Below are 69,879 nucleotides of genomic sequence, written 5' to 3'. Positions count from 1 at the left end.
GGCAGCCTCCTACGTGCAGGAGCCTGGAGGCCTTGCAGTTCAGATAGCCCCGGGAACAAAGCCCCATGTCGGGCTCCTTGTCACCTGCATGAACCCTGCCCTGGACCCCCAGCCCTCACCCCCTGCTGCACCCACTTCTGGGGAGGGGGTGGGAAGGGGGGGAAGGTACAGCTGCAACTTCCCCAGGGCTTGTGCTTACCCTGGGGGTCTGTCTCCTGCCCCATGGTGCTGGCTGCACTAGAAAGGGCTCCACGTGCTGCTGGGGCACCCTGCATGGCGTGTGTGGGGGCAGCTGCCAGACCACCCGATGAGGACCATTACCTGCTGCCGTCCAGCCAGGGCTGCACTGGGAGGGGGCGGCAGGGCTCAGCCCGGGTGCAGGCAGTCGGGCCAGACTGTGCTGCGGGGGCTGCCATGCAGGGAGGGCACTGGCCGTGGGGGGCTCCCAGCGGTGCCTGGGGCCTGAGAACAGCAGTGGGGCTGACTGGGACACGAGCGTCTCGCCCTCCTGTCCGGGGCCCAGGGGCTCAATCCCTGCACTGTTCTCCCCACAGCCCAGGGGCAGTAAACACCAGGCCCCGTGCAGATGTGGAGATGTTTTATTGCCTGTAGACACGGCACGGCATGGCACGGTGTTGGGCACGGCTGCAGCCAGTGCAGGGGCAGAGTGGGCCTGGTAACGATGCAGCCCTGGGGTCGTGCCCGGCTCAGGCACTGTCCACATGCATTTCTTCACCCGGCTGGGCCTGGGCCTGGGCCGCGGGCACAGAGATCACCAGTGGCTCTGTACCCACCCCCGCCTCCTCCCGGTCCTGCAAGCAGAGGGGGATCATCAGCACCGTGGACCCCTGGGCTCAGCTCCACGTCCCATGCAGCACACAGACCCTGGGCCCACGGCTCCCTGCACAGAGCAGCCACGAGCCCACTGGCCAGGAGGCAGCCGGGCCCCGGGCTGAGCTGTTACCTCCCCTGCCCAAAGCCACCCCAGGGCAGCGTCCCCAGCGAGGGGCTCCGAGCCACAGCCACACCCTTCAAAGCAGCGCAGCCCCCCGGGAGACGGGGACCCCTCCGCCCCTGCATGGAGCCCAGGCAGAGCCCCTGCCCGGTGTTACCAGATTTTCCCATTACTTTGGGGTGTGCTCATTTATTAGGGATAGTTTCTAGGGTCTTGGTGATTCTGTCAATGTGCTGCTTGTGTTACTATACGGAGCTGTATCTCTCCCTTCTGCAAGCCCTCGCCCCCAATGGAGCTATCTTGCAGGACTCAGTTTTAATGGGACTGGGTTCCTCCAGTCACCAAATCAGTCATACACACAAATTAACGTGACATGCCTGACCTGGCCGGGCTGATCAGCATGGACAGGCTGACACCCTCATATGCCAAGAATCAGTTCATCAGAGCAACAATACACTGCAGTCAGACACAAGCACACAGGTGAACAGAATCCCCCTGAATCTGGCTGGGTGTCCAGCTGATACCCTCATGGGCCAGCATTTAGTTCATAAGGGCACGTCTGAGTCAAACTGGGACAATCAGCCTGTACAAGCTGATCCCCTTATGTGTTTCAAACTCAGGATGTCCCAGTCTTTGGCCTCTTGATGAGCAGACCCCACAGTATTTTGGGGCTTCACAGGGATCTTTAGCTTAGGTAAAGGAAGCGTTGCTGCACAGCATGGGAGGAAAGAGAAGGAAAAATATACCCAATTACTACCAGTTTGACTATAAAAGTTATTTATTGCTAAGCATATGAAATATATAATGGTACTAGTAGTAACAGACATGCAAAGGAAAAACAAACACAAGCAATTACAGTACTGCCCTGGTTTCACTAAGTATTTGGGGAAACTTAGCTCAAGCTTAACTAGTACAGTTCAGGTTCAGAAACTTATGCCTAGAGTGAAAAGAGAGAGCGAGCGCTGGGATCTCACCAGTCCAAGGTACTTGGGCTGCAGAGCTGACAGGCACAGTCCTTGAAGGGAGATGATCTGTTCTTCCAGCGTCCCAAGAACAACAGGGGATGGTGCCAGCACAGGAGTTTTCTTCTTCTTTTCTTCCACAGGGAAGGGTGGAATTGTTTGTTTCTCGAGGGCTATATATATGGCATGTTGCACTTATATATAGCATGTTAGACATGATGTGTATTACTGCGAAGGTGTTTGTCACGGTGTGATGTTCTGAATGTCCTGGAATGGTTTCTCTTTGGTGTGGTTTGATGGTTTTTTGCTTTCTGTACCTGATCTTTTGTGAAATAAAGTTGTTAAAAGTCAAAAGTCCTTCCTGGCCCTTGAGGGAATGCTGTGCTACGTGGAGGATGGCTGTCTTCAATATGTGCTCTGATGTCATGACTGGTCTGGGCAACCGGGCAGGCTCAATGTTGGACTACAACTCCCAGCTCATGCCGCACCCTGGGCCCTCACCAGGATGCTTTTTGGTTCTTTCTTTGTGTGGGAAGTTGGAGGTGTTGTTACATGTATGATTGGATAGGATAGGAATTCATTGTTTATAGAAGGTTTTGGTCTATATGACCGTGTGGCCAGTGTCCCGACCACATAACAGCATGTTAGGCATGACGTGTAATACAGAGAAGTTGTCTGTCACAGTGTGATGTTATGAATGTAATGACATGGTACACTTGGTTTGATGGTAATTTGTTTGTCTTTGCTTTGTATATTGGACCTGGACCCCAGAGGGGCCAACTTTTTGTACCCTGAACCCCAGAATAAAGTAGCTAAAAAGTCAAAGTCTTCTTTTCTTCTTCTTCCTTTCTTTCCTTTCTTTCTGAAGCACCCACACTTTTTACAGATTTTTATACCCTCAGTTCAGCTGCTTCAAAGCATCCTTAATTGTGTAAATCATTGTCTTTTCTATTGACAAGGGGTTACCTGGTTTGGAACATCTCAAGAAACTGATTGATAATCAGGAAACACTTAAGATTAGGGAGTAACCAAATACTTGGGAGCCAGCTTGAAATTCCTATGGATGGCAGATATACTGATGGGATATCTCATGGTTTTTTCAGGAACAATAGATAGCTTGCAGCATCAGGATTTTGGATTTTTACTTGTTGTGCACAAGCCTCAGCTTAGCATGACTTTTCCAGATCTTACTATAGTCTTTTAACAGACTTAAGACAATTTTTGGGGTGTTCATAACCTTTTGTGGAGAGGACTCCCACCAGTCGTCTCGGGAAAAGTATGACAACACCTGTGATTAGGGCTCCAATGGGCTGGACGTTGCGATGAAGCCTTAACCATTGTTTAACTGTTGCCCATATCCCCTCTGACTCGGTCTCTTGCCTCAGCATTCCCTAACCCGGCAACCGAGCTTTAGTCAATCAAGTTTAAATAGGCCTCCCATAGTGGGACCGGGGACTGTACGGCCCAAGATGCCTATTAAACTTAGAGATGGGTGCGTGTCTGAGGGGGAAAGTCTTTAGTAAATCCAGATTAGAACTGGTCTGATAGAACTGCGGCGGGGAGCAGTGCAGAGATCGAGACCCTGGTCCCCGGGCAGGAGGAAAAGACGCTCGTGTCCCGGTCGGCCCCACTGCTGTTCTCAGGCCTCAGGCACCGCTGGGAGCCCCCCACGGCCAGTGCCCTCCCTGCATGGCAGCCCCCGCAGCACGGCCTGGCCTGACCGCCTGCACCCGGGCTGAGCCCTGCCGTCCCCTCCCAGTGCAGCCCTGGCTGGATGGCAGCAGGTAATGGTCACCATCGGGTGGTCTGGCAGCTGCCCCCACACACGCCGTGCAGGGTGCGCCAGCTGCACGTGGAGCCCTTTCTAGTGCAGCCAGCGCAGTGGGGGCAGGAGACAGACCCCTGGGGTAGGCACAAGCCCTGGGGAACTTGCAGCTGTGCCTTCCTCCCCTTCCCACCCCCTCCCCAGAAGTGGGTGCAGCAGGGGGTGAGGGCTGGGGGTCCAGGGCAGGGTTCATGCAGGTGACAAGGAGCCCGACATGGAGCTTTGTTCCCGGGGCTATCTGAACTGCAAGGCCTCCAGGCTCCTGCACGTAGGAGGCTGCCTTGGATTTGGGAACCTCTGCAGCCCCAGGCTGGAGGGTCTGGGAGAGAGACTTGTCCATGGCAGCGCTGCGCAGTCAAGAACAACCTAGCTCTGCTCCCTTGAGAGAATTTGGGACTGATTTGGCCAATTTGGGCCCAGACACGGAATTCAAAAGAAAAGAAAAATCTGTTTTTTGTCATCAGTTGTATAGCTGAGATCCTCCCGTAGCAGGCGAGATAGGACGATCATCCGGTCGGTTTTCCCAGGGTGAGGCTTGTCCCTTGCACTCCGGGTACCTCCAGGTTTGCCCCAAACGCAGGAAACTCAGCTGCACGGTTCTGTGGCAACGGGGCAGTGCTTCCCCCTGGCTCCTGCCCGGCCTTTAGGCTAAGAGCAAGCGAGAGGAGGGGGCGTCCGAACCCCAAGGAGCCTGGGCTTGCACGCAGGATGTCTGCCACGGACCGGGGGAGGTGGGGAGGGGCAGGCTCGCCCCGTGGCAGCACCACACAGACTACTTGCACAGAGGAGCTCTGCTCCATCGGACCGTGGAACTTGGCTATCGGGCTTGGCCCAGGAACATTCAGACCCGAGTTAACCCTTGGGAAACAAAAATAAACAAAATTCCCCCAAATTGAAGGCATTATGGCCTGTGGTGGGGTCAGCCTGCCGCAGCGCAAGGGACAGGCCTTCACCCTCAACGACGGCACCGTCATTCAAGTCCGAGGGAAAAGGGGTCTCCCCTGCCAGGTAGGAAGAACCGCCTGGACTGGAAACTATGACCATGGACTCTGCTCGGCTGGGTTTCTGGGTTTTTGCAAAAATGTATTTGGTTGGCTAGATAGATAGCTAGCTAGATAAACACCTCTATATTCACAGCCTTGTCTTGTGACTGGCCCAGTTCCCCTGACAGGCCCTGGCACACCTACACTTGTATTACAAGAGCACACTCCCGTTACAGTGCTCGCACCCACGGCCGGTGTGTATCTCTTTAGGCGTGTCTCAGTGAGACGCTCAGAGGGCAGTAGACTCATTTCACTGCGCATTACAGCATCACGGCGAAAGCTGTGCTAATGCGCAGTAAAATTAGTTTGCTGTGCAGTAGTGTCACGTGAAAGCCGTGCGCTGGTATCACAGTGCAGCGCTGCTGACTACGGCACACGTACTATCTTGCAGGTCCTATACTTAAGGCGCTTTAACTAGGCGAGTTAACAATGCCCGTGTAGAGGGCACGCCGCCCCGCTCCCCGCGCCGCCCGGGGAAGGGCAGGCTCCAGCCCGCGCCGCACAAGGCAGCGCCGCGCACGCAGCAAGGGCAGCAGCACGGAGCGCCCCCAGCCCAGCGCGCAGGCGCGGCCCCCGCCGGGCGATGGGCACGGTGGCAGCCCGCGCGCAGCAGGGAACCCCCCGGCGCTAGGACCAGCGGGGCGGCTGCCGGGCAGGGCTAGTGCGGTGGGAGGGGAGAAGCGTGATGATGTCACAGGAGTGTGTGTGCTTTTGGTAGAAGAGGCGGGCCGTATGCAAATATCACAGACGGGCGGGCGCGGGGTGTGCTGGGAGTGGGGCGCCGCGCGCGGGGCCGGGGGGCGCAGCGCGGGGTGGGAACACGGGAGCCGGGCGGCGCGGGTTGGCGGTGTTACGACGCAGCAGCGTGTCGGGGGCTGCGGAAGTGGGTCCTCACCGTGCCCTGCTGAGGGGCAGTGCTGCCAGTTCCGGGGCTGTAGCGGCGCTCATGGCTGACACCGGTTGGGGACGCCCCAGTGGGGGCGGGGGGAGGCGTGTGCGCCTGCGCGGTGGCGGGGCCGCGTGAGCTGTGTAGATGCCGCTGCACGTGGCCGGGCCGGCGCTGAGGCGCGCGGAGGTGTGAAGGCCGGTGCAGGTAGTGGCGGCGCGGGGTGAGGACGGAGGCAGGCTGGGCTCTGTGAGGGGCCAGGCCGCTTGTCCCGGGGCTTTCCCTGCCCCTGGGGTGCTGCGCGCTGAGCGGGGAGCGGGAAAGTGTGCGTGGGGGTCTGCCCCCTGCCCTGGAGAAGGGCCCTGAAGTGATGAGAAGGGACGTGGAGACCCCTTTCTCCCCCTCTTCGTGCCCCGGTGGCTGTCTGGGTTTGGGGTGGGATGGGTGGTGCCATGGGGGGCGGGGGCATCAGTCCCTGCAGCGCCCCGGCCCAGGTGGAGCCCGGCAGTCTTGCTGGGGCGCTGGGGGCAGGGCTGGGAGCCGGCCGTGTTTTGGGTGGTGTTGCATCTTGTTGTGGGGTCGGCACAGCTGTGTCGCTGAGCCCCGCCGCGTGTCTTGCCGGCACTTTTGGCCACGCAGGCCTCGAGCGGGGCGATGCCGCGAGCGCATGCTCCCTGGTGCAGGCTGCCCCGGAGCGGGGTCGTGGCGCCCGCGCCCCTGCGCTGGGGATTGCCGGGTCTCAGCGCGGGGTGTCGCTGGGACGGGATGTCCAGGCTGTGGCCGTAATGCTGCGCCCTTTGGCTGTTGCAGGCGGGTGCGTTGCAGCCCGGCGGTGTGGGGCTGAGCCCAGCGTGTCGGCTGGCAGATTAGGGCCGGGGTGAAGCCCGGGCACTTGCTGTTGTTTGTCCAGCGCTGTCTGGGCTGGCCAGGTTGTGCCGCCCAGTCCAGCCCCAGCGACACGAGCCCGCGCCTCCTTTTGTCCCTGTCGCGGTTTGTGCCCATCCAAGCGGAGTGGTTGGCGCTCGTTGCAGTGCAGGCTCAAGCCAAACGGGCCTGGTCCCCTTTGTTTCGTAACCGCGTGGCTGAGAAGAAAGGTCCGTGCGGCAGACAAGTAGCCCTTTTGTGTTGTGTGTTGAGGCCCGGGTGCAGGACAGGCCCGAGTCCCCCTTTCTTGTTTCCAGCTGTCGTGTCTCAGCACAGCTGTGTTGCCGAGTCCCGCTGTACGTTTGTTTGCCGTATGTCTGGGCCCGGCACGTTTCGGGCCTGGCAGACGTTGCTTTTGTGGCTGTGTCGTGACCCAGCGGTGCGGTTGGTGCTGTGGGCAGTTCAGGCTCATTTGCTCTTTGGCATTTTTCTGAGGTCTCGTGCAGGCTCCTGCCCCTGCGGAGCTGGGATTAGCACTAAAACTTTGGGGTGCGATATGCTGGTGAAACCTGCCGTTCACCCCTCAAATCCACCACGTGGAAGTGAAGATCAGCGCTACGGGTTCGCAGGCAGCAGCGAGGGGCCCTTGGCAATGCAGCAGGCCCCAGGCTGGCTAGCAGCTCCCTGCGGCGCAGAGACCCATGGAGCAGCTCCTGGACTCTGCGGTGTGGCCCCCGCTCCAGCCCACGGCTGAAGGGCCGGTCTAGGGGCGCAGGCCCCAGAACTCCCATTTGGGGAGCCCCAAGTCCCAGACTGCCTGGGCATGGGTGAAGTCCCCCCAAGAGATGCCACCTATAGACTTGGTTTTGTAGTTTGTAGTGTTTTAAAATGATAGCTAGTGATTACTTTTGCTTTTCCTTAGTAATAAATCTGGATTTTGTCTTCACGCTGCTTGCGAGGGAGGGTTGTTGGCTTTCTTAGGCACCTTAGTGATTCATTTAGTGTTTCCCAGGTGGTCTGGGTGGGGACTTGAGCCAAAGTGAACTATGTTTAGTGCCCCAAAATTGAACCCAGCCCCTATATTTAGTCCATGATTTTTTGTATCCAGTGGATTTATGCACTGTAATTTGTAGGCTCGTCTACAGAAGTTGTTTTGTAAATTCCCTTTGAGGATTACAACTGGGATTGCGTCCCACTCCAGAGCGCATCCTCCTGAGTTCAAGCCGTAAATTGCAAGGGAGCTCGTCCTGGGGAAAATAGGGTGGTGGGTTGCTTATGAAGCCCTGGTGTAGCTGATATCCTTGCATCGGAGGCATTGTAGATGGTCATGGGGGCAGCCTGCCCCAGAGCGAGGAAAACAGCTTCGTCCTTCATCAGGCATGCAAGGTTATTTTGGTAACTGTGCTATATCATATTAGACCAACTGAGCCCTTCTTGAGTTTGTCTTCTTTCTTCTTCACGACTGGGCGGTGAATATCAAGGGGTCTAGGCTGTACAGGAGGGACAGGACAGGGAGGAGAGGTGAGGTGTGGCGCTCGGCGTCAAGGAGCAATACACATCCTCAGCTAGCAGCACGGGGTCAGAGGAGGGGCAGGCTGAAGTGCTCTGGGTTAGAGTCCAAGAAGGCCGAGGGGAAAGGGACTTAACGGTGGGGGTCTACTGCAGAGCACCCATGCAGGGGGAAGAGCTGGATGGGGATTTCTTAAGTCAGCTCGTGGAGGTAGTTAGGTCAAAGGATGTGGTCATCATTGGTGACCTGACCTTTCCAGTCAGCTGCTGGGAGGAGCAGTCAGCCAGGTCTGACCGCTCACGCAGGTTCCTAGCCGAGATACAGGACCTCCATCTAACCCAGGAGGTGCACAGCCCCACCAGGGGAGATGCCTTGTTGGACCTGGTCCTGGCTGTGGGAGATGACCTGGTGAGGGGTCTGCCGGTGCTCGACCACCTGGGCGACAGCGATCATTGCCTGCTGGGATTCACCATCCAGCGCAGGGTGGCAAAGGCCTGCAGCAAGGCAGCAGGCCTGGACTTCAGGAGGGTGGACTTCAGTGAGGTAAGGAGACTAGTTGGGGAGGCACTGAGGTCCCGGAGGGGAGGGGAGACTGGTGTCCAAGAACAGTGGTCGTTCCTGAAGGAGACGATCCTCCAAGCCCAAAGGGAGGTAATCCCAACAGGGATCAAAGGGGGCAAGAGGGCGCCAAAGCCCCCATGGCTCACCAAGAGCATACGGGAATGTCTTCTAGCTAAAAGGGAGGCGTACACCCGACAGAAGGGAGGGGCCATGTGATGTCGGAGGTCTTATGGCTAGTGCCACCCATCGGTTAGGTAGCCCGTCCCCTTGTCCCGCCTGCCACGACTTTGCTGGTATATTCTTGTGAGAGGGTTCCAGTGGAGTTCTTATTAGAGGGGTTCCCCAACACGGGTGTACTCACAGCTGTTGCCTACGATGTTCCGTGGGGCTCCGCCACCCTTTCACCCTGTCCGCTTGACAACCGATCACATGCTGGTGGGATGGTTGGTGACCTTCAGTCCTCCGCGGGCTTTCCTGCCTTCGGCTTCACCAATGCAGTGACTGGGACTTAGCTGTACAGCTCTGCCAGCCCATCCTCTTGTCTGTCTGACTCTTCTGATATCGCTTAGCGTCCTTCCTTCCTAACTTGCCTAGAAATAATCTTCCCCTTGGGTAGGGCTGCTCCCAGAGCTGCCTTCCCTTATGCAGTGGATTCCAGGGGATTCTGCACCTGTCCCCGGCTCTATTTCTCCTAGGGGCAGTGCTGGCAAACGCAGCATGCCCTGTCATTTCCCTTGCTTTCCTCCTCTCAAGGGGAGTACTGGCCTCTCCCTGCTCGCTATCCGTTGCAAGGCAGGAGGTTTCCCCTTGCTTTCTTCAGCTCATGGTTTAGAGGCTTCTCCTGCCTCTTGTGCTGGTGGGGCACAGCCAAGCTGGTGCCTTTCCCCAGCAGGAGCCTCAGCATGCCAGACGTGCTATCTGCTCTCTCTCTCTGTCTCTCTCTGGCTCCCTCTCCCCTCGGGTGCTGCTGGGAATTTTAAACTTTCCCTCAGCGGCCTTATTGGCTGCCACAATTGGCCCAGCTGTTTCCCTTACTGGGAACAGCTACTTAAATAGCCAGCGTAATGCCGGCTCGTGCGGCTGTAGCTGCGGCAGCAGCTGCCGCCGCCGTCTCGGCTCCAGCACCGCTGGGTCTCCCAGAGATTAGTTACCCACTCCGGGTTTCTGTTCCAGGTATTTGTCTGCCCCTCAGCCTCTCCTCACCTCTCCATGTGCCTGTGACGCCAGCGGGCCACCGTCACAGGCCATACCCAGGGTGGACTACACCTCGGGTGCTTGGAGCTGCAGGGGGGGCTGTAGGTCAGGAAGGCCAAAGCGGAGATGGGAATGGGACTAGCTACCTGGATCAAGGAGAACAAGAAGTCCTTTTCTAAATACATAGGGGGTAAAAAGAACGTACCAGGTAATGTGGAGCCTCTGTAGGACACGCTAGGAAACCTGGTCATTGCACCAGACAACAAGGCTAACCTATTTAACAATTTCTCAATTTTCCTGAGCAGGGACCAGGTCACCCCCCCGCCACCGGGACCCCCTCAGGCCCCAGGGGAGGCGCACCCAGGCCTAGGGTCAGCGAGGATCTAGTCAGGGAACTTCTGGAGGGACTGGATATATTTAAATCAGCTGGTCCTGATGATCTCCACCCCTGAGTGCTGAGGGAATTAGCAGAGGTCATTGCGGGACCCCTGGCACGGCTTTATGAGCACTCGTGGTGCTCTGGTGAGGTGCCGGAGGACTGGAAAAGGGCCAATGTGGTCCCCATCTTCAAAAAAGGGGGGAAGGAGGACCCAGGAAACTACAGGCCAGTCAGTCTTCCCTGGTCCTGAGTAAGCTTTTTGAGAGAGTTGTCCTGGCGTATGTCCACGAGGGGCCGGCAGGGCAGATCATGCTTAGGGGCAACCAACATGGGTTCATTCAAGGCAGGTCCTGTCAGAACAACCTGGTGGCCTTCTACGACCAGGTCACAACATCCTTAGATGCAGCGGTAGCAGTGGATGTAGTCTTTCTGGACTTTAGGAAGGCCTTCGACACTGTGTCTTGCCCCAGTCTCCTTAAAAAACTAGGGGGCTGTAGCGTCGACACCTACACAGTGAGATAGGTCGCTAACTGGCTGGAGGGCCGCACCCAGATAGTGGTGGTGGACAGGTCATTTTTGACCAGGAGGGATGTGGGCAGTGGGGTCCCCCAGGGCTCGGTCCTCGGACCTGCACTGTTCAACATCTTCATTAATGACTTGAATGAGGGTGTAAAAAGTACCCTGTTCAAATTTGCAGACGACAGTAAGATGTGGGGGGAAGTGGGCACGCTAGAAGGGAGGAATAGGCTGCAATTGGACCTAGACAGGTTACAGGGGTGGGCGGATGAGAACAGGATGAGATTCAACACTGACAAGTGCAAGGTGCTGCACCTGGGGAGTAAGAACCAGCATTAGACCTACAGGCTGGGGAACTCCCTTCTCGTCAGTGCAGAGGCAGAAAAGGATCTTGGAGTCATTATTGATTTGAAAATGAGCACGGGCCGACAGTGTGGGGACGCGGTCAGGAAGGCCAACTGCACCTTGTCACGCATCCACAGATGCATCTCGAGCAGGTCCCAGGAGGTGATCCTCCCTCTCTACGCGACACTGGTCAGGCCGCAGCTGCAGTACTGCGTCCAGGTCTGGGCGCCGCACTTCAGGAGGGATGTGGACAACATGGAGAGGGTCTAGAGGAGGCCACCCGCATGATCAGGGGGCAGCAGGGAAAGCGCACGAGGAGAGGCGATGGGACCTGAACCTGTTCAGCCTCCACAAGAGAAGGCTGAGAGGGGATCTAGTGGCCTGTTACAAACTAGTCAGGGGAGACCAGCAGGCATTGGGGGAGTCCCTGTTCCCCCGAGCACTCCCAGGAGTGACTAGAAATAACGTCACGAGCTGACAGAGGGTAGATTCAGACTAGATATCAGGAGGCGCGACTTCACTGTCAGGGCGGCTAGGATCTGGAACCAACTTCCAAGAGAAGTGGTGCTGGCTCCTACCTGGGGGTCTTTATGAGAGGCTGGATGAACACGTTACCGGGGTCGTTTGACCCCAGCGCTCTTTCCTGCCATGGCAGGGTGTCGGACGTGATGATCTGCTCAGGTCCCTTTCGACCCGACCAACTATGAAACTATGTCGTGAAGTTTCCATTTCAAATGAAAAAAAATTGGTATCTTCCATGTTTCAGGGGTGTTGGTTGTAGCCGTGTTGGCCCAAGGATACAGGCAGACCAGGGTAGTGGGGGCAATGTGATGTCTTTTTAGACCAGCTGAGGTGTCTTGATCTTAGCCCATGAATGAATCCCAAAGCACGGCTGCGTTCAGAAGTGATGCTGGGCACGGTGGGGGATGCTTTGACCCGGGAAAAGTGGAGACCCCCTGAGCTGGACTCAGGATAAAGTCCTGTAAAACTACGTTCCGTCAAATGCAGGATGTCTGAGTCTCGTGGTGATGTGTCAGAGCGCTGCTAAGTTCAGAAAAGTGCTGGAGGGTGCGCGGGACATAACATGGTGGAGACTTGCTGAACCGAACAGGTGGCTCACACGGAGCGGAGCTGCTCGCTGCTGAGACACCAGGGCTGAGATCCTCGCAGCAGCCCCTTCCTCCGGCAAGGCACGGAGACTCCCACCCGGGCTCAGGGCAGCATTGCTGCACGGGCCGCCTGGCCAGCCCGGCTCAGGGGCAGCATCTGGGATGCTTTGCTCCCCACCCCCACCTACCCAGGGAGAGTCTGCACCCGGGGCTGCTGCCCTGGCCCCCTGCTCTGCTGGGGCTGAGCCCCCTCCTGGGGGCAGTGCAGGAACAGAGCCCAGCAGGAAGGTCCCCGCAGCCCTGGCCTGGGGAGAGCGTGGGGGACACCCACGGCTGGACTTGGGTGGGCAGGGCGATGCTGATGACGAAGGCAGAGGGGGCGGTCGTATGCAGATCTGGAAGGGAAGGGGTGGGACAGAGAGGGCGCGCAGGGCCTTTCGGGAAGAGGCACTGAGCATCGTTGTGGGGGGCCTGGCACAGGGTGGGGGCGTAGGGGAGGTGGAGGGAGGAGCCCTGCACGGTGGGGAAGGAGCAGGTCTCGGTGTGGGCAGGGTTGCATGCACTTGCCCACACTTGTGCGTGGTTTGGCCGGGGGGCAGTGCTGGGGCCCGTCCTGGATCAAGCATACTTACCTGGCAGGGGAGACACCATGATCACTCAGGTGGTTTTCCCAGGGTGAGGCTCGCCCCTTGCACTCCGGGCGTGCTGACCCCTGCGATTTCCCCAAATGCGGGAAACTCGACTGCATAATTTGTGGTAGTGGGGGACTGCGTTCGCGCTCTCCCCTGGCAATGTGGTGCAAAGACAGACTGGAGAGGGGGACTGGGAGCTGTGCCCAGACCTGCACCCCTTACACCTGTCCTTCAGCAGTGGGCTGGAGTGGGGGGCCCACACTGGAGAGTCCAATGAGCGACTGGATATGTCACTGCGCTGTGGGGTTCTGCACGATAGCATAGGTCTAAGGCCGCTTGTTACTCCCTGCAAGGTGTGGATTTGAGGGGTTAACTGCAGTTTTCATCAGTGTAAGTGTTTAGTCCTAATCCCAGCTCTGTGGGGGCAGGAAACTGCAGGAAAACTCAGAGAAAAAAAACCAGCAAATGAGCCTGAACTGCGTCCAGTGCCAACCACGCTGGTGGGTCAGGACATGGCACCACAAAAGCAACATGTGCCAGGCCTAAAACATGCCAGACCCAGACATACAGCAAACAAATGTTCAGTGGAGCTCAGCAATATGGCTCTGCTGAGACACAGGAGCTGTAAAGTAGTAACGGGGGTGGGGGGGGGCTGAGGCATGTCCTGCAGCCGGGTCTGAACGTACAATAAAAAAGCAGCAGGCCTACTAGGCTGTGGCCTGGACACGGCATCTCAGCTGCACTACTAGACTGCTTTGAAACAACAAAAGAAGACCCAGGCCCATTTTGCTAGGCCTGGATTGGGCAGCAAAAACTGGCCAGGCCTATCCTACACCAAGGGCTGGACAAACAACAAGTGCCCAGGCTTTACCCGGGCCCAAATGTGCCAGCCGACATGTGGCCGGGCTTCAGCCTCACACCGATGGGCTGAAATTCAACAGCTGTGAAAGAGCAAAAGGGCGCAGGATTATGGCCTCCAGATGAGACATCCTGTCTCAGCTACATCCCGCCCAGTGAGACACGGCAATCCCCAGCGCAGGGGCGGTGGGTGCCAGGACCCCGCTCCTGGGCAGCCTGCACTAGGGAGGATGCACTCGTGGCATTGCCCCGCTTGAGGCCTGTGTGGCCAAAACTGCCGGCAAGGCGCACAGCGGGGCTCAGTGACACAGCTGTGCTGAAACCAAAAGAAGATGCAACAACAACTAAAACACGGCCGGCTCTCAGCCCTGCCCAGAGTGTCCCCGCAAGACTGCCAGGCTCCAACCTTGGCCAGTTTGCTGCAGGGGTTGATGCCCACCCCCGGCATCATCCATCCCACTCCAAACCCAGACAACAAAAGGGGGAAGAAGTGGGAGAGAGCAGAGGTCTCAAGACCTGAGACAGTCTTTCACTCGCTATATCTGAAGCTTTCCCTTGTCATCACTTCAGTTTGCTTCTCCAGTGACAAGAGGGGACCCCATGGGGAGCAGGCTTTTCTGGCTCCCAATTCAGGATTCAAGCAGCCCTGGGAGGAAAAACAGAGCCTGCTCAGATGGCCTGACCTTTAAATAAGTTTTCAGGGATATCACTACAGAGTCCTAATGAGAAGCAGCATCACTTGAACACTGCAATCGCACACTGTGCATCTTGTCCTGTGTGCCAGAAAGTGAACCCGAATCACCCTCCAAGAGTTCCGTTAGTACCAGTACCCTTGGTGGAAGTTCCCTTCGCGCGTGTGGCAGTGGATATTGTGGGGCCACTGCCAAGAAGTGCTGACCAATCAAGGAATGAACTGTACATCTCTCATGTTTGAGGGAGTGAGTAAAACACTGGGAATTAAACACCTAAAGACCACAGTATACCGTCTCCAAACTGACGGGCTAGTGGAACAGTTTAACCAGACTTTGAAACAGATGTTGAAGTTCATGATAGCCCACAGAAGTGGGATCAAAAGTTAGCACCCTTGTTATTTGCAGTAAGAGAGACACCCTTGTTGGTTACAAATGTCCAACTTGGGATCCTTAAAATTCTGATTTATTAGGCGGATTGAAATACTGTAATGAAGTCAAATCATAAACCTTGGGGCTGGTCCCCACACACACGCGCACACATGCACGCACACAGTAGTGAGCTACAAGAGTCAGGTATACCTATCCCACAGGCGCTGGAGTCTGCCGTCGATGGCCAGTAGAGGCTTCTTCCAGCATGGTGTTATCCTCCAGAAGGGGGTCGCTGGCTGGTCCTTCTGGCTGGACAGGTCGGGTGCTGGTCAAGTTGGAGATCAGGAGTGCGCCGCTGAGGGTCACTTGTTACTGCTTTTTATCTGTCCTTGGCAGACTTTGGTGGCTTCCCAGTTTTCAGGTTTGCCCAATCCAGGGGTCATTGACCCTCGTGGGACTTCCCCCCCTCGGTGGCTACTGCATGGCATCTGTCAGCCCCAGGGGTCATGCGCATGTACGTGCAGGTTTGGGAGTCCGTTGATGAATTTTGAATAGGGCTCTGGGAGCAGTCAATCTGGAGATATTCAGCCCAAAAGTTGGTCCCCGGCATTGATTATCTCAGACCAGGGCTTCTAGCCCTTGATCAGTGACCTTTAGAGAATTCCCAGTTGCTACATTGTCTCCTATTGATTTCTTCCATTGGTTGATCTGCGGTTTCCCTTGGTGTTAGTAGCTCCCTGCTACTGTGTTACTCATTCAGTCACTGATTCACTCTGTCTTTCAGGGGCCTGCTTGATACAGGGAAGCAGTGGTTTGATTCCTTCCCTTGTTAACATTGTTACAATGTATAACTTACTTCTGAAACCAAACCATTTAGTTAAAAGTTGAGGAGTATAAAATATAAGCTACTAGAGCAATGCCATGGCACACAAATAGGTACAAATACCAAAATACAAGGGGAGATACAAAATGCACACATACAAACTTTAAAATACAATTCTTTGTCTTATAATGCAAGAAAGAGGAAGGAAGAAAAGGTAGAAGAGGGGGGGCTCAGGGCCCAGCAGAGCAGGGGGCCAGGGCAGCAACCCCAGGAGCAGACTCTCCCCGAGGGGTGGGGGGAGGTTGGAAGCAAAGTTTCCCACCTGCTGCCCCTGAGCCGGGCTGCCCAAGCGCTCCATGCAGCAATGCTGCTCTGAGGCTGGGGGGGAATCTCAGCGCTGGGGTGGACGAAGGGGCTGCTGCAAGGATCTCAGCCCCGGCCTCTCAGCAGTGAGTGTCTCTGCTCCATGTGAGCCAGTGGGCTGTTTCAGTGGGTCTCCACCTTGTTATGCCCCGCACACCCTCCAGCACTTTTCTGAAGTTAGCAGTGCCTTGGCGCAGAGCCACGAGCCCAAGAAATCCAGCATTTGACCACAGGAGTTTCACTGGACTTTATCCTGAGTCCAGTTCAGGGGGTCCCCTCCTTTCCAGGGTCAAGGCACCCCCTGCACCCTGCAGCATCACTTCTGAATGTAGTGGCACTTTGAGATTCATTCATGGGCTAAGATCAAGTCTATTCACTTGGTTTAATTGTAACCCTTCTGCTGAGCATCTGTCATCATCAGCAACAAGGGCTTGGTTCAGTTTTGGGGTACTAGATATATTTTACCTTGGTTTGAGCCCCCACTCAGACCCCTTGGGAAACACTAAATGAATCACTTGTGTGTCCAATAAAACCAGCAACCCTTCCCTGAAAGCAGTCTGAACACAACCGCTGATTTATTACAGAGGCAAACACCAGAACACAAGATACAGTCCAGCCAAACAACCCCTCTCCCAGATCAAGGTAGACCCTGTATCACCCCTACCCTTACCGGGGAGCTTCAACCCCAGGCTCAGCAGTCTGAGGGTGGTGGAGTCTCCCTCCAAAAGAGGTTCGTCCCTGGGGATTTGGGTGCATCATCTCCCTCACCGTCGCTGTCTGCTGGGTGTGTGGGTTTCTTCTGCGTCGTGAAGGGCTTTTCAGCGAGTTTGTATAACTCCAGAAAGCCACTGGGGAGCGTCGATCTCTGCTTCTGCCCTGGATTCCCATTGATGTGATGACCCAGGTGGCTTGGGAGTGAGCTACCAGCTCCTGTCCTGGACCCCACAGACACTTGACTTGAAACCCTGACTCTCCGCACCAGGATCCAGCTGGACTTGCAGCACTCGCCCTCCCCTCTGCAGGGCACCCAGGGAGAGCTCCCAGCGCAGGTGCTCCCACCCCCAGCCTGGGCTGCAGCACCCAGCACCTCTGAGGGAGGCTTAAACCCCCCTGATGTGGGTTGCATAGCAGGGCCATCTCCATCCTGGGACTGGGCTGGGCAAGGGAGCCTCAGCCTGGGCACCAAGGGCTGCTCTCGCCCATGGGCTAGGAGCTGACTCCACACCCCCAGCACTGCTGGAGGGGCCACAGGCCCTCGCTCTGCCTGCTTTCCCCAAGTCTCCCTGACTCTAGGCCCTGTTCTGCCAGCCGCAGACCTTCCCCCAGCGCTTTCATCTCCAGCCGCATGGCCCACAGTGCCTTGGCCAGGTGGCACAGCCATGACTCGAGGCTGACATGGACAACAGGGTGGTCTGCACACACCGCCGACACCTCCAGGCTGCTCACCCGCACTACGGTGGTGGGCATCATGTTCCTGCAGGAAGGGGCAGTTTTACAGCCCCCTGTCTGCCTGGCGGGCCCAGGGCTCGGCTGGGGCACAAGGCTTGGGGCCCCTGGGATGGGACCTCCCTGCGTCTTGCCCCTTGGGGCTACCTCCAGCTCCCCCAGGTGCCACCAGGCCGGGAAGAGGAACCCACGGCCCCTTTGGGCAGGCGCAGACGGGCCCTGCCGGGTACGGGGCAGCACCAGGCCAGCTCCTCGCCGCTCCAGCGGCAGCTGCGGGAGATGTGGGGCCGTGCACCGCTCCCCTGTCCCAGCCAGGCTCGCCTGGTTCCCTCCGGCAGGATGCGGGGGCCAGGAGGGAAGGGGCAGAGCCGGCTGACGCTGCCTCCTTCCCTGGCCCCGGGGGTAAGCGGGGAGTGGGGCTGGTCTGCAGCCCGCGCCCTTCCCCGCGGAAAAAAAAATGGCAAACGATCTCGGCAGCCCAGGGCCCGGTGGCTCCCTAGAGAGAGAATGGGCACCACAGGACTGCCTGCCCCAAGAAATGCGCCGGACAGGACACAAAGCCACGTACCTCCCTGCACTTAAAAGAATCACTCAAAGCCATCTAGTACAGTCACTCTGACCCCGCTGAAACTCGGTTGGCTCACGCAGCAGCAAGCACATATAAAAATCCCTCTCACTGAATTAGGACTTAAATCTGCTTTTGCACCCCAAAAGGTAGCTCTGCCAAAACAGAGCCTCGAAAAATTGAGTATAAACTCGTTATTGCCCTTCTCCACGGAAATCTTTAGTAAAAGGCGAAAGATTTGTACATGTTGAAGAAAAACCAGAGTAATGCCCACGTGCAGCTCAGCAGGTGGCCCAGGGCAGGGCGGGGGCCCGCAGCGCAGGGTGGTCCGGGCCCGACCCCGCACGGTCTGCCCCGCACGGCTCTGAATGCGCACTGTCCGGCCCCCGCAGCAGGGATCACACTTTTCTTTTCCCAAAACAGCAAAGAAACACCCCAAATCCCGCAGCTCCAGGAGCACTGCATCCTGGGTATGCAGATAAGCCCCGCCCCTCCTCCCGCACTAGCCAGCCCCGCAGACACACGCACCCCTCGCCAGCACTAAGGACCCGGCAGCGGCCCGTGCCCAGAGCCCGGCTCAGCGCAGCTCGCTGGCGTGTGTGTACAGACTATCCCGCGCTGCTTTGATGTGAATTAAACCTTGAGCTACAGCGCCCTCAGGTGCCCAGTGTCTGTGCTCACCCCTCTCCTCCCTGCCTGGCTGGGGCACCTGTGACTGCCGGCACCGGGGTCAGCACAGTGCAAGCTCGCTAGCACTTTGGCTGCTTCCCTTTGTTGTCCCTTTTGACTCTGCACTGGGAGGAACCCGATAATAAATACCAGTACAACATAGGAGCTGCCGTTGAATGGGTCATGCGGACGTCCTGGTCAACCTGCCCCTGGCCCTTGCCCAGCTGGTAATAGTCCTGTCCAGAAAGGAGGCTCTGGCCAGAGACCCCGGGGGACGGCAGAAGGGTTGTGTTCAAGTAAGAATCAGTCTCACTCAGCCGAGCTGGCTCGAGGATGTCTCAGCGCAGAGGAGCAGGAGAGGCTGCAGCTTCTCCTCATCTGTAGGCGAGGAACCGCTGCGTCTTTACCAGATACGTGGGCTGAGGCCTTCGAGCCAGGCTCTGTGCTGGCCGTGCAGCACCCTGGCAGGCCAAGGGGCGGTCGATGCTGAGCTGTGTGTGGAGCCACTTGGTGCTGGAGGCTCCGGGGAGCATGGATCTGGCCAGGGGGACACGTCCTCGTGGGCTCTTACGGCCTCTGTTTTCCAGCAGTGCTTGCCTGGACTCTGCACACACTGTGCCCCTTGCCTGGGGCAGCTGCTGCTCCGGGCGGTGGTGCGGGGAGGGTCGCAGCCGGCTGCCGGCCTGACGCGTGCCCCAGACACACTTCTTGTGCCAGGAGACCGAGTGTGACCACAGTGCGGGTGCGATCTCTCTCGCACACTGTGGGGAGCCATGCATCTTGAAGTGCAGCTGGATGGAGCTGCACCTCCCCGGCAGCAAGTGCAAACCCTGGGATTTTAGCAGCGCTTTGTTGTCCCCTTTGACTCTGTTGTCAGGCCAGGCCTTGGTCTGTGCGGTGATAAGGTGTAACCCAGTACACCCTCCTCCATGGTCCGGTTGTTGGCAACTAAACCAGCACCATAACCTGGGCGAGCCTGGGTGAGGTGGGTGTGTGGACCCCCAGCAGGACTAACACCAGGAGGAGAAGGAGAAGTAGAGGTAGTAGTTGTAGTTGTAGGAAGAAGTAGTATTTGAGTGGTGCCACAAGACGTGGGAGGAGGCAGGTGATATCCCGGCAGCCCAGGGCCCGCTCCTACCCGGAGAGAAGATGGGCACCGCACCTGATTGCCCGCAGAAACACGCAGGATGCCAAGCGAGGCACCGCAGCCCGCACGCGACAACAGCAGTGTTTAACCACGGCACACAGTCACCGCTGCTGTCACTCCAACCAGACAGCCAACGTGTGCACCAGCAAACACCTGACAGTGCCGCTCCCATCATTACATGTCTGCAAGACCAATCAAATCTCACAAACGAAATCTACTTTTGCACACAGAAGGACAGCCCCGCCGGAACGGGGCCTCGAAAAATTGGGTGTAAACTCGTTACTGCTTCTCTCCACGGAAATCTTTAGTAAAAGGCGAAAGATTTATGCGTGTTGAAGAGAAACCAGAGTAATACCATAGAGTGGCTTGGCAGCGGCCCGGGGCGGGGGGGGAGGCCCGCAGTAAAGGGTGGTCCGGGCCCGGCCCCCCCCCTCCTGCCCCGCACAGCTCTGCACGCACAGCCCCCAACCCCCACCTCACGGGCCCCACGCTTCTTATCCCAAAACAGCAAAGAAATACCCCAAATCCCGCAGCTCCGGGACCATTGCATCCTGGGTATGCAGATGAGCTTGAAGCCCCGCCCCCAGAGTCGGCTGCACTAGCCCGCCCCGCAGACGCACGCGCCGGTCACCCGCACTAAGGACCCCGCAGCGTCCCGTCCCCAGAGCCCGGCTCAGCGCAGCTGGCTGTCGTGTGTACGGGCTATCCCGCGCTGCTTTGATGCGAATCCCCCAATTAGCCAAGTTCAGACTAGCCAGCGCTTCGGCCAGCCAGCTGCGTCCCTCTCCTGCTCCCTCATGCACGAGGGAAGTGTGCACCCCAGCAGGCTGCCACACTTGGTCTGTGCACACACACAATTTAATTCAGAAAATATGGGGGGAGGCGGGATTTTGTGCTTGGAGACAAACTCACCGAACTGCGACATGACGGCATGATGCCAGCTTCAGCGCTGCATCCCCTGCTCAAGCATCGCTGTCGGAGGAGGGGAGGTTGGGGGTTATTTTTTCATTTAAATTGCTCATATTCCAAGCTAGATTAGACAAAAAGAATCCAAATCCAAGAGTCAGTCCAGAACCAGAAGTGGCCCTACTACCGGCACACGTCCTCCACCCCGGTCTGGGGCTTCCAGATTCAAAGATTCGTAGATGTTAGGGTCGGAAGGGACCTCAATAGATCATCGAGTCCGACCCCCTGCACAGGCAGGAAAGAGTGCTGGGTTCAGATGACCCCAGCTAGATGCTTGTTTAACCACCAATTCCCTTCTGTGCCCCTGTGATGAATTTATAGGCAGCCACAAGGTCGCCTCTCAACCTTCTCTGGCGGAGGCTGAAAAGGTCCAGTTTCTCTAGTCTCTCCTCGTAGGGCTTGGTCTGCAGGCCCTTGACCATACGAGTGGCCCTTCTCTGGACCCTCTCCAGGTTATCCGCATCCCTCTTGAAGTGCGGCACCCAGAATTGCACGCAGTACTCCAACTGCGGTCTGACCAGCGCCCGATAGAGGGGAAGTATCACCTCCTTAGATCTATTCGTCATGCATCTGCTGATGCACGATAAAGTGCCATTAGCTTTTCTGATGGCTTCGTCACACTGCCGGCTCATGTTCATCTTGGAGTCCACTAGGACTCCCAGATCCCTTTCCACCTCTGTGCCACCCACAGGTCATTCCCTAGGCAGTAGGTGTGCTGGACATTTTTCCTCTCTAGGTGCAGCACTTTGCATTTCTCCTTGTTGAACTGCATTCTGTTGTTTTCTGCCCACTTGTCCAACCTATCCAGGTCTGCTTGTAGTTGTTCCCTGCCCTTCGGCGTGTCCACTTCTCCCCACAGTTTTGTGTCATCCGCAAACTTGGACAGAGTACATTTGACTCCCTCGTCCAAGGCACTGATGAAGACATTGAAGAGTATCGGTCCAAGGACCGAGCCCTGCGGGACCCCACTGCCCACACCCTTCCAGGTCGAGACCGACCCATCCACCACGACTCTCTGGGTGCGACCCTCCAGCCAATTCGCCACCCACCGGACTGTGTAGTCATCCACGTCACAGCCTCTTAACTTGTTCACCAGTATGGGGTGGGATACCGTATCGAAGGCCTTCCTGACGTCTAAGTATACGACATCCGCCCCTCCTCCTGTGTCCAGGCGTTTTGTAACCTGGTCATAAAAAGAGACTAGATTAGTGAGGCATGATCTGCCTGCTACAAACCCGTGCTGGTTTCCCCTCAGCATAATTTTTCCTGCTGGGCTCTCACATATATAAGCCTTAATAATCTTTTCAAAGACTTTGCCCAAGTTGAGACTGACTGGCCAATAGTTGCCCGGATCCTCCTTCCTCCCCCTCTTGAAAATGGGGACCACATTGGCCCTTTTCCAGTCCTCTGGGACTTAGCCCATGTGTCACGAGCGTTCAAATATTCCCGCCAGTAGCAGTGCAATGACGTCAGCCAGTGCCTTCAGCACCCTTGGATGGAGCCCATCTGGGCCTGCCAACTTAATTGCATCCAGTCCTTCCAAGGTACTCTGCACCACCTCAGGGTCAATGCTTGGTAGTCTGACACCCTGCTGTTGCCTCTCTACAACCCCAGTGAGAGACTTGTCTTGCCCCTTTCTTAGGAACACTGAGGCAAAGAGCTCATTGAAGAGCTAAGCCTTGTCCCCTCTGTCTGTCACCAATTGCTTTTGCCTGTTCAGTAGTGGTCCTATACCGCCCTGGGCCTTTCTTTTGCTCCCTATATATCTGAAAAACCATGTTTTGTTATCCTTAACTTGGGATGCTGTCACAGGCCAGTTGGGCATTGTGAGTGTATCAGTTTTATCACAGGCCAACTGGGCTGTTTGATTCAGTTTTGGATTGAAGAGGCAAAAATTGGGAGTGGAATAAAGGCAAATTTATTATAGCTTACACACACACAACAGTTAACAGAAAGATAAATGCGATAAGCAGATAAGGCAGTATAAAAGAGCTAATAGTAAAATAATCACAACAGATAATAATAACAGATAGATAGATCAATCTGTCACAGGCCAACTGGGCACTGTGAGGGTATTAGGCACACTGGGCTGTTCAAAACAACAAATAGACAAACACGGGTTGGCAACTTATCGATAGTCCCTCAATGCCAGGTGTGCGCCAAGTGATTGCAGCGATGTCAGGTGTCCCTGATGATCGACGCTGTCAGAGGGATTACTGGGGAGGATCCCTTGCTCAGGATCTGATCCTCACTCACACTGGGAGTCTGGGGTCCGGGCGTGGGGCAGAAATGACCGTTCTGTTCCCTCCTTCCTGCTGGTCTTCCGATGCATGTGTTTTTTATACCTAGTCTTATGTTAATACGTTGGCCTCAGGGCCACTCACAATATTGCCCTATAGCTGTTACCCTATGGGATTGAAAGGTGTTAAAATTAACATAAAAGGTTACTACCTAGACTCAGGTTTATCCAATAAGCAAATTATGATGCAGCACCTTTAGGTTTGAAATTGACATCGCTCCGCCTGAATCCCAACCCCTTTTAGGCTGCAGTTGAATTTGCTTTCTTGGGAGATGCTTTCCTGGGATGTGTTGGGTGTGCCTAGCAGTTAGATCCAGTTTTTATCGCTAAAGCTGAACCCTGAGCAAAAAACTGTTAGGCCAGCTAATCTCACAGTTCCAGCTTTGCCTCTGGGGCCCACTCAGTTCCATGAGCAGTTAATTTATCAGTTTGGTTAAGTTTATGACAGACAAGTTACATTTGCAGTTTACAAACTTACAAGCTTATATTAACTAATATTACCTATTTAGGCAAAATACCAAATGCCTCCAAGAAGCACATATTATTGCTTATTAATCCCTCTGGTTCTGGCTATCACAGGATGCTATCCTCAGCTCCATGGCAGCTTTGGCCTTTCTATCGGCCTCCCTACAACTGCGAGCTGAGGAGGTATACTCCTCTTTAGTAATCTCTCCCTGTTTCTACTGCTTATATGCCCCCGTTTTTGCCCGTAGGCTGCTCTGGATTTCTCTGGTCAGCCAAGGAAGCCTCTTGGCCCCTTTCCCCCTTTTCCCCCGCATCAGGATCATTTCCCTGTGTGCCTGAAGAATCGCTTCCTTAAGGCACAGCCACCCTTCCTGGGCTGCCATCTCACCAAACCTCTTACTCTGCAGTGCTTCATTGACTAAGTGCCTAAGCTTGCTGAAGTCAGCCTTCCTAAAGTCTAGCACTTCCACCCTACTAGTTACCTTTCCCACTTTACACCTTATGGTGAATTCTGTTATTTGGTGGTCACTGTCCCCCAGGTGACCACTGATCTGTAGGTCCCCTACCATGACATCTCCCATTGCCAGTACCAGGTCCAGTATGGCATTCTCCCTAGTGGGACTGTGTACCTCCTGTGTCAGGTGGAGGTCCTGCACACAGGATAGGAACCTGCGTGAACGGTGGGAATTTGCTGTCTGCGTCTCCTAGCAGATGTCTGGGAAGTTTCGGTCCCCCATGACTACCGCCTCCCTAGTCTTTGTGGTCTCCACGAGCTGTCTTCTTCCCAGGCTGCATCTTCCCAGCCATCTCTTGAAGACTTCCAAGGTTGGGGACTGCACCCCCACCTGGGAAGTCTGTTCCAGATTCTGTTCACCCTTACCATAAAGACGTTCTTCCTTACATCCAACCTGAAATCATCCTCCAACAGTTTATGTCCACTGCTCCTTCTCCTCCCCTGAGGTGCCTAATGAATAGTTTTTCTCCAAGCTCCTGATATTCACCCTTACATACTTCTAGATGGCCACCAAGTCCCCAGCTCAGTCTTCTCTTCCCTGGGCTGAACAGTCCCAGATCCCTTAGTCTTTTCTTATAGGTTTTTCCTCCAGGCCCTGAATCATTCCTGTGGCCCTTCTCTGGACCTTTTCAAGAATCTCCATGTCTTTTTGGAAGTGCAGTGCCCAGAACTGGACCCAGTTCTCCAGCTGGGGTCTCACCAGCACGGAGTAGAGAGGACGTGTCACTTCTTTAGCCCTGCTCGCGATGCATCAGTTAATGGATCCCAGTATGCCATTAGCTCTGTTGCCAACAGCATCATACTGGCGGCTCGTGTTCATCCTGTGATCAACCTTAATGCTAAGGACCCTTTCAGCCCTTGTGCAGGTGGGCAGAGGAGCTGCCCCTGCCTCTGGTTTCATGAGGTGCTGGAAGAAAGGCTGCAGCCTTCTTGCCAGATGGAGTTAAAGAAAGTTGTTAATTACTTCAGCTGTTGGAGAGTGCAGCCTACAAGGACAATGCATTTAACTCATTCCTTGCCTGTCAGCTCTGTGTGTTTTGAATCCAATCTGCTCCACAGTCAGGGCTCCATTTCCTGACTGCAGTTCCTATTTCTGGGACTGCATCTCCTTTGTCATCAGAACATCATTTACACTACCTCATAGAATTCAGATGCCTTTAGTTCAGGGTCTGTCCATCATTGGTGAGATTTTTATGTAGCTGCAGGAATCTGGATGTTAGGGGTTTAGGAAAAGGAAAACTAGTATCAAGATATTCATAATAAATTGATGAGAAATGGTAACAGTGAACTCAAGCAGATTGTCAGTGTTTCTGCTCTGCCCTCCTAGCTGGGTTGTAGTGTGTACCTGGGTGGGCTGTCTCCTTAAGGACCTTAAAGACCTGTCAGCTCTGTGAATCAAGCCAGCTGTGGGCATCTGGCTGAAGATGGTTGTTTCAGTGGGCATGTGAAAAGCTCCCAAAAGAGAATGCAAGGGGAAGGAGATAGCAAGCTGCTAGGGCGGAGATTGGGCTAGTGTCATGGGGCCAAAGCAAGAAGGGCTCTCCTAGTGTCTGGGAGAGAACAGAGGAGTTGGCTTTGGCTGGTTGTTCACTTTGGAGAAGTGTCTCTCTGCAAGTGACTTGTTGAGCAAGGTCTGGCCCTGAGCTCCGGAAACAGGGCAGGTCCAGCTGTTGCAGAGTGCAGCCCACAAGCGCAATGCTTTCACTTTCAGTCGCTCTCATTTCCTGCGCTGAGATTGTGCACAAAGCTGTTTGATAAAGGGCACTTTCAGGATCTCTCCTGTGCAGCCAGGATCACGACTGCCCAGGTAAGGACCCCAGTAAATGTGTGTGTCAGAATGTAATGGGAGTGGCATGTAGGACTGTGAGTAGTGTCTGGTCCTCATCATACCTTGCTGTGTAGGAGTGTGTCTGCCTGGCTGCTGGCTCGGGGTGAAGCTGCTCTGGGGAGCTGTAAGGGCTGCACTAAAGTGGGGTTTGCATTTTGGTACCAAAACCTGTGGGCAAAGCCTCAGGTGCTGCTAAATTCCCTTCCCTCTTGACTGTAAAACTTACAGCTGTGTGACCTGTTGGTGTTCAGTGCTGGGTACTGCGCCCTTACCAGGAGTTGCTGTGCGTGGAGAGAGGCGGGATTCCTCCAGGAACCAAAGGTCAGATTTTTAAGCTGAGCATTATATTTCTGTGGATTTTGGAGTGCGATCTTTGACCTCAGCCCCTAGTGTTTTAAATCCAACCTGATGCATTGTTATGGCTCCATTTTCTGATTGCAGGACTGTCTCCTCTGTCATCAGAACATAACTGACTCCATCTTGTTTGCATTCAGATGTCTTTAGTTCAGGGTCCGGCCACCACTGCTGAGACTTTTATGTAAGTGCAGGAATTCAGGTGTTAGGAGTTAGAGGTACAAAACATCTAGTACCTAGATATTGATAATCAAATGAGAATTGGTAATGGTGAAATCAAGCAGACTGTCAGTGTTTCTGCTCTGCTCTCCTCGCTGGGTTGTCGTGTGTACCGGGGGGGGGGGGGGGTGTCCCTTTTTTAAGGAGGAGCAGTCAGGTCTGTGAAGAAAGCCCAGCTGTAGGGCATCTGCCTAAGGAGGGTTGTCTTGTTGTCCTGAGGGGTCAGGCCAACATTCAGGATCTCAATATTGCACTGTTAGACAGGAGGGCATGGTGTACAATTGCACATGCACACATAAAAATCAATGAAGCACACATACACTCACTAGGTGCATACACCCCTATTAGGCATACACACTCACACTAGCAACTCAGATACACACACGTTCAAAATAACCAGTCTAGGTTCATGCACGCCTATCACCAGTTTAAGCCTATACACGCTACACACACCAAATTTAAACAGAATCAGTTACCAACACCTGCACATCCAATACACATATGTGGATTACTAATTAATATACCACACACAATGAAATCTATCTATCTATCTATCTATCTATCTATCTATCTATCTATCTATCTATCTATCTATCTATGTGTATTCACTAATTTACACACATACCATCCACCTACACATACACACAGGTGAGTTCCTAAGTTGGGTGCTGTGATGTGTATGTATGTATGCATGTATGTGCTTGGTGTACTTGCAATCCCTGGGGAAAGGTTAAGGTAAGAAAGTAGAAGTGTAGGGAGTGAAAGTTTCTGGGAGTGAAAGTTACCGGGACCAAGATTAGAACTGGTAGAATAGAGGGGCCTAGGCTGAAGAACTGAGGGTTCAGGGTAACTTTATGTTAATTGATCTTAATTGAATAAATACAATGCCCAAAGCCTGCAGAACAGGGGAGCGATGCTGGCACAGAGGCTGGAACTGGAGCCAAAGCTACAGGAGAGCTGAAAAGGTAGGTGGGGAGAGGGGAAATGGGACTAAGGGAAAGTGTGGGTGTTAAAGAGGGGCTCTGGGTGTGGGGAGCCAGAGGATGGCTCTGGGGCAGCTAGAGAAGCTGCAGGGAGTGGCAGTAGGTGCTGGGAGCTGGAGAAAGGCTCCAGCTGTTGAAGAAAACTGAAGGACAGCCACGAGGAGCTGGGAAGCTGCGGGCGGGGGATGACTACAGAAGGTGTGGGGGAAGCCTGAAAACAGGTGTCCTGTGTCGTTTTTGGCCCCTCACTTCAAGAAGGATGTGAACAGTTTGGAAAGTGTCTAGCACAGAGCCACAACAATGATTAGAGACTTGGGAGAGAAGACTTTTTAGGACAGGTGGAAACAATTAGGGATGTTTAGTCTGGAGGAGGAATTTGATACGTCTTCAAATATCTGAGGGGGGTTTTAATAGAGGCTGGGGATGGATTTTTTCCTGTGATCCTTAGGGACAGGCCTAGGAGCAATGGCCTCAACTTGCAGCAGGGGAATATCGGTAGGAGAAGAGGAGGAACTTCCTGACTGTGACGGGGGGCCAGCAGTGGAACAGGCTGCCTAGAGACATTTATCTTTCTCTGGAAGTTGTCCCGGGCAGGTTGGACAGACACGGGGCTGGGATGGTTTAGTCGGGGATGGTGCTGCCTTGAGCAGGGGGCTGGATCGGATGTGAATTTGCTAGGTCCCTTCTAGCCTGACTTTCCTGGGTTCCCACAAATGTCCCCTTTCCCCAAACAAGCTGACCAAAATGGGAAGCCTTCACGTGGCAATGAGGAGATGACTCCACCCCTACACACTGCTCAGTTGCTTACTGAGCCTCTTAAAATCAAGTTCCTGAAGGTCTGGGAAGGCACCCAGAAAGCTACATGCTGCTTCTGCAATAGCTGCAGCTCAGTGTGACCCTCTGTGCACGTCTTATACTGTGCTGGTCTCTGTCACGCAGTGAATGCTCCTTGTCCCAATCATCCTATACAATCTATAATCTAAATTCTTTGTAAAGCTACCATTAACCTTAACACAAGACATAACACCCAAACCTGACACAGATAAAGCAGAGGGGGCAAAGTGGCAAGTGTCCTGCATTCATAAAAGGTTGTTAATCTATGTTGAAGAGCTCCCAGGAGGAGACTACACTCCCACTACAAAGGAAGACATTGCCTCCTCCAATCTGTACCAATCTGCCCATCTGAGAAGGGTAAAATTCCTTCCAGATTCCAAATATGGGGATGAGTCTTACCCTGAGTAGAAGGTCAGGACCTCCATCTGTAAATCCCATCTGTAAAAACCTCCATCTGTAAATCCCATCTGTAAAAACTTCCATCTGTATATCCCAGCAGAGCACTGGCACACTGCTGTTACAATCCCCAGCCTTGGGTTCAGCCAATACCTAGTACTTTGAGGAAGGCTTAAGAACAGCATGACACACGTAGCAGAAAGGGGTGGAGGGATGGTGGGGGGCAACCAGCAAAGCCCAGATGCATGGGATATACCCACATCCCTAGATCTCTATCCTATTGCCTCCCTGCCCTAGCAGTGAAGATTTTCCTGAGATCCAATCTAAATCTGCTTTCCTGCAACCTCCAGCCAATGGTCCACATCCTTCTCTCTACAGCATGAAGGAAAAGGTGCTTTTCCTTTTCTTTATGGCAGCCCTTCATGTATTTGCAGAGTACTGGGGTCAAACGAACCTGGCAAGGTGTCTATCCAGCCTCCTCTTAAAGACCCCCAGGGTAGGAGCCAGCACCACTTCGCTTGGAAGTTGGTTCCAGATCCTAGCCGCCCTGACTGTGAAGTAGTGCCTCCTGATGTCTAGTCTGAATCTACCCCCTGTCAGCTCGTGACATTATTTCTAGTCACTCCTGGGAGTGTTCGGGGGAACAGGGACAACCCCAATGCCTGCTGGTCCTCCCTGACTAGTTTGTAAATGGCCACTAGATCTCCCTCAGCCTTCTCTTGTGGAGGCTGAACAGGTTTAGGTCCCTTAGCCTCTCCTCGTAGGGCCTGCCCTGCTGACTCCTGATCATGCGGGTGGCCTCCTCTGGACCCTTTCCATGCTGTCCACATCCCTCCTGAAGTGCAGCGCCCAGAACTGGATGCAGTACTCCAGCTGTGGCCTGACCAGTGTCACATAGAGAGGGGGAGGATCACCTCCTGGGACCTGCTTGAGATGCATCCTTGGATGCATGACAAGGTGTGGTTGGCCTTCCTGACTGCTTCCCCAGACCATTGGCCCATGTTCATTTTGGCATCAATAATGACTCCAAGATCCTTTCTTGCCTCTGCATTGACGAGAAGGGAGTTCCCCAGCCTGTAGATCTGCTGCTGGTTCTTCCTCCCCAGGTGCAGCACCTTTCACTTGTCAGTGTTGAATCCCATCCTGTTCTTACCCGCCCACCTCTGTAACCTGTTTAGGTCCAATTGCAGCCTATTCCTCCCTTCTAGCATGCCCACTTCTCCCCATATCTTAGTGTCATCTGCAAATTTGAACAGGGTACTTTTTACACCCCTGTCCAAGTCACTGATGAAGATGTTAAGCTACCATGGAGCTGAGGATGGCAACCCAAGTAAAAGACAACAAGAAATTGTTTTTTAGATATATTGGGAGTAAAAGGAAGGCCCAGGGAGGAATAGGACCGCTGCTAAATGGGCAGAAGCAATTGGTGACAGATAGAGGGGACAAGGCTGAACTCCTCAACGAGTTCTTTGCCTCAGTGTTCCTAAGCGAGGGGCACGACAAGTCTCTCACTGGGGTTGTAGAGAGGCAGCAGCAAGGCACCAGACTACCATGCGTAGAGCCTGAGGTGGTGCAGAGTCACTTGGAAGAACTGGATGCCTTTAAGTCGGCAGGCCTGGATGAGCTCCATCCCAGGGTGCTGAAGGCACTGGCCGACGTCATTGCAGAGCCACTGGCGGGAATATTCGAACGCTTGTGGCGCACGGGCCAAGTCCTGGAGGACTGGAAAAGGGCTAACGTGGTCCCCATTTTCAAAAAGGGGAGGAAGGAGGACCCGGGCAACTATAGGCCAGTCAGTCTCACCTCCATCCTTGGTAAAGTCTTTGAAAAAATTATCAAGGCTCACATTTGTGAGAGCCCAGCAGGATAAATTATGCTGAGGGGAAACCAGCACGGCTTTGTGGCGGGCAGATCATGCCTGACCAATCTAGTCTCTTTCTATGACCGGTTACGAAACGCCTGGACACAGGAGGAGGGGTGGATGTCGTATACTTAGACTTCAGGAAGGCCTTCGATATGGTATCCCACCCCATACTGGTGAACAAGTTAAGAGGCTGTGACGTGGATGACTACACAGTCCGGTGGGTGGCGAATTGGCTGAAGGGTCGCACCCAGAGAGTCGTAGTGGATGGGTCAGTCTCGACCTGGAAGGGTGTGGGCAGTGGGGTCCCGCAGGGCTCGGTCCTTGGACCGATACTCTTTAATGTCTTCATCAGTGCCTTGGACGAGGGAGTCAAATGTAGTCTGTCCAAATTTGCAGATGACTCAAAGCTATGGGGAGTAGTGGACACGCCGGAGGGCAGGGAACAGCTGCAGGCAGACCTGGATAGGCTGGACAAGTGGGCAGAAAACAACAGGATGCAGTTCAACAAGGAGAAATGCAAAGCGCTGCACCTAGGGAGGAAAAATGTCCAGCACACCTACAGCCTAGGGAATGACCTGCTGGGTGGCACAGAGGTGGAAAGGGATCTTGGAGTCCTAGTGGACTCCAAGATGAACATGAGCCGGCAGTGTGACGAAGCCATCAGAAAAGCCAATGGCACTTTATCGTGCATCAGCAGATGCATGACAAATAGGTCCAAGGAGGTGATACTTCCCCTCTATCGGGCGCTGGTCAGACCACAGTTGGAGTACTGCGTGCAATTCTGGGCGCCACACTTCAAGAAGGATGCGGATAACCTGGAGAGGGTACAGCGAAGGGCAACTCGTATGGTCAAGGGCCTGCAGACCAAGCCCTACGAGGAGAGACTAGAGAAACTGTACCTTTTCAGCCTCCGCAAGAGAAGGTTGAGAGGCGAACTTGTGGCTGCCTTTAAGTTCATCATGGGGGCACAGAAGGGAATTGGTGAGTATTTATTCACCAAGGCGCCCCCGGGGGTTACAAGAAACAATGACCACAAGCTAGCAGAGAGCAGATTTAGACTGGACATTAGGAAGAACTTCTTCACAGTTCGAGTGGCCAAGGTCTGGAACAGGCTCCCAAGGGAGGTGGTGCTCTCCCCTACCCTGGGGGTCTTCAAGAGGAGGTTAGATGAGTATCTAGCTGGGGTCATCTAGACCCAGCACTCTTTCCTGCTTATGCAGGGGGTCGGACTCGATGATCTATTGAGGTCCCTTCCAACCCTAACATCTATGAATCTATGAATCTATGAAGAAGACAAGAGAGGAATGTGGGATGCCAGTGAAAGGGGATTGACCCCAGGACTCAGAGAAAAGTCCAAGCTACCAACATACCTGAAGAGACTCAGGGGACGAGGCGGCAACAGCATCCTGGTTGGTGCGTGCAGTCCACGAGGGTGAGGTGAACTGCTCCAGGAACCTAGAAGGGAAAAGGTATGAGGAAGAAATTACAATCCAGCAGGATGTTCACTACGATCCCAGCCCTGAGAGCCAAGGGCAGGATTCAAACCACAGTGTGGCTGTCTTGGGACTACTGCAGAGTAGAATGGGGCAAGTGACTGGAATAGTGGGGATACTCAGTACAGGGACCTGGTAAACAGGGAAATAAGAACCCCCACAATGAAGACTAAGAATAGTGAAGAAGAAACACCTTATGTGGATAGGATGGGGTATAGGGATGATGGAGCCCTATGAAGAGGAGCCGACCCCCTGAGTCATTAACAGTCATCTTATCTCCTAGAATCATTTCTAATTTTTCCTCCTTAACATCAAAGTCATGGCAGGCGAGCTCTAGGAGAGCGCTAGATCCTAGTGGGGAGATGGCATGGGTCCAAGCACCCGGCATAAACCTCTCACAGCTTGCATTACAGGAAGATTTGTGCTGAGGACACAGGCAGCACATAGGCCATGTCCTTACCTCTTTTTCTGTCTTTTGCTTTTTCCTCAGTTTTCTTTTGCTGAAAAGTTTATTTTAAAAACCAGATTAATACAAAGCTACAGGACAGAGATGAAGAACACATGACACAGCAGCGAAAAATCATGAGTTCCAAGTCCCCACTCTGGCTTGCTTTGAAGGCCTTTATGAAGCACTCGCCAACCCCTCTGCTCACAAGCCAAGGAATAAATGAACATGAGCAGCAAGCAACCCCCAATCCACATCCTCATGACCCACAAACAGCTGCTCAGCATCTCACCCTTGGTTTGGGAGGGAAGCGGGGGGCAGGGGTCAAGGAAATTCATAGCACAGACTCCTTTGATAAAAAGGGTGCAGATTAAGTCATAGTGAAAAGGACAGCTAGCTGGAAAATCACATGTGAGAAGAATCAAGCTCAGGGTTCAGGACATGCTGAGGTCAGAGGCCAATAGATCAAAACTCAGGGCATCATAGCAGGCTTCCAAAGGAGATGAAGCTGGGCTTGAGCAGGCTCTTCTGCCCACAAGAAGCCCTCCAAACTGTGAACCATTGACCATAACATGAAGGGGAGGAAGCCACAGCACACACCTCCTCCTCCTGGAGACACTGCTCCAGAATTTCCCTGTTTGCTGCAATCTGCCATATGAGCCCCTGCTGTGACACTCGCTGAGCTGGACTTTGCTCCCATGATAAAATCAGCCGTCACCTGAAAAACAAAAGCAAAGACATGGGACATTCTTGAAAATCTTTTCATAACAGTCACAAGCTGGCAGAGGGTAGATTCAGACTAGATTCAGACTAGACATCAGGAGGCGCTACTTCACTGTCAGGGCGGCTAGGATCTGGAATCAACTTCCAGGGGAAGTGGTCCTCGCTGCTACCCTGGGGGTCTTTAAAAGGAGGCTAGATAAACACTTTGCCAGAGTCGTCTGAACCCAGCACTCTTTCCTGCCAGGGCAGGGGGTCGGACTTGATGATCTGCTCAGGTCCCTTCTGACCCTACCTACTACAAAACTATCTCCCCATATCAAAATATCATCCACATAGGAAACCACCCTTTCCTGATTGAACCTGACTAAATTCTGGAGCATGGACACAACGTGGTGGTGGATTATGGCTGGAGCATTGTGAAACCCTGTGGGACCCAGGTAAAGGTGTACTCTTTTCTTTTAAATGTAAATGCAAATAGGTTCCATGACTCGGGGTGCAAAGGGATTGCAAAGAAGCAGTTTGCCAGGAGTATTACTGAAAACCATCGAGGACTCTCTGGTACTCTGCTGACCAGGGCAGGCATGTTAGCCACTAACAGAGCCATGGGGTGAGTCCCTTTGTTAATGGCTCCATAGTCAACTGTCAGCCTCCATAATACCCGGTCTGCCTTCAGGATAGGCCATATAGGAAAATTCAGTTCCAAATTAGTCTCAATTAGCACTCTCTGCTGCAGTAGTTCCTCAATAATTAACCACATGGCTTCGTCTGCTTGCTTAGGGAAGCAATACTGTCTTTGAGGAGGGACTAGATTGCCTATGATTTTAATGCAGGCATTGATCCGGCCACAATCACTTTTACTTTTAGCACATATATCAGGAAACTGCTGCACCCACTCCTCCCCCAAGTCAAGGTTGATGGCTCTAACCCTCTTGTACTGTTCCCACCTCCAGTATGGGTTAGTGTCACAGGGCTCCCAAGGTCAGCTGTCCATGCTCACCACACAACCCTGCTAGCTAGATCCAGGATCCAGCCTTCCCGGTTGAACAAGGGGGCTCCCAGAATCAGCAGTTCAGTGGCACCCTCTTGCTGAACCCCATCTACGTTGATCATTTGGGGTCCCTCTGGGAATTGAATGCAGACTGTTACTCCCTTACACGTGACGCTGGTGGTTTCCTGCCCTGTAAAGGACCGGAGTGTAATTCAATTAGTTTAAAATTGCTTCAGGAAGGTCCCATTTCTTCCCAAATACATTTAGCAAAGCTCTAGTGTCCAAGAGTGCACCGGTATGCCTTTGGGTTCCCACTGTAATGGGTATTTGGGTTCTCCCTCTTGGATCCCAATTGAAGGTCCCCAATTTCTCCCATGAGGCAGGGCTTTCCACAGGGGTCCTGGTACAGGGGCTCTGTCAGTGCTCTTCTGAGACCGGGGCTGAGGCCGCAATGCTATTAAATGGGAAGGCGCCGCTCCCACCGCACTCAGCTCTGCCATCCCGATAAACAGCTCGGCTAGAGGCTTTCCGTTTCATTTCTCATTGGGTTCTCCATGCTGCATTAAAAATTTCCACGCTGCTGTCCGAACCCTGCTTTCCCCCTCTCTTTCCTTTGCTATCCTCGGGTTAACCCAGTACATGCTGGGGCAATGATTTGGACCACCAACCTTCCTGTCAGCTTTGGGGTATGCACTTTCATTAGAATAGGTAACCATATAATTTGGTGTGTCATTGGGCTTTTCTTTGAAATGTATGGCTGCAATTGCCTCCCACCCCTTGATGTCCAATTAAATGCTCTGCGTCCTGATCCCGGGCTAGGACTTCTCCTAGTGCACAATCCTGGGTCTCTCAGAGTGGCCCCATAAGTCCAATTATGGACTGGGGCATGCCCTCCTGTACCTCCTTCCAAAACCCAGGAGGGTAATCTATATTTCTTATGTCAAGTGTCTGGTTGCTTGCCCTGCCTAGGGGCAGCACCGCCCCGACAGCAGTCCCAACATGACGCACTGGATCACATAGTCCCTAACAGGTTCCCCAGGTGTCTGAGGGCTCGCTCCAAACTGTCCTTTAAATGTCTTTCTCCATAGATTCTTTGACCAAAGGTGGTCAAACTGCAGTGTGTGAAGAGGTGGTGGAGGAGAGTCAGACAATACCTTCTAGAAGTGAAATGATAACTGGTAAATTGAAGAGATGGTGCTGCAAGGATGAGGAGGGCTTGTTTAAACCTAAGCGTAATAAATATTGGGGCTTTTGATGGGAACCACAATGGGTAAGAGCCACCAGGGCAAAATCCCAGTCTGTGTTGCCAATATGTCAGCAGAACCTCAGATTGCACATCAAGGTACCCTAACTGGGACATTTGAAACTGGTGTGGCTGTCCTGCCGGAGGATCCTGGGATGGAGAGGTCAGTTGCTACATGAGCACTGAGTGCAGACAAGAACCAACACCTTGGAGAGCCAGGTGAATACCACTAGTTGTAGCAACGCCTTACAGTATCAGGCACAATCACCACAGCCAACAAGAGGTTTACTCACTTTTATATAGAGCATTTTAGGGATTAGCATGTAGCTGCAGCAAACAGCTGTGTGGGACCATGGTGGTGTCCTGTTTATTGGCGAAACAATGATGTAAAAGCTGCAGCTACAATGGCTCATCTCTAATATGACATCTTACTGTCAATTAAATGGGTTGCAGATCATTCCTGCACAAAAAAAATCCAGGTTCTCCCGAACTTTAGGGACCCAGCCTAGCAGAAGAAAGTGAACTGTATTTAATCTATTGTAGGACAAGGCATTGAATGCTTATTGAAAACATTTCTTTTTTTTAGGAAAATGACAAATTGGATTTTGGGAAACAGAAAAATGGTTTTAACAACTCACATTAATGCCGGTGAAACCTTGATGATTATGTAAAATTGCGAAAATGTTACAGTGTTTCAGTACAGATTCAATCAAAACCCAAATGCAAAATGGGGGACATCTGGCTAGAGGCCAGCTGGATGGAAAAGGACCTGGGAGTCCTGGTGGATCACGGACTCCACGTGAGTCTGCAGTGTGATGCAGCTGCACAAAAGGCAAATGCAGTTTTGGGATGCATCAATAAAAGCATTAGGTGCAAGACAGGAGCTGAATAGGTAGATAGTGCCTCTCTACTGGACACTGCTCAGGCCTCATCTGGATACTGTGTGCAGTTCCAGCTCCTTATTTTAAAAAGGATGTGGAGAAATTAGGGTCCAGATGTGGGCAACAAAGATGATCAAGGGGTTGGAAGGCAGGTCACATGAGGAGAGTCTGAAGGAACTGGGCAGGTTCAGCTTGCGTAAAATGCACTTCAGAGGGGACATGAGAGCAGTCTTCCTCTTTATGGCAGCACTTCAAATATTTGGAAAGCACCTCTTCTTCCTTGCTGCATAGAGGAGGACATGGACCAATGTCTTGAAGTTTCAGTGAAGAAGGGTTAGAATGGAAATCCAGAAACACATTTTCACTGTTAGAGCAGGGAATAAAGGTCCAGGGAAATTGTTGGCTTTCCATCACTGGGGGTGTTTAAGAAGAGGTTGAGCAGCTACTGGTTAGGGATGATCTAGGTGTAGCAATGCCTGTGCTCATTTGTGGGGATTTACCAGGCTTCTGGGTATGCTGGTTGCCTTGTTTGGGAAAGAGGAGGAGAGATGAGGGAAAAGATCAGGTCAGAGGTAATCACCAGGTGTGAGCCATTTCACAAAATTCAGGAAAGATGGAATGGAAAAAACTAGGCGAGAGGTCTTGCTAAGGTCACTTTTAGTACATTTAGTGGTTAGATAAGGTGAATTTTGGATGAGATATAGCTCATATAGTGGATAAAATTAGGCATATGAATATTAATTAGAGGAGCACCTATTAGGGACACTTTTATTTCTTTTTACTTTATCTAATATGTTTTGCGATGGTAGTAAAACACTGGAACAGGGTCCCCAGAGAAGTTGTGGACTCCTCATCCTTGGAGATTTTGAAGACCCGGGTAGACGAAGCCTTGGCTAGGATGATGTGGTTGGGGCTGGTCCTGCTTTGATCAGGGGTTTGGTCTAGATGTGACCTCCGGAGGCCCCTTCCAGCCCTCATTTTCTGTGATTCTATGATTTTACCCAAGCCACACAGTATAAAAATCTGGGGTCATCTTATAATCTTTACTCATTAGCTTTGAACTATGGTTTTTGCTGAATAGCCCGTCTGCAGGTGAACTTCAATAAAAAGAGTGCAGCCCCTGTGCTCTGACCCTGGTGTCCATATCAGATAAGGACACTCAGATTCTCTTTTGCATCACCTTACAAGTCTTTCTCATGCATATCTATGTGCACTTGCATCAGTTGGTGACTTTGTCATTGTTTTAATCTCCTTGTGCAGGATGTGGTAGAACTGGTGGAGCCTCTTCCTCCCGCAGCGGTGTGTGCTTTCTGTTCAGATCACTTCCCAGAAGTGACGGTCTCTCTTGTTGTCCTGGAGGTTTGGTTCAGGGGTTGGTGTCAAGAGCTGCTGCCTTGTTTGCCCTGGGCCTGATCCCTCCCTCCAAGGGCAGGTCATTTCCCTGGGGCTTGAGGTTTCTGCCAGGTCAGTGTCTGGGCATCTTAGGAATGAGGCATGAAGAAGGACTCGCAGTAGAAGAGCTTTATTAAAGCAGAGACTGCATCCAGGAGTATTTTCTCTTTCTTTTGAATTTTCCCCACACTTTTCCCTCTTCCTTTGTTTTTAACATGTCTCTCACTCCCTTTGTATTTAGTTCTGTCCCTATTTTTTTACTGAACTTCTGGCATTAAAATCTGCTGCTTCTTTTACATGGGTAGAGAGCGGGGCTGGATCTGAGGAAATCAGGGGCCATTTGACCCCCACCTGGCCCTACTAACTTTGACTCCAAAGTGGCAAGCCAATTTTCTGTGCAATCGGAGGTCTCATTTCTATGCCAAGACACTGTTTAGTTTCAGCTTTCATCCCGACTGTTCTGTTATTGGGGAAAACCACCCATGGTTCAAGAACAAGGAAACTCTATGGGCCTCACCAATGTGAGTCCAGTGTGGACAGGTTTGGTACACATTACAAACAATGATATGTACAGGAAAAAGTGGGTGTGCACAGAATCACAGAACAAGTGGGTTTTCAAGGACCTCAGGAGATCACATCTGATCCAACCCCCTGTTCAAGGCGGGATCATCCCCATCCAAACCGTCCCAGAAAAATGTTTGTCCAACCTGCTCTTAAACGCCTCAAAGGATGGGGATTTGATCACTTCTCTGTCTGCAAGCCTCATAGTGAAGAAATGCTTCTTAATGTCTCAACTAAATTTCCCTTGTTGCCATTTAAAACCCTTGTTCCCTATGCTGGCCGCTGTAGCCAGAGACTAGTCTATGGCCATCATCTTTAAAAATGCTCTTCAGTATTTGCAGACTGTGATCATATCCCTCCTCAGTCTTCTCTTGTTCAGACGTAATAATCTTCCAAACTTCTTCCAAACTTTCCTTGCATATCAAGTTTTGCAGGCCTCTAATTGTGTTTGTCACTCTCTGCTGGATTTTAATTTGTCCCTATATTTGTGGGGCCTAAACTTGGACACCGGACTCCAGGTGAGGCCTCACCAGTGCTGAACAGAGTGGAAGAATCACATCTCTTGATCTGCAAGTGACTCTCAGGTTGTGCCCTTGGGCTTATAGATACCTATCAACATAGATACACCCTAAGGATGTATTAGCCATTATATATAGCATTGTTTCTTTAAATCAGGCATGTCAAACTCATCCATCCCTGTAGGCCACATGAGTGGCATGGGGCTGGTTTGCAGGCAGGATCATGCCCAGGGACTTCCTCCACATGCTGGATTTGACCTACAGGTCATATGTTTGAAACCCCAGCTTTAAATTGTTGCTACACTGTCTGCTGTAGGAGCTCTGGGTATGCTAAGCCATAGTCATGCTAAACCACAGTGAAACTGAGGCATGGCCAAGGGGTGTGGGAATAGCAGACTTCACTAACTGCTGAATGACCTGATGAAAAGAAAGTGAGTAAAAATGGTGGCTGAAGGAAAGTAGGGGAAGAAAACCCCCATGTCTGAGCAACTTGAGAAGTAAGACCTTGCAGGTGAAGAAGAGATAACAGGAGGTGAGCTGGACCCAGCAGGGAAGGAGCTGGAGAGGCCTGAGCTTGGCAAGGGATGAGCTACAGCTGCCTGCACGGGCCAAGGAGATAAGCCAAAAAGGCACATCTTGAGAGAGGGAGATGAGAACTGGAGCTGTCAGCTATAAATACAGATGCTGCCAGACCCACCCTCTCACAGCACCAGCAGGAAGTGTGGGCTGCACGTTATGTGTTGCTAACCATTCGTTCTGGGCAATTTGCCTGAGCTGGGCTGGTGGCTACGCAGCCCCGCTTGTGTCATGTGTGAAGAGATGACAAGCCTGTGTGAGAGTTCACCACCAAACGCAAATTGGAGTTGCTCTTTCTGCATCGCACCTGAGGTCCAGGAGGCTGGTTGCAAGCAGCAGGCTCTGGGAACACACTGACCCCCGCCGGCAGCTTGGACACCGTCGTGTGTACAAGCACCCCAAGACAACAGCAGGCACAGGCCAGCCGGGAACACTCCCTGCTACATGGCATCTCAGAATGACATGTACCTTTTAGGTGTGTTGTCTTTCAGTTTTGATTCCTGTTTAGAACAATAAAGTTGCTGGGCAGGAAGCTGGGGGGAGGAAGGGGTGAGGAAGAGGGGGCAGGGCGCTTTTCCCTCTTCTGGTCTAGTCTAATCTCCCCACCACGGTGGAGCCACAGATGTAACGGGATGGTGTGAGTGAAACATCAAGATGCCACCGCAGCAGCTGCCGCTGCCCCTGTCCTAACAAGCATCACTGCTGATGCTCCAGCCTCGGACCCCCCTCAGTTGGGTGACGATCCTCTCCTGGGACATTGCTGCTTGTCAAGACTGATCTGCCCGCAAGTAACTGCGGTAAGAGATGGTGTTTTTGCATGAGATTTGATGCTCATTCTCCTTCCCCTTGGGCACTCTCCCCACCCTCACCCCCACACGCACACATACACACACAGAGTGAGGACAGGTTTGTCTGTTTTGCCCACGGGAGGTCTGCATTGGGTCCTGAGTGGCTTTAAGACACTTTTCCAACAGAATCACCTGGGTGGACTCGTCTCCATTCTCCTCACCTGCCAGCAAGCCCAGGGGACAGCGCTGGTGTTGGAGGGACACACAGGGATGGAAACACAATTCTGATCTCCGAGCTGGGTTATCAGCACAGAGGAGGTGAAATGGCCTGTGTGTGCATGTGTGTGTGTGTGCATGCATGTCTGCTTGTATATGTGTCTGTCTGCTTGTGCGCGAGTGCGTGTGAGAGTTTGTACATGTGTAAAAGTTTTTTACAGGGCAATTTAAACTACTCCATTGACTTGAAGTTCCCTCTGCAAGTACTTCCTTACAAGTCATTTGAAATTGCTAAAAGCAGGCAACGATATCTTGGATTTGAAGATAGATGGAAAAAATAGCAACTCTCCTGTTTCCCTTTTTTCTCTTCCTATTGGCTCTCCCCTGTAAGTGAAAGCTGAATGAAACAGTCTCTCTCACTGCGAATTCCTCTCCTGGCCAAACGCTGCACTTTTCTCTTTCTCCTTGGTGGACTCTAAAAAAAACCCTTTGCACTCAGCTTTTGGCAGCCTTTGGTCCATGGAGGCTGGGAGCTTCAGAGCTGTCTGGGTGGCACAGCAAGAGCTGGGTCTCCACTCACGCAGCAGCCAGGCCCTGAGAGGAGCAGTGACGGCAGCACTGTGGGGTGAGAACCAGGGAAGCAGTGACTGTGGCGATGGGGGCACAGGGCAGATTGGAAACAGCCTGTGCTTAAAGCCAAGTTTTGTATCTTGAGACTTGTAGTGTGGAGCAGCGTTTTATTACTTATGGAAACTTATATGCAGTTGTTTATGGTGAGAGATAACAGTTTTGCTTCTACCCTTGCAAGGGTCTGGTGGCTGACCTGCTCCTGCTCCTGGTCCTGCTCCACCACCTGCTGACCACATCCAGGGTCTGGTGGGATACCACACAGCCAGGTCACTCCGTGTGTCCAAGAGGACTTCCTCTATCACTCTAGGCTCCATTAAAATGTCCCCTGCTGCAAAACATTGCCGCTTCCCTGCTCGAGATGAAAAATCTTATTTCAAGAGGCACAAATATCTCTGCCTTGTAGCTAAGAAATAATTTCCTGCATAGTTAGTTGTCACGTTACAGTTTCTGCTGCTCAAATGTTGATCACTGTTCATGCTTGAGTTTGAAGCTGGGAGCTGGTATTAGAGGGCTGGTGAGCAGAGGCCAGACTAGGAGCTGTAGCTGTGAGTTGCCCCTACAGACTTCTGTCCCTGCTGTTGGTGGGTTGGGGGCGGGCAGGGCAGGAACATGAAACTGGAAAGGGGAGAGTTAATGGGCCGGGGCTGGGTAATGATGTGGGAGGTAGAAAGGAAATGGGTGTGGGGGAAGGGTGGTGAAATGAAATCAGCCAGCCACTGAAAGATAAAAGAAAAAGAAGTGGGGAAAAAAAAAGAATTTAAAAATAAATGAAGAGGAAGGAAATTAAAGAAGATCTCATGTTGGAATAAACTGAGATTGGGATTGAGGTGTGGGGGTGCTGGTTGTGCTTCCTGTGGGGACTGGGAGTGGGAGTAGTGAGGAAAGGTGCATTTGAGGGAGCTACCACCCCTGCCCTGGGAAGGAAGTCCCAGCTCACCGGGACCTGATCTGGCCCCAACCTCCCCTAAACCCACCCCCCAGAACCATCTCTGCCTGGGGACCTGGCTGGCATGCGCTCGACAGGCTGTTTGCATGGGGTTGCACCCCTGGGGTGGGAAGGTCCCACCCCAGGGGCAGGAGGGGGAATTGGTTTGGTGGCAGAAATCAAACTCTGCTCCAATGCACAGCTGCTGGCAAAGCCCCGATGTACATGACCAGAGTCAGGGGGGGCACCTACTTCATCTGTGCAGACGTCCGGCTCTCCTGCACTCTCGGTGGGGGCCAGGACGTGGCTCCTGCACCCCTGTATGGGCACACGGCTCTCCCACTCCATCATTAACAGGGAAGTGTTGATGCTCCTCCTGTGACTTAAACAACCCAGTGGTTCCAGGTTAGAGGGCCTTTTCCCTCCTTTGATATTTGGGATCAGGAAGTATTTTTATCCTGTGGTCAGAACATCATGGACTGGTGGAGTGAGAGGTTGCTTTCCTCAGTACAGGGAAGCTTGGTCCTCTTCTTGAGCAAAGTAACTAGAAGGGTGGATGAAGGGAATACTGTGGATATTCCTTATTTGGACTTCAGCAAGGTTTTTGACAAAGGCTTGCATGAACTTCTCTTAAAAAATTGGAGACACATAGATTCATAGATGTTAGGGTCGGAAGGGACCTCAATAGATCATCAAGTCCGACCCCCTGCATAAGCAGGAAAGAGTGCTGGGTCTAGATGACCCCAGCTAGATGCTCATCTAACCTCCTCTTGAAGACCCCCAGGGTAGGGGAGAGCACCACCTCCCTTGGGAGCCCGTTCCAGACATGGGCTAGACAAAGCTGCTATAAGGTGGATTGACAACTGGCTCAATAGCCACAGTCAGAGAGTGATGATCAGTGGATCCCTGCTCGAATGGTTGGAGGTTTTGCGTGGAATCCTAAAAGGGTCTGTCCTGTTCCCAGCTTGGTTCAATGTATTTATTACTGATTGGGATCACTGACACTAAAAAGAAGGATCTTGGAGTCTTGGTGGATCATAAACTTCATATGAAATTGTCAGGTGATAGAGCTGCACAAAAGGCAAATGTGGTTTTGGGCTGCATCAATAGGAGCAGTAGGGGTGTCAGACTTATGCCGTACTTGGGGCTAGGACGGAATTTTACTCCATGGTCAGGCTGGTACAGACTGGAAGGGTCTTGCCTTCTCTGTAGTGTGGGACCTAGCCATCTTCCTTGGACCTCTTACATGCATTTTAACACTTGCAGCAGCTGTGCACTATCAGCCCTCATCCCCCTACATGACTTTGGGAGGTTTGGGGGCTCTTGTTGTTGTCTTTGGGCAAGGGGCCTTGTAGTTATGCAGCGGGTTCATTCCACAGTTTTGGGAATAGGTTAGACAAGGACTTGTCTGGGATAGTTTGGATAGGGAGAATCCCCAATGTACTAAATATGTCCTCCAGAGAGCATGGCCAGCCTGAAGTTTCTCTGATTCTATACTGTGCAAACTTTCCAGTAACTTTTTCCCAATAAGCTCTCCCCAGCCCTGAATCCCTGTCTCTTTCTTGAACATCATGTTTGAGGCAGCCAGAGCTGCATACATCTGCATTTGCAAAGCAGCTTCTTTCCTCAGGGGGGTTTCATCTCTCTGCAACTCCCTCCCCTTCTGTGGAGTTATGAAAAGATTTTCAAGAACGTCCCATGTCTTTGCTTCTGTTTTCCAGGTGACGGCTGATTTTATCATGGGAGCAAAGTCCAGCTCGGTGAGTATCGCGGCTGGGGCTCATATGGCAGATTGCAGCAAACAGGGACATTCTGGAGCGGTGTCTCCAGGGTAAGGAGGTGTGTGCTGTGGCTTCCTCCCCTTCATGCTATGGTCAATGGTACACAGTTTGGAGGGCTTCTTGTAGGCAGAAGAGCCTGCTCAAGCCCAGCTTCATCTCCTTTGGAAGCCTGCTACGATGCCCTGAGTTTTGATCTACTGGCCTCTGACCTCAGCATGTCCTGAACCCTGAGCTTGATTCTTCTCACATGTGATTCCCCAGCTAGCTGTCCTTTTCACTATGACTTAATCTGCACCCTTTTTATCAAAGGAGTCTGTGCTGTGAATTTCCTTGACCCCTGCCCCCTGCCTTCCCTCCCACACCAAGGGTGGGATCTGACTGAGATGCTGCACAGCTGTTTGTGGGTCATGAGGATGTGGACTGGGGGTTGCTTGCGGCTCACATTCATTTATTCCTTGGCTTGTGAGCAGAGGGGTTGGCTACTGCTTCATAAAGGCCTTCATAGTTTCATAGTTTGTAGGGTCGGAAGGGACCTTGACAGATCATGAAGTCCGACCCCCTGCCACGGCAGGAAAGAGCACTGGGGTCAAACGACCCCAGCAAGGTGTTCATCCAGACTCCTCTTAAAGACCTCCAGGGTAGGAGCCAGCACCACTTCTCTTGGAAGTTGGTTCCAGATCCTAGCTGCCCTGACAGTGAAGTAGCACCTCCTGATATCTAGTCTGAATCTACCCTCTACCAGTTTGTGACCGGTATTTCTAGTCACTCCTGGCAGTGCTCGGGACAACAGGGACTCCCCCAATGCCTGCTGGTCCCCCTGACTAGTTTGTAAATGGCCACTAGATCCCCCTCAGCCTTCTCTTGTGGAGGCTGAACGGGTTTAGGTCCCTTAGCATCTCCTCATAAGGCCTGCCCTGCTGTCCCCTGACCATGTGAGTGGCCCTCCTCTGACCCTCTCCATGGTGTCCACATCTGTCCTGAAGTGCGGCGCCCATAACTGGATGCAGTACTCCAGCTGCGGCCTGACCAGTGCTGCACAGAGGGGGAGGATCACCTCCTTGGACCTGCTCGAGATGCATCTGTGGATGCACGACAAGGTGCGGTTAGCCTTACTGACCGCGTCCCCACACTGTCGGCCCATGTTCATTGTGGCATCAATAATGACTCCAAGATCCTTTTCTACCTCTGCACTGACGAGAAGGGAGTTCCCCAGCCTGTAGGTCTGCTGCTGGGTCTTCCTCCCCAGGTGCAGCACCTTGCACTTGTCAGTGTTGAAACCCATCCTGTTCTTATCTGCCCACCTCTGTAACCTGTCTAGGTCCAATTGCAGCCTATTCCTCCCTTCTAGCATGCCCCCCAAAGGAAGCCAGAGTGGGGACTGGGAACTCATGATTATTCACTGCTGTGTCACGTGTTGTTCATCTCTGTTCTGTAGCTTTGTATTAATTTGGTTTTTAAAATAAACTTTTTCAGCAAAAGAAAACTGAGGAAAAAGCAAACAACAGAAATAGAGGTAAGGACATGTCCTATGTGTTGCTTGTGTCCTCAGCACAAATCTTCCTGTAATGCAAGCTGTGAGAGGTTGATGCCGAGGTGCTTGGAGACAGGCCATCTCCCCATTAGGATCTAGTGCGCGCTTAGAGCTCGCCTGCCATGACTTTAATGTTAAGGAGTCAAAATTAGAAATGATCCTAGGAGATAAGATGACTTCTAATGACTCAGGGGGACGGCTCCTCTTTGCAGGGCTCCATCATCCCCATACCCCGTCTTATCCACATCAGGTGTTCCTTCTTCACTATTCTTAGTCTTCATCTCAGGAGACTTATCTCCCTGTTTACCAGGTCCCTGTTTCTAGTATCCCCACTATTCCAGTCATTTGCCCCATTCTACTCTGCGCTAGTCCCAAGACGGCCACATTGTGGTTCAAATCCTGCCCTTGAGTCTCAGGGCTGGGATTGTAGTGAACGTTCTGCCAGATTGTAATTTCTTCCTCATCCTTTTTCCCTTCTAGGTTCCTGGATCAGTTCACCTCACCCTCATGGATTGGATGCACAAACCAGGATGTCGTCACCGCTTCGGCCCCAAGTCTCTTCAGGTACATTGGTAGCCAGGACTTTTCTCTGAGTCCCAGGGTCGATCCCCTTTCACTGGTGTCCCACCTTCCTCTCTTGTCTTCTTCTAGAGTCTCTTTCTCCCACCCAGATTAACCCCAGTAAGTTGTTTTCTTCTTTACTGTTTGCCATGTTCTTGTGGCAGGGCATGTTAACTGCCCCGTCACACAAGTGACATTTCTAAACCCAGGTATCTCCAGATATGCAATAAACTGTCCCTGGGTCCAGGGGGTTCTCTTACCTTAGAATCATAGACCTGAAGGACCAAAAGGGACCTGCAAAATCATCAAGTTCAGTCCCCTGCCATGGGCAGGAAGTTATTGGGCTCAGACAAGTCAACAAAGTGCTTGTTCAGCCTCATCTTGAATACCTCCAAGGATGGGGACTGCAACACCTCTGCTGGGAGTGTGTTCCAGAATCTGGTGACCCTTACAGAGACTAAGTCTTTTCTTATGTCCAGCCTAAATTTATCCTCTATTACCTTATGCCCATTGGTCCTTACCCTCCCTTGAGGTGCCTTCCTGAAGAGTTGCTCCTCTAGATCTTGATGCTCATCCCTGATGTACTTGTAGGAGGCTACAAGTCATCTCAGTCTTCTCTTACTCAGAGTGAACAGGCCCAGTTCTCAGAGTCTCTCCTCAAAGGGCATATCCTCCAGGCCCCTAATCATATGGGTGGCCCTTCTATGTAACCTCTCAAGCTTATCCACATCCTTCCTGAAGTGTGGTGCCCAGAACTGGACACAATACTTCAGCTGTGGTCTCACCAATGCCAAGTAGAGAAGGACGAGAACCTCCCTTGAACTCCTTGCTCTGCAGCAAGTGCTTGAAACAAGAAGCTCTGGTATGCAGGAAAGCCTGGAGACTTTCAGTCCTCGGCACTTCCTGGACAGGGACTGACCATCAGGCCAAGTGGTTCCGTTGTGCCATCAGGCAAGGAACTGTCTCCCACAGGCCAGGAGGAAGCCCATCTGGGTTCTCTCAAGGATGGTTCTTATGTTGGAAATACTGTGACAGTGGTCCAGTCTTCTACCCAATGGAGCTGCACTAATGGGAAGATTCTCTCCTTCTGAGCCACCCTTCAGAGGGCTGTGCTCCCCTTACAAACAAAAACACTGCAAGGTCAATAATGCTCATCCATTTTAATAGCATCATTCGACTCCCTGCAGGGGTGTTCAAAATAGGATGGAGCTGGACTGTTCTCAGCAGGGGCAGATGACGGAACAAGGAGCAATGGGTTCCAGTTTCAGCAAGGGAAGTTGAGGTTGGATATTAGGAATAACTTGCTCACTAGGAGGGTAGTAAAACACTGGAAAAGGCTACCCAGAGAGGTGATGGAGTCTCCATCCTTGGAGGTTTTTAAGGCCTGGCTAGACAAAGCCTTGGCTGGGATGATATAGTTGGGGCTGGTCCTGCTATGAGCATGGGGTTGGACTAGATGCAACCTCCTGAGGTCCCTTCCCACCCTCATTTTCTGTGATTCTATGATTTGCCCAACCATCCATTCACTGCATTTCTTCAGCTTCATTTTCACAGGGCTGGCTCTGTCGGGGCTGCACTTCTGCTTTTGTGGCTTCATGGGTGTGGTAGGAAGGGTAGTTTGGGGTGTAACTCAGCCCTGTGCTGCTCTTATTGGATTGAGGGCAGTGAGGCCAACAGGGATGGAGATTTGGTGCATGTGTGCATATCTGCTGGGCCCTGGAGCGACAGAGAATGTGTGGAAGGGGTAACTGGACTTTAGTTCTGTCCCACAACAAGCCTTCCACAAATACCCATTTCCTCCCTGACAGGAGTTGATGAAGCCCTACAGCATTAAGCTGCTTTGGGGAGAGAGCTTGCAGAATAAAGTCAAAGATATCTCAGATGTGCCTTTCCAGGCCAGTTCTTCAGTGCCCTTATGAGGCCCTTGCCTCCTGCCAATGGCTCTGTCCATAGCTGCTTTCTCTGGGACACCCACCCAACTGGTCTCTGTGCCTGTTACTCAGAAGGGATTGGGCATCACCAGGGTTGGCCTCAGTTTGGGTCATCTGTGTGCAGGCTGTTGGGATGCCATCACTTCTATACGAAATGCATGTCCCTAATGATCTCATTCATAGACATTGCAGGCTTTGGTTCTTAGTGACAAAGACTTGGCCAGGTTTATTGTCTGCGAACAAGCCTAGACACGAACATACACAATCAGCGGGTATGCAGTGTTAGCCTGGTTATTTGCAGACATGGGATAGGTGTCAAGTACCAAGGTGCCCTACTACAAAATATTAAGGGTTCCCAGGCCCTCTTTTGATTCACCTGTAGGAGTTCACCAGTCATCCTGATCTTGGTCCATTTCACTCATATTTTGGTGTCTTATACCATTCAGGCTCTGTCTCTTGGTTTGCAGTTGAACATGAAGATCCTGGATTGGCCTCCTCAGTCACCTGTGGACTCACAGACAACTCCCCTGTTTCACTGGAAGAATGTTTTCCTTTTCCTCCCATGGAGGAACTGCCTCCGCTGCTGCTTTCACCATCATTATCTTCAATCTATAGGCTTTGCATGGGGCCTAATGACGATGTAACTTCCCCAATAACTCCAAGTAAGACATATATGGTGTGCCTTGCCCTGGCCAAGAAAGTTATGGAATCTCATTCATGGAAGGTTTTCAAGACGGGGCTGGATGAGCATGTGTCTGAGGAACAGGAAGCCTGCATTTACAGGGGGATGAAGGGAAATGCAGTAAATGGGCTCCCAGGTCCCTTCCATTCTTATATTTTAAGACAGCAAGGGAGCCCAATCCCCAGCCAGCCATGGCTCTTTCTATTACTCCCATATTGCTGGTCTGATACCAGCTGAGCACTGCCCTGCCCTGCTCCAGCCCAGCTGCCCCAGCTGCATGTGGGTGAGCTCTCAACGGGGAGCCAAGGCCTCTGGCTGCCAGTGCTCACCACTCCCAGTGCTGCTCACCTCCACGAATCCCAGTGTCTGCAGGCCAGCGAGCTGAATCCTTGCATATCTCAGGATATGGAAACAGGACCCGCAGGAGCAGCCTCTGTTACTTCACTGCCTTTCCAGTGACCCTGTGACCCTTTCTCCCCACAGGCCCAGGCCCTGACAGCCACTGCCCTGGGAAATCTGAGTTGAGGATTGTTCTTGTTGGGAAAACTGGATGTGGGAAAAGTGCAACAGGAAACAGCATCCTGGGTGAGAAACATTTCTCATCTAGCCTCTCAGCCGGGTCTGTAACAAAACAATGTGCTAAGAAGCAGAGAGACTGGAATGGCCGGAGCCTCGTGTTAGTTGATACTCCTGGTTTGTTTGACACAAAAATTCCTTTACTGGAAACCATGCAGGAGATCGGGCGCTGTGTGGTTGTCTCCTCCCCAGGTCCCCATGCCATCGTTCTGGTCATGCAGCTGGGGCGTTTCACTGCAGAAGAGAAGGCAACAGTTGGTCGAATACAAGACATTTTTGGGGAGGAGGCCATTCACTATATTATCTTCTTGTTCACCAGAAAAGATGAATTAGAGGATGAGACTTTAGAGGGGTATTTAAAAAAACTAGAAGACAAAGATTTTGAGAAGCTGATGGCCAAGTGTGGAACCCGATATTGTGCTTTCAACAACAAAGCAAAAGAAGAGGAGCAGACGAACCAGGTCTCAGAGCTGGTGGGAATAATTGATCGGATGGTCCAGCAGAACAGAGGCTCACATTACACGAGTGAGATGTACAAATATGCTGAGAGGAAACTTGCAGAAAGAATAGAAGAGCTCAAGAGAGCCCATGCTGAAAAGGTAGAAAGAGAAAAACAAGAAAAAAGATCTCAGTATGACCAAAAACATAAAACTGTGGAAACTGAAGAAACAGAAGAAATCAAGAAGGGCCACCAGGAATCTCTGCCTAACCTCAGGGAAGAAGCTGAGAAGGATGTTTCTCTAATAGAGCAGATTTTAATACAATTTGCAAACATATTTTCAAAAATCAAAAGCTGGTTTAAGTGATGTTGGGCAAGTAACTGTAATTTGTCCTTGCCTTATTGCTGTGCCTCTTCTTTGATAGCTTTGAATGGGTTTCAGTTCCCTGTAAACCTTTTTGGTTCTTTAGGTTTTCTACACAGTAGGTTATATTTCATCACCATTTCAGTCATCCTCCTACTCCCCATCTGGAGTGGCAGGAAAATTAGGTTAATGCATTGGATTAATTTTGATAATTACTGGTTGTAAATACCAATTTTACTCAAGAGCCATTTACAGAAACCAGGATCTATTCCCCAAAACACTCTTCATTCTCAAGGGTTTGAATAGTTTAGGTAAACTGAGGCTCCAAGCTGTGTACAGCCTTTGCATCTGACTACTCTTTTCTTTATTTGTTATGTGATTGGCCACCCACCCTGATCTGGGCCAAAACTGTTGTTTCTGCTTTTGCAAAATATTCTACAAAACAGAGAATGATGAAATTTCTCTGCAATTTCTTTATCAGTGATTTGGATGACGGGGTGAAAAGCAACCTGTTCAAATTTGCTGATGATACCAAAATATGGGGTGAGGTGGGCACGCTAGTAGGGAGGGAGAGACTGCAGCAAGACCTGGATAGGTTGCAGGAGTGGCTAACAAAAACAGGATGCGTTTCAATACGGACAAGTGCAGGGTGCTGCACTTGGGCAGTAGTAACCGGCAGCACACTTATAAGATGGGAAACTCCTTTCTTGAGAGCATGGAGACAGAAAGGGATCTTGGAGTCATCACTGACTCCAAGATGAACATGGGCCGACAATGCGAGGTCACGGTCGGCACGGCTAACCGGACCCTATCGTGCATCCATAGGTGCATCTCAAGTAGGGCCAAGGAGGTGATCCTCCCCCTCTATGCGACACTGGTCAGGCTGCAGCTGGAGTACTGTCTGGTTCTGGGCACTGCACTTCAAGAGGGATGTGGACAACATTGAGAGGGTCCAGAGGAGGGCTACCCGCATGATCCGGGGACAGCAGGGCAGGCCCTACAATGAGAGGCGACAGGACCTGAACCTGTTCAGCCTCCACAAGAGAAGGCTGAGAGGGGACCTGGTGACCGTCTGTAAACTCACTAGGGGGGACCAGAAGGGTTTGGGGGAGACCTTGTTTCTCTTAGTGCTCCCTGGGATAACAAGGAATAACGGCCACAAGTTGTTGGAGAGTAGCTTTAGATTAGACATCTGTAAGAACTACTTCAGAGTTAGGGCGGCTAGGATCTGGAACCAACTTCCAAGGGAAGTGGTGCTGGCTCCTATCCTGGGGGTCTTTCAGAAGTGACTTGATGCCTACCTGGCTGGGGTCACTTGAGCCCAGTTTTCTCTCCTGCCCAGGCAGGGGGTCGGGCTTGAAGATCTACAAGGTCCCTTCCGACCCGACTTCTGTGATTCTATGTTTCCATGAAAGGTTCACCGCATGGACATTCAGGCCACTTATTATTCATCTGAATATTCATCAGGACTTCAGTATTTGCATATACTTTGCATATTCTATTTGGCACTTCCATTCACGTAAGTAGTTGTAACTGAACACTTTAAAAATATTCAACCATTTCAGACTGTTGTACTCAGAAAATTACCGCACTTAGTTGTAGACAGAGTGTACCCATAATTGTCATGCAGTTTTGCTATCGTTGCCCGTTTAGCTTCTTATTACCTCCACCATGCTATGATTCTTTCTGTGAATTATGAATGATAAAATCAACTTGGCTTTATTGCAGTAGTCAGCATTATTGTGAACTTTAGAACACATGTGATGGCCAGAACTAGAAGGATTAATAAGCAATAAATATGTGCTTCTTGGAGGCATTTAGTATTTTGCCTAACAGAGAATGTTAGCTAATATTAAGCTTGTAAGCTTGTAACCCACAAATGTGACTTGTCTGTCATAAGTTTAACCAAAATGATAAAACTATTTATATTAATCATGGAACTGACTGAGCCCCAAAGGCAGAGCTGTAGCTGCAAGATCAGCTGACCTAACGGTTTTTGCTCAGGGTTCAGCCTTGATGCTAAAAACTGAATCCAACCGCCTGGCTCACCCAACACTTTCCAGGAAAGCACATTTAAAAAAAAAAAACAAGCATGTTCAGAGAAACCTAAAAGGGTTGGGCTTAGTGATGTTAATTTCAAATGTAAAGATCCTGCATTGTAATTTGCTTATTGGATAAACCCGGGTTTGGGTAGTAACCTTTTATGATAATTTTTAACACCTTTCAATCCCGTGGGGTAACAGCTATAAGGCAAGATTGTGAATGGCTCTAAAGCCAACAGATTAGCATAAGACTAGGTATAAAAAGCACGTGCGTCAGGTGACCAGCAGGGAGGAAAGAGGGAACAGAACAGTCATTGCTGTTCCAAGCCCGGACTCCGGACTCCCAGTGTGAGTGAGGATCGGATCCTGATCAAGGGATCTTCCCCGGCAATCCCTCCGACAGCGTCAATTGGGGATGCCTGACTTCGCTGGAATCACTTGGTGTGCACCTGGCATCAAGGGACTATCGATGAGTTGCCAACCCATGTCTGTCTATCTGTTGTTTTGAACAGCCCAGTGGCTGATACTCTCTCAGTGCCCAGCTGGCCTGCAACAGAATTGATCCATCTATCTCTTGTTATTATTTACTATTAGCTCTTTAATACTTTATTATCTGCTTACTACATTTATCTTTATGTTAACTGTTGTGTGTGTGTAAGCTATAATAAATTTGCCTTTGCTTCACTCCTAACTTTGCCTCCTTGATCCGAAACTGAACTGAACAGCCCAGTGGCTGATACCCTTGCAGCGCCCAGTTGGCCTGCAATAGAATTGACACATTCACAGTGCTCCACCATGCTATGATCCTTTCTGTAAATTATGAATTATAATACCGACTTGGCTTTATTGCAGTAGTCAGTATTATGGTGAACTTCAGAACACAAACTCAGATGTCATTAATTGCAGAACAGTTTTTGACTCATCTCAAGTTTGTTGTCTGCTTTCATTTATAAGCCAGGGGAGGGATACTGCCTCTCACCACAGTCCTGGACACCGCTGAAGAAGAGCACATAGGAGCTGAGAAGTTCTCTTGGGGTGGCGGATGGACGGTTTCCCTTGTACAGACAACGTATGTGGTGTTCACAGCCCACAAGCCCTGTTGAAGGAGGTGGGCCAAGGGTGGAAAAGGGATGGCAGTGCCATGAGGGTTCTGGGAAGCTCTTGGTTGTTAGTCTTCCATAGCTGCCCTCCCTACCAGATCCAGTGGAGAAACTCCTCATAGCTTTGATTTGTGCTGGGGTCATACCAGCCTGTGGAAGAGCTGCCCAAAATCCTCATGGCACTGACATCCCTGTCAGCCTTTTCTTAGCACTGGAGAGGCCTCGCCTGGAATCTTGTGTCCACTTTTGGGCCTAGATGGCCTATGGCACTGTATCCCACCCAAGAGTTTAGACAAACACCAACAGACTCTCCCTATGCCTGAAGAAGGATGCTTGTACCAGAAAACCTGCAAAGTACAATTTCCCCACATATTTCATTGACCTGATAAAAGACATCACATTTACCCGAAGAAGCTTGTCTGCCAGATTCTCCATGCACTTGGCACACTGGAGAGACAATCCAGACAGAGGGTGTGGGGGTGGAGGGTGGGGCAATGGCCATTTTTGCAAATAGACCCTTTGCCAGCCCCTTCTTGTCTTCAGGGCAGAGGAATCCTGCTCCAGTTCAGCTGGTCTGCGGAGGGTATCTGGGAGCAAGGGGAGCTGAGGGCATGTTGCTGAGAGCCTGAGATGGGGCTGGCCATGCACAGAGGGTTAAGACCCCCTCCTCCCATTTTCCTACCTCCCCTTCCTGGGAATATGGGGAGAAGTGGGAGAACAGGCAGCACTGAATGCACTGAATGACCCCAGTACTGAATGCAAGGGTCATGATCAGCCTGAAGATCCAGGTCCTTCACAGCCACCTGATGGCTCATCAGGAAGGAGCTGGGCTACAAAGGCTGTGTTGATTTAGAACAGTAGCTCTCAACCTTTTTTGTACCCAGACCCATTTGTCAACATCGATGATCAATGTAACAGGGGGCCTTCTTGGGGCTGGTCCGCCATTGGCCCACCCACCTGTTTCTAGACCAACCACCCACCTCACTCCCCTGCCACATCTTGTTGTTTCTTAATTGGTTCCAATTAGGTGGGAGGCTGCATATTCTTGTCCCAATGGTAGCAAGCGCTATCTGCGGCTCTGTTCCTCCCCTACATTGCAGCCCAAGCCTTGCAGATGGCATCCAGATGACACAGTGCTCCTGGCCTACAGCCAGACCAAGCTTAGCCCTCGTCAGGACTCACACACACACATTCATACTGCCCTCCTTTCACTAGGGCCTCTGACGCACCACCTCCTCTCACAGGGTCTCTTTTACGCATTAACAACTTATACTGCCTTGCACCCTCTTGGATTGGGCCCTTTTGGCCATAGGCTTTATCTAGAGCACACCATGGGTGGCAGATGTACCACCTTTTGGGTCTCTCCCACAACCCTCACTGGAGTAGTAGCCAGCCTATTACCTGACTGGGGTCAAGCTTGCCCTGGCCCCTCCCAGGGCAGCTCTAGACAAACTTACACAAACACACACTGGTCTCCCAGCCCTCTGGTTTCCTCCCTCACCAGGGCTCCACATCCACCCCATCACTGGGGCTTCACATCTCTACCCCTTCACTGGGGGCCTACCCTTACTAAGGATCCACACCTTCCACCCCCTCACTGGGCTATGGGGCTTCCCTTGTCAGTGAGGGCTCATGTGGCCGTAGCTATGCCTGGCCACAACTGCTACCCACTGTGATGTGGGGAGCAAGGGATTATTGAGGCACCCCGACCAGCCTTCCAGGGTGGTAACTGGTTTGGTATTTTCCTGGAGGCTCCTGCACCACTGGGAGTCCACCCACTCCCAGCAGGGTGCAGTTTTAGGTCATGCCCAGGACCAAGAACCTCCTGCTCCTACCTGTAGATGCTCTCATACAGCAGCTCAGTCAGGTAATGTTTCCTGCTTGGCTGCCAGCAGAAAACTGCTCTGTTTATATAGGCAGCCACAGTTCTAAAATGGGTGCTGCAATCAAGCACCTGCTGGCTGCTTGACTCAGCCCTTAAAGTGGCAGGCACCAACAGTGCCCTGCCACAGCCAGTCCTGACCCAGTGCCTCCCACTCTCAACCCACTGCCTCTGCACCCAACCCCAAGAATCCAGTGTGTGGGGCAGGTGGTGGGAGTGTGAGGCAGGGTGGGGTTTGTATGGGAAATGGGGGGGGGGGGGGAGAGGGCCTCATGCAGCCTCTTGCTCCCTGGAACTCTGATAGCCTGCAAGGGAAAAGTCACGGTTTTCCACATTTTTCTCCTTTAAAGTAAATCCACTTTTTAAGTTTGTTGATCCCTTTTAAAACTTTGTTTGTGACCTTTTCATGTAGTCTTTCAACCCACTTTTGGGTCGCAAACCGTGGGTTGACAAATGCTGATTTAGAAGCCCCACTCCCCATGGATTTAATTGGTTTGAGGAATGTAAATTGCAGCCCGCCCTTCCTTCCATTCATCAGTGGGTGAATGATAATGACAAGCCTAACTCTTAACTCATGATTTGCACTGTGCTCCCATTGCTATCCCCCTCTGGGTGCTTGTAAGCCAACCTAACCTCATACATGTATATATTTCACATCATGCTGGGTCTCAGCCCAAGGCTCCAAGTTCCCAACATGGGTCTGTGTTTAAACTGCACTGAAGTCAAGCAGTCCTGCTTAGTCATGGGCTCATGAGTCTCCTTGCAATCAGTTTGGTTTTCATAGATTTCAAAGATTTTATAGACATTAGGGCTGGAAGAGACCTCGGAAGATCACGGAGTCCAGCCCACTGCCCCAGGGGAAGGAAGTCGGCAGGGTCATAGGATCCCAGCAAGATAAACATCCAAATTTCTCTTGAAGGAGTTTAAAGTAGGTACTTGAACCACCTCTGGTGAGAGGCTATTCTAGACCTTGGGGACTCAGACAGTAAAGAAGTTCTTCCTTATGTCCAGCCTGAAGCGGTCTTGGAAGAGTTTATGACTGTTCAACCTTGTAATCTCTTGAGGCGCTCTGGTGAACAGATGTTCCCCCAGATCCTGGTGAGCACCCCTTATAAACTTATAGGCAGCCATCAGATCACCCCTGAGCCTGCGCTTTTCCAGGCTGAAGAGTCCCATAGCTCTCAGCCTCTCATCATAAGGTCTATTCTCCTGCCCTCTTATGTGTGTGGCTCTCCTCTGCACTCTCCCAGCTTCTCCACATCCTTTTTCAATTGTGGAGCCCAAAACTGGACACAGTACTCTAGCTGCAGCCTCACCAAACCTGAGTACAGGGGGAGAATGACATCCTGGGATTTGCTTGAGAAGCATCTATGGACGCAAGCCAGCATTTTGGTCACTTTTCTAACCGCAGCATCGCATCGCAGGCTCACGTTCATCTTGTGGTCAATGAAGACCCCCCAAGTCCCTTTCATCTGTAGTGCTAACCAGTGTAGCACTGCCAAGCCTATAAGTGTGCTGTGGATTTTTCTTCCCAAAGTGGAGAACCTTGCACTTTTCATAGTTAAACACCATCGGGTTCTCATCCGCCAACTTCCTGAGCCTGTCAAGGTCAGTCTGGATCACTTTCCTGTCATCAGGTGTGGATGCTTTAATCCCAGAGTTTGGTGTCATTGGCAAACTTGGCCAGCCCACTTCTAACACCAATGTACACAGCATTGATGAATATGTTAAACTGTATAGGCCCTAGGACAGAGCCTTGATGGACCCACTGGTCACAGGGCACCACGATGATTGACTTCTATCAACCACCACCCTCTGGGTTCAACCATGGAGCCAGTTCTCCAGCCAGAGGATTGTGGTGGACCCAAGGCTGCAGTTGTCCAGTTTTGCCAAGAGGTGATCATGGAATACCAGATCAAAGGCTTTTTTAGAGTCAAGATATATGACATCAATCTCCTCTCCCTTGTCCAGGTGATAGGTAGCCTGGTCATAAAAGGAAATAAGACCGGTCAAGCAACACCTACTCACAACAAACCCGTGTTGGCTATTCCTCAAGATGTTGCCATCGGCCAGTCTGTTAAAAATGGTCTCTTTGATAATCTTTTCTAAGACCTTCCCCAGGATAGAGGTCAGGCTGGTTGTACTGTAGTTTGCTGGATCCACTTTCATCCCTTTCTTGAAGATAGGCACCACATTGGCCTTCTTCCAGTCTTTGGGAACTTCAGAGTGCCAGGAGCTGTCGAAGATCTGTGCAAGGGGCAGAGCTATGATGCTTGCCAGCTTTTTGAGTACCTTGGAGTATAGACTGGGGGAGACAGACCAAACAGAGAAGTCATCAACACTTCATAGAATCAGCAAACATGAGGGTTGGAAGGGACCTCAGGAAGTCATATCTTGCTACCCCTTCTCAGAGCAGGACCAGCCCAAACTATCTCATCCCAGACTTGAAAACAACAACCAAAACCCCAGAGGAAGATGAGAACTGAAAGATAGTACAGGAGGATAGTAAAACACTGGAACTGGTTACCCAGACAGGCTGTGGCCTCTCCATCCTTGGAGGTTTTTACAACCCTGGAACTTCTACACTGCTGAGCAACCTTACCCCCTGGCAGAGCAGGAGGCTGAATAAATCCCTGCAATGGTGAGCAAATACCTTGCCTTGCTTTCTCGCATAACTGTGTTGAGGATTGTCACTGCATGGCAGACTGTCAGTTTAAATATTGTGTAGTCAGCAGCTGTCACTTCAATCAGAGGTGAGAAGGAATGTGCACACACCACACAGCATGTGTACACATGTGCATTCGTTGCAATTAGGATCCAAGGTCACCAGCTTCTTCTGACTAAGCATTCAGATAAGTAAATGAAGTGCGCAAACCTGGGCTGGGAGGAAGGGACGATGACACAATGGAGTCTGAGCAGCAGAGGAAACAAGGGAATGGCTGAGATCCATTGATAAATCATGCCTACAATATGCATCCCCAATGTCCAGTCTGATTGACAGGTGAGACATGAATCATCCTTTGGCAATCTCTGTGAAGGAATGGGCAGGAGTGGACAGTGCAAGCACAGCTCTTTCACCAGCTTTCCCCATTCCCAGTTCCCTCTTGCAGGTGACAACACACCCTGCAGGTGCGTACAGACCCCCAGCTGGGATGGCCTTCCTCAGCACTGCCCCTCCAAGTCCCACCGGCCTGGCTAGCACCAGCCATCCCCCAGCACAGCACAGTTCCCCCAGCTGTGTAATTTGTGCCACCAAGTCACTCTAGACTTCCGCAGGGTCTCAGGCTGCATTGTGCAGTGTCTGGTGCCCCCTGCCGCCTACTCTGCAGAGCTACAGCAAGGCACTAGTTTTGGACCAAGCTGTAGAAGGTCCAATAAGTTTTAAGGTGCTGTATCCAACACACTTTAAAGAAATCACTAAAGTTACAGCACCTTCAGAAATGCCTGCCCTGCATGTGTATAGGTACCCTCCATTGTGAGGTACTAAGAAAATGTGCATTAGCCAGTCTTAATGCACAGTAGCTAAATTGCATGTTTTTAGTGATGCTTTAATGCACATTAAAATAGGCCAGGGGTTTCCAAACTCTGACAGATTGTTCACCAGCAATTTAAAATGATACAACCTTAAGCACCACCAGCAATTTTTTCAGTTCAACCTTAAGTACCATTAGCAGATTTTTGTCATATAAAATAATTATAATAAATCTGTTAACATGTACCACTTACAGGTTGCCTGGGTTCCAATGGTGTTCCTGTACCACAGATTGGGAATCTCTGAAACAGGTTAATGCACACTAGAGTGTGTGTGTAGATGCACTTCTTGTGACGTTACTACTAGCTATACATTCCTATGATCCCATGATGAAACTAAATAGCCTATGATATACAGAAGGTCAGATTAGGTGACCTCACAGTCCCTTGCAGCAGTCTTGGTTGTTGGTCTTCCAGAGGTGCCCTGCCAGATGCAATGAGCGTCCCATGGCTTGGATCTGTGTTGGGGCTGTACCAGCCTGTGGAAGAGGGGAAAAAAATTAGCTCAATGACAGAAAGGCCAGACAGCTACAAGCGACTGTGAGGTCACCCTTAGGTCTCCCCACATTCAGTAGTCTTGCCCACCATGTCTTGATGTCAAAATGATTTAGGTAGGCTGCACAGAGGGTGAGGTAGGCTTTTGAAGTGGCAGCCCTGTCTGGTCCCAAGCTCCTTCCCAGCCTCATCCCAATTTTATTCTCACTGAGTCCTCTAACTTGGGCCCCACTTATCAGGGCTGCAAGCTCCTGGCTCAGTTCTGGTCATGCCCCATGACCTCAGGTTCCAGCATCTGCAATTTCTGCTATGTAGGCAGGTAGTGGCCTTCAGCCCTGTTTTTCCCCTGCCACCTTATGCCTTACAGTCCAGGCAAGTTTGGCCTTATGTGGCCACAGAACATACACTGGTTCTCATCCTCTGTTCACTCAGTACAATTGCAAGTTTTCAAATTCAATTTTTTTTTTTGTTTTTTTAGTGCAAGCCCTCTCATGTGGCTGCAGTTTGTGACTAACATAGGCAAGGGGGTATTCTCCTCCCTTGTCCTTCTAGGACAATGCTGCCCCATGGCTACATTAGAGGTGTCTGTTTGCACAGAGAAGGGTTTAGCAAAGTCTGGTGTGTGCACTGTGGGGTGGGTACACAACATGCCTTTCACCTTCCAGAGTACCTCTTCTGCTTTTCAGCTCCACCAAACTTTGCTTGGGGCCCCCACCCTGGTTAATTATGTCAAGGGGACATGGGTATTAAACGTTGGTAATAATTGTCTAGTCCTAGAAATGCCCTTACCTGCCGTTTGGGGTGTGGCAGTGAGTAGTCCCTCAAGGCCTGTGCCTTGTGTGCTAGAGGTTAAGTCTGGCCCCCTCCCAGGAGAAACCCCAAGTACTGTATTGAGTTTCATTGTGGCCTACAGCAAACTTATTTGGGTTTGTTGTAAGGCCAGCCACCCTCAGCTCCTCCAACACAGCTCTGAAGGCTTTTAGGTGCTCTCCCCATTCTGTAGAATAGATTATTATGCTCAGCAGCGTTATGCCACAGGAGGTAGCACCCTGTCCATGAGCCTCTGGAAAAGTGCCAGCTGCCCCATGCAATCTGAATGGCATGCTGTGACACTTATAGGGGCCCCAAAGGGCAGCACAAGCTGTTTTCTCCCTGGCCAGCCAGACCTGGTCATGCATCCAAAGGTGCATCTCAAGCCGGTCCAGAGAGGTGATCCTCCCCCTCTATGCGACTTGGGTCAGGCCGCAGTTGGAGTACTGTGTCCAGTACTGGGCGCCGCACTTCAAGAGGGATGTGGCCAGCCTGGAGAGGGTCCAGAGGAGGCCACCCGCTTGGTGAGAGGACAGCAGGACAGGCCCTACAAGGAGAGACGGAGGGACCTGAACCTGTTCAGCCTCAGGAAGAGGAGGCTGAAGGGGGACCTGGTGGCTGCCTACAGGCTCATCGGGGGACATCAAGAGCAAGTAGGCAGAGCCCTTTTCTCCCCAGCACCACCTGGGGTGACGAGGAACAATGGTCATATGCTGATGGAGAACAGGTTTAGGTTGGAGATCAGAAGGCAATATTTTACAATTAGGGTGGCCAAAATCTGGAACCAACTTCCCAGGGAAGTGGTCCTCGCTCCTACCTTGGGCAAATTCAAGAGGAGGTTGGACCATCACCTGTCTGGGGTCTTGTGATCCCAGCATCTATTCCTGCCTGTGGCAGGGGTCAGGCTAGATGATCTGTTCAGGTCCCTCCTGACCCAAGCTACTATCAAACTGGAAGATGGAAGTGTTGGTTGTAAACATTCGAGGCTCAAGTGGGTATAAACTGTAGCTAGATTTCCCAGTATCTGATCATCCCCTTTTGTACACCCCTGCCATGCCTCTGATGTTAAAGAACATTTCGAAAGAGAAAGTTAATACTTGGAGGTGTGCCTGTGGGATCTCACTGCAACCAAATTATGGCTTTCTGCCTCTTCACAGGTCTCCACTGATGCTTAAACCCTACCTTTACCATGCCAGAGGTGCCAATACTGCTAGTGTTGGCCAATATTTCATCATGGTGCCTACTTAAAGCATTCACTCCACTTCCATAAACGTTTCATGCCTGCTGACTGCCACCACATGTCCTCATACTAGTCAAATGTTTCTTAAGCTGTCACAGGGTCCTGCATAGCTTGTCAGTTCTTATTTTCCTTCAGACTGTTACCTCTCAGTTCACTCACGCAGCTCTTAACTTTAGACAATTCACTGAATACAAACTAAGTCACAGCTGCTCCTCATTAGCTCATCAGCTTATCAGTCGGTGAGCCTGAGCCTTCCTCACACAGCCCCTTGACTTGGCTGTGGGGTTACTCTCTCCTTGGGGAAACTGCCCCCCATGAGGTGGTCTCTTTAGAGTTCCCTCTGCTCTGCTCCCCCCAGGCAACACCAGGAAGCATCCACTCCCCAGTCAGGCTTCTCGTCTGCCCTCCTGCAGTGTTCTCTTACTGGCTTGCAGCTTGGACTAAGCTTCTTTGTCTGCTTTCATCTCAGCCAGTCTCACTAAACTCCTTGACTAGGAGACCTCTGCATGGCAAGCATAAGCTTTGAACCTGGCAGCTGAAAATAGTCAGGCAGGGACAGATCAAAATGTCACCTTAAGAGCAGAAGAAGTATCACACAGGGTCAGATCAACAGTCCAGCTAGCCCAGTATCCCATCTCTGATGGTGGCAGAAGTGGGTGCTATAGTGGGGAAGCACTGAACTGGATCTCCCTAGTATGGCAACTAGCTACACTGGTACATAAAGACAGCTGTACTGCCCCAAACCTATATTACTTGTGCAACCCTTCTGTCATGTTCTACTCAGGAAAAGGAAGGGCCAGGTTCAAATTTTGGGCATCCCAATAAGTTCTCACTGTAGCTCAAGCTCCCACCCCAAAATCTGAGATCACTGAATTTGGCCATGGTGTCCCACATACACAAGACCCTCTCCTCCCAAACAATGTAAACATGGAGGACAGACTTATTACAGAAAACAAAAGAAAGGAAAACAAAGCAAAACACAAAACGCAACTTAAAACACTATCATCTACAAGGCATGGTACTATAGGTTGTACCCTCTCGGGAAGGCTTCACACATGCCCAGGCAGTCTGGGACTTGGGGTCCACCTTCCAGAACCTGCAAAAGGCAAAACACACCCAGTTGTGGGAGCTGGGGTTAAGGCGCCCCAACTTGCCTTTCACCAGGGTGGTAACTGGCCTGGCATTTCCTGGGGGCTCCCACACCACTGAGAGCCCCACCAGGCTACTGACTGCCAGTAGGGTGCAGTTTTAAGTCATGCCCAGTGTCGTGGAAAAAAACACGCTGTAGAATTTGGAATCAGGTCAGGTAGAAACTTAATTTTGATAACTATTGGAGAGAGACGATTAAAGGAAAGATTCCCTCTGGCTCTCTGCCTTTCAGCCAGGGCAGTTAACCTTTTTATAGATTCAGGACAAAGGGTTGCCTAAACTAGCTTTTCCCGCCTTGGGGCTATCTGTCTCGTGTCTTTCAAGACAGCTTTAATGGTCATCTTCCTCTTATCCAAGGAATTTCTCTCTCCCCCCATGAGGCCTCAGCCATTCTTTGCTTCCACACCAGAAACAGGAGTCTCCTGACTATTCCCTACAGCTCCTCCCTTACCACCAGTTAATACCAGTAGCTTTATAGCCAGACAATGCTGTTGCCTAGCTTTCCAGCAGCAAAATGCCCTGTTTATATGGGAAAACCTGAATTCAAAATGGCCACCCTCATCAGGCACCTGCCAGCTGCTGTCTTCTGGCCCTTAAAGTGGCAGGCACAAACAGTGCCCTGCCACAGGCACCAATCTTTACTTCCATGTGATTAGCTTTTAGGGTTAACTGCAGCTTTCATCATCATATTGTGCCCCAACATCCCTAGTCCCAATCCCACTGTGCTGGGGCAGGAGACTGCAACAGAACTAAAAGAAAAGCCAGCCAAGCAGCCACAGAGCCTGAACTGCAACTAGCGCCAAGCACGCTGTTTGATTGAGATAAAGACCTATAAAAGCAACAACATGTGCCAGGCCCAAAATGAGCCAGGTCCCAAGGCAGGCCCAAATGTGCAGCAAATGCTCAGCATATGCTCAGCAATAGAGCTATGCTGAGACACAACAGCTGTAAAACAGGAAAAGGGGAACTCAGACTTGTCCTGCACCAGCACCTGCACATACAACAAAAGAGTGCCAGGCCTATTTGGATGCAACCTGGACACTTAGTCTCAGCTACACTGCTATGCCAAGACCTATTATTATACTAACAGACCTAATACTATTATTATACTAACAGACCTAACAGACCTAACAGCTATGAAACAACATAAGGGGGCCAGGCCTATGCAGGCCAATAACTGCAGAACTCCCTTCCTAGTCAGTTTGCTGTAGGGATTAATACCCTCATGGCATAGTCGCATTCAAGGCCACATGACGTTATCCCTGATTCAAATCTGCCAGGCCTTTAACTCCGGCCAAAAATGCAAGCAAGATGTGCAGCTGGGTTTCAGTCACACATCTAGGCTAGAAACAAAAGAAGTTGCAACAAAACATACCAGGCTTTCAGCCCTGGGCCAGAGCACGCCAGCAAAACTGTTGGTCTCCAGTCCTGGCTAGTCTGCTCCAGGGATTGATACCCCTATGGTATCGTGCCTCTCAAAACCCAGAAAAAGGAAAGGTGAAAAAAGAGGGAGAGAAGAAGGGTCTTAAGCCCTGAGGTAGACTCTGTCTCCCTGTATCTGAGGCTTTCCCTTCACATAGCTTCAGTTTGCTTCTCCAGTGAAGTGGCAAGGGAGACTCCCCATGGGGAGCAGTTTCTCCAGCTCCCAATTCAGTTTTTCAGGTCCCAGCAGCCCCAGGAGAAACAGAGAGCTGAGACCTAGTGCAGAAATTTCGATATACCTGTTGTGACATCACACAAGCTTTTCCAATCAGGACTTGCCCTGGTTAGTTTTTCCTCTTAACCAATTTATTAAAGAAAAAAAAAAAAAGCACTGCCCAGTTAGCCAGTTAGGCTAGGGGTCTGATCCCCTGGCCTACCTGACTAGAAGCCAGGCCCTCTTGTTTGCAGTAAACAAGGGGTTTCTAAAACAAAAGTCCTGAACAAAAGGGCCTTTTCTGCCTCAGGTGTCTGCTTAGCGCAGCACGTGTCTATCAGGATCCTCAACGACCCCCCAGAGAGGGAATGGACAGTGACAGCAAAGAGGAAAAAGAGGCAACCGGACCTGGAGACAGCAACGAGGATAGCAGCACTGACTGCAGCAGCAGGTCCTCCAGCAACAGTGACAGATACAGTGAATGGACTGAGACTTTAAACCCCATAATTGGGGCTAGGGCAAAGGGACAGAGTGATTGAGTCAAGAAAGGCCCTGTGGACAGGTACATGGGAGTGCAGTTCTGCACTGTACAGTGCACAATAGATGCACTGTAACAGGTGCATGGGCTGTGTTTTGTGAGTTAAGGTTTGTGAAGAAAAGTTACTAGCACATGTATATGTACAACTTCAATACTGTATATAGATAGATGGATGGATTGATAGATTGATATCTATCTATCTATCTATCTATCTATCTATCTATCTATCTATCTATACAGGCAGTCCTTGACTTACAACATTTCAAATTACAATTTTTCACACTTAAAACATTTATAAATTGACACCCTGTTTCAATCTCAAAAAGTCCAATAAGTGCCCTTCAAAAAGTCCAGTAAAGTCATCTGAAAGAAGTCCTTCCAAATCAATATGACTGCTATTCACAGTATAAATACATTAATGTAGTTATATTACTCATCCATAATTGATTGAGTACAAATTTGGCTTATTTTTGGTGAAAATAGGGTATCAGGCCTTGGTTCAGGAACCAATCCCCCATTTATAACATTGTTTCCTATGGGGGAATTGGTTCCAAGTTACATTTCAACTTAAGACATGTCTTTCAGGAACCGATTGCATTGAAAGTCCGCGAACTGCCTGTATAGACATATTTTTACAAGAAAAAGTGTCTCTCAGCTTCCTTTAGCAGGGGAGAGGAGACAAGACACACATAAAGAAAATATGAGTACATGCAGTACAGCAGGAAAAAAAGAGCTAATCATATTTAACTAAAACCATACACAAGAACACACTTTGCAATACAAAGTGGCTTGTACATTTGGTGTGGGTTACACCTGCATTGAGCAGGCTGTGCCATCCCAGGCTGATTTGGGTTTGGGGGGCCTGGGTGGACAGAGGGACTGCTCCTGCTTCTGGTTTCCTGGGCTGCAGCCTTCTCGCCAGATGGAGGTAAATAGAGTCCTTGAATACTTCCGCTCGCTCTGCATCATCTGTTGCTGGATGCCACTCCTCATTCACTATCGAACCTACACATGACTGTCAATAATAATAGCCAGGTATTCAGTCCTCCAGCTTAGCTATGGCAGGTGAGATGGGGGAGAGGGCAGAAGGTAAAGCTTTCAGAGGGGAAAGCGGGTACTGGCTACTAGCACTCGCTCACAATGCCTGTGTTAACCAGTCCACCATGGAGAACACAAAACACCAGCAGACTCTCCCTATGCTTGAAGAAAAGGGGTTGTGCCTGGAAGTTTGCAAAGAGCAATTTTTCCAACTATTTAGTTGGTCTGATAAAAGATACCACATTTACCCAAAGAACCGTGTCTGCCTATAGTAATTAGTATATTCACTCCAGGCTTGCACCAAATGCTTGGAATTTGCCAGCAGGTTTGAACGTTGAACCCTTCACCCTATTCCTGAAGAGAGCATGTGCAGGGGCTGGGGGGTTGGTGGAAATGTGCAATGACTGCCAGTGGGAGTTAGCAGCTGGCCAGAGATAACTCAGTGCCTGATTGGATGATGAGTGGGAGAATGTAGCAAAGAGTGACTGACTGGTTAATGGACAGTGAAGAATGGACACTGATTGGCTGATAGAAATGGGTGATTCTGCTGTATAAAAGGCTGTTGACCAAAACCCTTGGCGCGGTGCAAAACGTACATCCCTGTGGCCTCTTGGTGCTCAGAAAGAAATAGGTAGGATTTTTTAAACCCAAGTGTTATATTTCTGGGGATTTCGAAGTGTGACCCTTGACCCCGGACTGTAGTGTTCTGGAATCCAGCCTGTTCCATGGTTACAGCTCCATTTCCTGATTGCACAAAGAAGTAGCGGGTCTGCATCTCCTCTGCCATCAGAACACAGTTTATGCCATCTCATTTGCATGCAGATGCCTTTAGTTCAGTCTGGCCAGCACTGCTGAGATTTTGATGAAAGTGCAGGAATCCAGGTGTTGGGGGTTTGGGGCAAAACATCTAGTATCAAGATATTCAAAATGAAATGAGAATTGGTAACAGCGAAATCAAGCAGATTCTTAGTGTTTCTGCTCTGCTCTCCTAGCTGGGTTGCAGTGTGTACAAAGGTTGGCTGTCCCTTTTTTGGGACTGGCCTCATCACACTGTAATTTGTACTTCTCTACAAACTATTTTTTTCTCCTCCTGGATTTTGTATCCCTGATAAAAATCCATGTTGATAGAGGGCTGGCCTTGGCCCAGCCCACAGTGCCAATGCTTTCACTTTCATTTCCTGTCATTTCCTTTGCTGAAATTGCGCAAGAGCAGTTTTAGGATCATTCCTGTCCAGACAGGATCACGACTGCCCAGGTAAGGACCTAATATCTGTGCAAGAATGAAATGAGAGTGGCCTGTAGGACTGTAAGTCTCAGACCTGGCTGTGTAGGAGTGTGTCTGCTAGGCTGCTGGCTCAGGGATGCTGCTGCTCTAGGGAGCTGTAAGAGCTGCAGTAAGTGGGGTTTGCATTTTGGTACCGAAACCTGTGAGCAAAGGCTCAAGTGCTGCTAAATTCCTTTCCCTCTTGGCTGTAGGATTTGCATCCTGGCCTGTTGGCATTCAGTGCTGGGTAGAGCTGCTCTTTCACAAGCCGCTCTGTGTGGGGAGGGGCTGGATTCCTCCCCGAACCAGGAGTCAGATTTTTAAAGCAGACTGTTATGTTTCTGGGGAGTTTGGAGTGCAGTTCTTCACCTCAGGCCCTGGTGTATTGAATCCAGCCTGCTCCGTTGTTGAGGCTCCATTTCCCAATTGCATTTCCTGCTTGTGGGACTGGATCTTCTCTGCCATCGGAAGATAATTTACTCCATCTCATCTACATTCAGATGCCTTTAGTTCAGGGTCCAGCCATTATTGTGGAGGTTTCCATGTAAGTGCAGGACTCCAGGTTTTGGGGTGTGGCAAGAGAAAATAGGGCAGGAGTGGGCAATTATTTTTGCCCATGGGCTGCATATGTAGTTCTGGGGAGCTGCCACTGGCCGGGCAGCATCCCTTTACCCCCGCCCCCCCGTTGCCCCTCCCCGTGTTGCCATCAACAGCACACAGCCCTTGGTCCACCCCACCTTTCTAGGCAGCCCAGCTCCTCCTGGCTGCCACTGCCACAGGCCCCAGTCCTGCAGTACTGGCAGGGACCAGTGTACACAGCCCTGACACTTGTGCACCCTGGGTGGGGTGGGGTTGAGCCCTTTCACTATCCCCCCCCACCTTGCAAAGCGGGGTGCTTAATGCTGGCTTGTGTGCCGAGTGCATCTGTGCCTGGTGGCGGGGCACTGCCCAGGTGGCTGTATTCCCTGCTGTCCCCTCATGTGCATAGGGACCAGTGGGGGGAGGCTACTGGGAGTACTGGGGGGGCTTCATGGGGTCTTGTGTGGGTGCCGACTCTTGGGGGTGTGGGGTGGCCATGCAACAATGATGGGTGCGGGTATTCCCCGGTGACCCTTGTGTACAGGGGATCTGGGGAGAGCTGCCAGGCCCCTTGGGGTCTGTGGGGGCACTGCCCACTTTTGAGGGTGCATGAGGGCTGTGCAGTTATCAGGGGAACAGGGGCTCCCCCCCACTGCTGTGCAGGAGTGGGGGTGAGGTGCTGAAACTCTCTCTTGCCCCCCCCCATCACCCATGCAAAGGGTCCGCGGGGGGAGGTGAGGGGGGGGGGTCCTAGCCCTGGGGAGAGGAGGGACTCTAGGAAGTGGGCGGTCTCCTAGTCAGCTCACTGCTGCTCAATTTGGTGCTTCCTGAGCCCGGGGGATAAGGGGCCACAGAGTGTGATCTGCACCTCCTCTTCCTCTGCAAAGACAGGTGATGAGTAAACACAGACAAAAGTGATCATTTTTATTTTTAATGTTTTTAATTACACAAAGGAGATGGCTTTGATGCACCCTGATACAGGGCTCCAGAGCTACCTGAACCCAATGGTAGCAATAAGTAATGACCACACTGAAAAGCCCCAGTTAAATGCATGTGCGATATAATTGATAAACCAGGTAGGCTGAGATGTGCTACCGCATTTCACCTTACATACAGTGAGGTTTAATTAAGGTGACTTCTGCCATTTAAAAAGTGCTTTAAAGTTACCCATGTATATTAAGTGATGGCTTTAGACCACTTTAAATGGTGAAAATCCGTAGGTGTATAGGCACCCTTGCTGTCTGGGACAGGACAGAGGAGTTTGCTGTGGCTGGTTGATTGCTATGGAGACCTGACTGAATGGGTCACGAGGGAGTGACTTCAGCAGAGGGCAGCAGAAGAAGGGACCCACTTGTCCAGGAAGCGCGCGCTGGAGGGGCTGAGGTTGGTGAGGTCCTGGATGGGGAGGGGGCAACAAGGGTGGGGGCTGTTTGCAGCCAGTCCTAGCAGGGGGGGCTGTTGGATTGAAAGGAAATGCTCTTTCCAATCTGTTCATTCAGCTCCCTTAGTAACACAATACCAAAAACATGGAAATAAGACATGCTTAAAGACCAAAGCATACAGAGTGGGCTTTCTAGCCCACCTAGTTTCCTGTGTGAAACTGAAAAGGAGCCAAAAAGCAGAAGTCATCTTTGCAACAGCTCTTCTGTCCACAGACAGACGTGGCAGGCAGGGAGAAGCAGGGCAGGCAGGGAAAGGGGCTCAAAGGAGCACTTGGGAAGGGCACGGGCCTTCATTTGTGGCATGTTTGCCAAAAAGGTTGGTCCCTGCTGCTCTCATCAACCCCTCCTATAGCAGGGGTAAGGGGAGCCAGAGAGGAGGGGGGCACTGCTCTCCTATTCCCTGTTTGCTTGTACTTCCTGCCTGCACTGCTGCAGCACTGTGAGCAATGTGTGTCATGGAGCCAAGGCATTCTGGGAATTGTAGTTTTGCAGAGCAACAGTGGAGTTTGCTGCTGTTGCTGCGGGGAGGATCGATTCCATGTTTTTGGTCACTGAAATCTGCCAACTTTTATCTTCCTGATATGAGCTTTGGTGGCAAAACAGGGGTGAAAGCTCCCCCAGCAGGAGCAAGCTCCAAGGCCACTCTACAGCAGGATGATTCCCGGAACGACTCGCACATCATGATACATGTTGCCCAGACCAGCTGCCTGCTGCTCCCCCGGGGGCTGCCGAGTGGGGGCAGGTGCGAGAGGACAGCTCCAAGCGCTGTCCTCATGTTACACCAATGCACACTGGGGTTCAGTGTTTCTAAATTCAGCATCCAGCCATCGACTCTCAGCACTCAGTCGTCAGCAAAGTTGAAAGTCCTCCTTCTCTGTCTGAGCCCTCTTCCATGTTCAAGAAATAAGTCACCTTCCTACTGCCGGGTTGCGGAGTTGCTGCTTTCAGTACAAGTACGGTTAGTTGCTGCAATGGGAACGAACTTTCTGTTTCCCATAATGGTCCTAAGTGGTGACAAGCTGAGAAGTCAGAGTAGCTCAACTCCTGTTGAGGAGTGTGTGTGGCAGGTGAGATCACTTCATCCATGTCACCCTGGTCCTGCTGTGTTTTAGGTCAGGAACAGTCTCTGCTACCACCATGGCTTGCACTGGTGCTCGTACCATCGATATGCCTGCCCTCGAGCGTCCTTTCCAGCTGGGGATGCTGTACGACTGCCGCAGCAACACTTTCATTCCAGGTATGTTCCCATGTGCCCAGCCCCCGCTCATGTTTCTATGCTGTCGTCTACTGACATCCTGCCAGTGTACTTTCTACGAGTGAAAGCAGCTGCCTTCCTCATCCCTTCCATGTGATGTCAGCCTTGAGACTGGAAAACAGCTGGTTAGAGCTAAACCTGAGGTGTGGAGAAGCTTAATGAGTCCTAAGGGAAGGCATTCACCAGACACTTAGCGGGT

The 69,879-nt window shown here is 51.4% G+C and overlaps 2 protein-coding genes and 3 non-coding genes across 11 annotated transcripts in view; 3 read left to right on the top strand and 2 right to left on the bottom strand.

The window, feature by feature from the left end:
- The first annotated feature begins 12,773 nt into the window (after window positions 1-12,773).
- On the top strand, window positions 12,774-12,937 carry LOC132251074 (U1 spliceosomal RNA). The gene has a single exon (XR_009462878.1). It is a non-coding gene; the product is annotated as a U1 spliceosomal RNA (small nuclear RNA).
- A 5,111-nt stretch (window positions 12,938-18,048) lies between these two features.
- On the bottom strand, window positions 18,049-18,164 carry LOC132251012 (U5 spliceosomal RNA). The gene has a single exon (XR_009462822.1). It is a non-coding gene; the product is annotated as a U5 spliceosomal RNA (small nuclear RNA).
- Window positions 18,165-19,949: 1,785 nt separating this feature from the next.
- On the bottom strand, window positions 19,950-20,065 carry LOC132251009 (U5 spliceosomal RNA). Its single transcript, XR_009462819.1, has one exon. It is a non-coding gene; the product is annotated as a U5 spliceosomal RNA (small nuclear RNA).
- Window positions 20,066-21,813: 1,748 nt separating this feature from the next.
- On the top strand, window positions 21,814-52,405 carry LOC102568273 (GTPase IMAP family member 9). Of its 7 annotated transcripts, XM_014598599.3 has the most exons (7): window positions 21,814-25,764; window positions 26,014-26,106; window positions 43,536-43,574; window positions 45,069-45,108; window positions 45,607-45,690; window positions 48,065-48,280; window positions 48,784-52,405. In XM_014598599.3, exons 3-7 carry the CDS (start codon window positions 43,554-43,556, stop codon window positions 49,680-49,682), a joined length of 1,260 nt encoding a protein of 419 aa, XP_014454085.2. In that variant the 5' UTR covers window positions 21,814-25,764; window positions 26,014-26,106; window positions 43,536-43,553; the 3' UTR covers window positions 49,683-52,405. The 7 variants fall into 7 exon arrangements, with proteins under 7 accessions (XP_014454085.2, XP_019350053.2, XP_019350050.2 ...); XM_019494508.2 differs by having other exon boundaries at window positions 21,814-26,106; XM_019494505.2 differs by lacking the exons at window positions 21,814-25,764; window positions 26,014-26,106 and adding an exon at window positions 26,113-27,323.
- A 15,900-nt stretch (window positions 52,406-68,305) lies between these two features.
- Window positions 68,306-69,879, top strand: part of LOC102568112 (uncharacterized) — a 13,899-nt gene continuing 12,325 nt past the window's right edge. Inside the window, exons 1-2 of the mRNA XM_059729393.1 lie at window positions 68,306-68,366; window positions 69,538-69,662. Of these exons, the coding sequence (XP_059585376.1) occupies window positions 69,563-69,662 (100 nt within the window). The 5' untranslated portion in view covers window positions 68,306-68,366; window positions 69,538-69,562. The remainder of the gene's footprint in view (window positions 68,367-69,537; window positions 69,663-69,879) is intronic.

This window comes from Alligator mississippiensis, chromosome 5, assembly GCF_030867095.1.
Source record: "Alligator mississippiensis isolate rAllMis1 chromosome 5, rAllMis1, whole genome shotgun sequence".
Classification (NCBI taxonomy): domain Eukaryota; kingdom Metazoa; phylum Chordata; order Crocodylia; family Alligatoridae; genus Alligator; species Alligator mississippiensis.
Note: the sequence above shows the minus strand (reverse complement) of the source record. Positions and strands in the feature narration are given on the sequence as shown.

Excerpts from the sequence above, each read along its gene's own strand:
- LOC102568273 (XM_014598597.3), top strand. The coding sequence starts at position 43,386 with ATGTTTGAGGCAGCCAGAGCTGCATACATCTGCATTTGCAAAGCAGCT. Across the intron at positions 43,575-45,068 it reads TGGGAGCAAAGTCCAGCTCG|CAAAAGAAAACTGAGGAAAA; the intron begins GTGAGTATCGCG and ends AAACTTTTTCAG. Across the intron at positions 45,691-48,064 it reads TCGGCCCCAAGTCTCTTCAG|GCTCTGTCTCTTGGTTTGCA; the intron begins GTACATTGGTAG and ends TATACCATTCAG.